Source organism: Cornus florida, unplaced genomic scaffold (genome assembly GCF_030987335.1).
Source record: "Cornus florida cultivar Cherokee Brave unplaced genomic scaffold, ASM3098733v1 CherokeeBrave_3.0.0_Hap2_Chr02, whole genome shotgun sequence".
Classification (NCBI taxonomy): domain Eukaryota; kingdom Viridiplantae; phylum Streptophyta; class Magnoliopsida; order Cornales; family Cornaceae; genus Cornus; species Cornus florida.
Window position 1 is genome coordinate 41,221,010 of NW_026775572.1, and position 72,089 is coordinate 41,293,098.

General features: G+C 34.8%; 2 protein-coding genes across 3 annotated transcripts; one reads left to right on the plus strand and one right to left on the minus strand.

Annotated features, from left to right (window-relative positions):
* Window positions 1-20,963: 20,963 nt before the first annotated feature.
* On the minus strand, window positions 20,964-39,245 carry LOC132294768 (agamous-like MADS-box protein MADS2). Of its 2 annotated transcripts, none has more exons than XM_059792744.1 (8): window positions 38,852-39,245; window positions 34,527-34,605; window positions 33,070-33,131; window positions 32,808-32,907; window positions 22,185-22,226; window positions 22,063-22,104; window positions 21,396-21,529; window positions 20,964-21,325 (listed from the first exon to the last, which is right to left on the minus strand). In XM_059792744.1, the coding sequence occupies exons 1-8, from the start codon at window positions 39,034-39,036 to the stop codon at window positions 21,229-21,231; spliced, it is 741 nt and encodes a 246-aa protein (XP_059648727.1). In that variant the 5' UTR covers window positions 39,037-39,245; the 3' UTR covers window positions 20,964-21,228. The 2 variants fall into 2 exon arrangements, with proteins under 2 accessions (XP_059648727.1, XP_059648726.1); XM_059792743.1 differs by having other exon boundaries at window positions 34,527-34,617.
* A 10,917-nt stretch (window positions 39,246-50,162) lies between these two features.
* Window positions 50,163-51,731, plus strand: LOC132294769 (protein BIG GRAIN 1-like E). The gene has a single exon (XM_059792745.1). The coding sequence runs from the start codon at window positions 50,593-50,595 to the stop codon at window positions 51,547-51,549; it is 957 nt and encodes a 318-aa protein (XP_059648728.1). The 5' UTR covers window positions 50,163-50,592; the 3' UTR covers window positions 51,550-51,731.
* Window positions 51,732-72,089: the final 20,358 nt, after the last annotated feature.

The window sequence follows — 72,089 nt, forward strand, 5'->3', positions numbered from 1 at the left end:
TGTGATACCCCCGAATTTCCGAATGCGGGTTGGCCAGGCTCACGCCCGAATACCCGAGGATATCAAAACAAATTGATAATAAACGAACACAGAGTACAAAAGAATAAAGAAGAATAAATAAAATGCTGACAAGAAACTAAAATGATAATCTAATAATAAACCTCATAATATATTTCTATTAATTAATAAACTCTTCTGATACAACTGATCCTCCAAAATACAACTCGGGAATCCATACTGTGTGGACCCCTAGAAAATCCAAACTAAACAAATGACAGTAATCTAAAACAGAAAACTGAATCATAAAGGAACTCCTATGTAGCATTGGAAGAATAAAGTAGACTGATCCCCGCTCAGCACGAACAACCTCTACTCGTGACGAACACCTGAAAAATAATGGTGGGTCAGGCCCACAAACAAGCTCTACTCTACTACAGTCCAAGTAGAGATCCGATATACGTATACATCCTAGTCAATCCAACAGTAATTAGTAGTCCGTATATATATATATACACACTAAAGGAACCTCACTAGATTATAGGGTTGTCTCAACGTGAATAGTAGGCAACATGCAAAACGCACATATAGTGGGCATGAGTACCTAGACCTACCAGGGTACATAACTATACTATATCTAGCTACACATCCCTGGCGATATACGCACCCTAACCATTGATCCTAAGACTCAAGCTCATATCATGGCACCACACTTATATATATATAGTCTAGTAACCATCCTATCCAGTATAAATTAATCCTCCATAAGTCATTCAACTTGTTCAGCTGACCTGACTTGAATATAAGTATGACTTAACATTTTAGTTAATCAATTCCCATATATAATAAATTAATCCTCCATAAATCATTCAACTTATTCAGCTGACCTGACTTAAATATAAGTAGGACTTAACATTTTAGTTAATCCATTCCCTTATATAAAATAGGTAGGACTTAACTGATAAGTTAATCCACCCCTAAAATGCCACCGTCCCATACCGGTGCATTAAACCACACAATCCAACAATTGATGTAACAATTAAGGAAATACATCAAACATTCCATAAATAACTATGATAAATATGATATCAAGTTATCACATAATAGGAATGACTTATTATTTCTTTAAACTTCCTATATCATATGTCCTACATAAACTGAATCTTATGCATGATGATATTTTATTATACCGTTAAATAAGGATTCTCTATATCAAATTCATCCTACACATTTAATCTCAATTGCTAAAATATTTTAAAAGATTAAATCCATTCGTTTGTTTAAAACATTCAAATAGCAAGCATCATTATGATTGAGTCTATTTAAATTTATTTAAACCCAAACCTAGTTTCTCTTTAATGTTCAGGAATCCTAGGCATGTTTCTACATTCCATCATTCCACAGATATGAAAAATACATAATTTAAACATGTAAAAATTCACATAAGAAATCAAATCAAAATCATGCATTTTATCAATTCATAACACAAGAACATATATGAACCAATTTCATAAAACCTATGTTCTAACCCAATTAAACATGCATAATTATTTAATTTTATGTGTTTAATAAATCCTGAAATTTCCTAGGCATGTACAGAAACATGAATCAAAGGGAAAGAGATAGAAGAAGAACTTGCCTTAAACTTTCGGATTGAAAATTAAACTTCTTCTTCCTTGATCTTCTCTCTAAAGGGTTTTCTCCTCCTTCCTTCCTCTTTCTCCTTCTCTCTCTAACTCTCTCTCTCTAGAATATATTACGTGATATATTTTCACTCCTTTTTCAACCTATAGTTGTGTATTTATAGGCTAAATAATAACCCTATTCCTTTTCCCAATCCAAGTCAACTTAATAAAGAAAAATAAAAATGAAAATATTAAAAAGGTAACTTAAAATATGTTACGTATATAATCTATGTATATCCCTATTAATTAAATAAAATATATACATTAGATTATTTATTAATACTAAAGTTACCATAATATTAAAAGGTAACTTAAAACATGTTACGTATATAATCTATGTATATCATCATTAAATAAATAAAATATATACATCAGATTATTTATTTATACTAAAGTTACCATAATATTAAAAAGGTAACTTAAAACATGTTACGTATCCTTATTATATAAATATATAAAATATATACATCAGATTATTTATTAATACTAAAGTTACTATAATATTAATAAATTACTTTCTTTTTTATATATATGTATATATATATATATATATATATATATATATATATATATACATATAGAACTATCTTGGGTAATTATCCATACCCATCCAACCTCCTATCCAAGTAGTCCATAGGACCCAATTAGTTAGCCCATTACCACTAACCATAACCATAAAATAAAATAAAATAAAACATTTAATCATTTAATTTACAATTAATTACAATTAATCAAATACATCATTTAAGCACACAATCTAATTAAACAAATAATACAAATAACACCTAGACAAAATACAAATAACACATAAATAAGTATCCAATTAATCAAGTAACACTTAATTCAATTAAACACATAAACAATTAGTTAAATAATCAATTAAACAATTAAAAAAATACAATAAAAATAAATAAATAAATACCGAGACTATCCTTTTAAAATTAGGGGTATTACATTCTTCCCCCCTAACAAAAGGAATTCTGTCCTCGGAATTCGCCCTTACTTCCTTTCATTATTCTTCCATTATGCTTGGAAACTGTGAGCGAAAAACATCCTCCTATTCCCAAATAGACGCAACCTCACTATAAGGGCTCCACTTAACTCCAATATACCAAGTGGTAGACAGGGTTCCTATATGTTAAGAAACACAATAATCATACGATGCGTAGGTTGTATCAAATAACAACGTAATCCTCCCATGTCGATAAGGGAATGATCTACATACCTCCAAGTGCCATAGAATATACGCACAAACTCCTATGCACCCAGCGCTAATAATTTGGTAACGCTAATTCAGAGGTGACTGCCTCAATTGCGAAACACAATCTTCTAAAAGTCAATGTAATAAGTAAAATTTACCTTTCTCCAAAAATCGCCTTCTTCCTACATAGAAAACAGAACGAGCAAACTACTCCTTGATAGAAAAACTCTAGTATACGAGTTCAACTATTTACAACATCATACTGTTGCCTCCCAACCGCGCATAGTTCAATACAAAGGGAAGTATCTCTTTCCGACATATTTTAAATAAAGTCAAGGTCTGATTGTACAACCCATACTTCCATTTCCAACCAACAAATGAGAGGTATGCATTGTGAAAGATACAAAACCTCCAAAGTTGTCACACTAACCTCCTTGTGCCAACAATATCACAGATAAAATTCCGACAAGTGAAGTAAACACTTCCAACTGTCCATGCAAATCTAGGATATACACCTCAAACATATCATTTATGTTCTAATTTAATCTCTCGATTAATTCCTCTGTCTATAGATATGAAGTAGAGCTGCTGCTCCAAAATCTTCATAAAACTCCTTCGAAATAGCACTTTGCATCCACTAATATGGACATCCACATGCTATAACACCACTATCACTGAACTATAGAACTACTATGAAGTTCTAAAATAAGTATCACTCAAATTTATGTCTTCAAGCGATCTTTCTCAATCCACCACTCAGATTCCATATGAAAAATTGAAATTCCAAATCAATGTCGATCCTTCCCATCGATCGTCACTCCTATTTAATTCAACTTCCATATTTGTTATAGGAAGTGGCTAAAGATTCCTATGATATCCGATGATCAACTTTCCACCTTTGTAGCAGGTTTTACACTTAGGGCAATTGTATATGCATCCTTATCTGTATCTGTTCACCACAATCGACATTTGATGTCATGATGTACCTTCTAACCGTTTGATCACACCAAGAAAAATTATAAATTTTCTAGCTCAGTCGCCCGACCGTCATATCATTATTTACAGAAACTACGAAATCCTCCTTGAGTACCTTAAACTCCATCTGAGTAAGGTAACACCGTCTCCAAGGTCAGCTCCAATATTTAAAGTTGACCTTCTCAACTACCGTAGTAATAACAAGTGTTATTATTACACCTGCTATAAATGCATCTAATAACTCAACAACTAACCGAAAGATTTAAATATTCTATCATTTGTTGAGAGCATCCATTTACATCATTGCTTCCACCAGACGGAACTTAATATAAAGTGTAAATCACCAATGTAATCCATCTAAACCGTCTCGTGATCCATTCTATTCGTATGAACTAAAGTCCTACCAGTTCGAAATAGACAAGAATCAAGTTGACCTAATGTATCAGTCAATCAATATCCCATCCAGAATCCTGACCCTTGTGTAAAATCAGAAATTCCGCAACTAAATCTGTAAAATGCTCTCTCATTTCCACTTTAGTATAGGAAATGGCTGCAAAGGATCTAGTGATCTTTGATGGTCCATTTCTACTATCTAATAAATATTAGAAGAACTAAAAGTTGTGAAACTCAGTCCGTGCATCCTCCATCCAATTTGTCTATAGAAAGTACCGTTAGTCCAGTACCACCAGCTTTCATCTGTACCCAACGTTTAAATTGGAGCGTCTTCAAAAGCGAATTCTGTAACTAAATCTATCCACCACTGATCCGTGATAAATTTGCCAATATTGAAAATCAATCACTAATTCCATTTATCAATAGTCAACTATAACTTTAATTCAACAAAAGTTAACAAACTACGACCTTTCCATGCATACCATGCACCTCATCTTTATAAAGGTGTTTGGTCTCACCATCTTGTCTTTGACACACCCTGCTTCTTTAAAACAAGTTAATGACAATCCGACTTCTTTGTCTAACTTCAAAAGAATATGAAATCCTTCCATCCTCTACATAAGTTATCAATTTTCTAGCAACAGCTAATTGTTGCAAATTGTGACTTAAAAAAAAAAAAATTCCATATTATTTATGCAAGTGAATAAGACTTATTTTCCTCCTCTATATGCAACACCGGCAACTCCTCCTAATGACACGCCCTCAAAAATAAAATTCTTGATTAAGAATAGACTGATGAATATTTATTCAGTCTACTATCCTCAATCGGTGTCATTCTAATAAGTACCTAAACCCGTACTAAATCCTCCTTTCGACTTAGTAACAACTTCCGGAATTTTTCAAGAAGATGTTCAGCAAATCCGACACCTCAGATAAATCATCGTGGCATAGCAGTGATATTTATTTACCACCATCTCATGCATCCCAAAATATTAACAACCACTATTATCATGGCGTTGTAATATGACACAAATCCATACCTAGAGTAAAGTAAATCAAACTAGATTATTTGACTCACAGTGATGGTTTAACTATCCCATCCCAAACAATATACTAGAATGACGCATGTCCAGGTTTAATAGATTGGCTAGAATTATGTGTATTTATCATATCCTACGACCGCATGCTCACAAATCTAGCGTAAATAGCGTTATTACTCCATATTATTAAAAACAATAGTTAGCTGATCACATACTTGTGTCCCCAACTAAACCATATACCATTAACCGAAATAATCAACGAAAATAAAACCTGTATGACAAACACACTAGCACAAAATATACTCCTACTTAGGACATCGTTCTTTCTAGAAAAGAAAGTCTCATTTGAAATCAACACTACCAAATTGTTTCACAATTTCCTTTTATAGTTTTGAAGGTAATCATCCAATCTCGAAACATATCCTTTAAACAGAGCATATAAAAGCAACATATGTTTGCCTAAGCAAATACTAAGGGCTTAACCCTCATCCTCCCTACACGCTGAATGTAAACTATCTAACTTGGCTTTATAAAGCGAATTAGAACGTCACAACATAATACCAATACCTTCCTGAATGTGATACAAAATCATACGTTTTGTTCTGATAAGAACTCCATCAAATCCCCAATCTTCTGAAAAGTACTTCTTATATATCTCTTTTAGAGATGATAAGACAGTTTAATTATAGTAGATTAATCAATACCAATTCTACAAATAACATTAGCTATATAACCAGCAAACAAGATCACCCTCGCGTGATCATCCATCTTCCAGATGTAGTACCCTCTCTCTTGGATACGCTGAAATCTCCTCCATTAGGACCCTCTTTGGACTCTTAATCCCCGCTTGTCTCCTTTTTGAGATCAACTGAAGTCGTGTCGGCCCCGATATGCGGTGACCTATCATGCACATCTAAATCTTTCCTTGGCTTATACTTAAAAGTAGCTCCAAACGAACTTAAACCTTCGATCCCTAATTCTGCCTTCGGGCAATGAAATCAATAACGTACTCCTTTACTCCTTTGGGTCTTTATTGTTTCGCCTTGAACCCATCCTTTTTCTAGTGCCAACCATTCTATGACTACAGAATATAATTGACATCAGCTCCTCCTAACAAACCGTAAATAAAGTACAACGAATCCTAATATGGGCTCTAAGTTTTAAGAGACGCAACGCGGAAGTCATATAACGATAGACACTCCTAAGGATACTTGAACCTGGAGTGCTCTGATACCAATTGTGATACCCCCGAATTTCCGAATGCGAGTTGGCCAGGCTCACGCCCGAATACCCGAGGATATCAAAACAAATTGATAATAAACGAACACAGAGTACAAAAGAATAAAGAAGAATAAATAAAATGCTGACAAGAAACTAAAATGATAATCTAATAATAAACCTCATAATATATTTCTATTAATTAATAAACTCTTCTGATACAACTGATCCTCCAAAATACAACTCGGGAATCCATACTGTGTGGACCCCTAGAAAATCCAAACTAAACAAATGACAGTAATCTAAAACAGGAAACTGAATCATAAAAGAACTCCTATGTAGTATCGGAAGAATGAAGTAGACTGATCCCCGCTCAGCACGAACAACCTCTACTCGTGACGAACACCTGAAAAATAATGGTGGGTCAGGCCCACAAACAAGTTCTACTCTACTACAGTCCAAGCATAGATCCGATACACGTATACATCCTAGTCAATCCAACAGTAACTAGTAGTCCGTATATATATATATACACACTAAAGGAACCTCACTAGATTATAGGGTTGTCTCAACCTGAATAGTAGGCAACATGCAAAACGCACATATAGTGAGCATGAGTACCTAGACCTACCAGGGTACATAACTACACTATATCTAGCTACACATCCCTGGCGATATATGCGCCCTAACCATTGATCCTGAGACTCAAGCTCATATCATGACACCATACTTATATATATATAATCTAGTAACCATCCTATCCAGTATAAATTAATCCTCCATAAGTCATTCAACTTGTTCAGCTGACCTGACTTGAATATAAGTATGACTTAACATTTTAGTTAATCCATTCCCATATATAATAAATTAATCCTCCATAAGTCATTTAACTTGTTCAGCTGACCTGACTTAAATATAAGTAGGACTTAACATTTTAGTTAATCCATTCCCTTATATAAAATAGATAGGACTTAACTGATAAGTTAATCCATCCCTAAAATGCCACCGTCCCATACCGGTGTATTAAACCACACAATCCAACAATTGATGTAACAATTAAGGAAATTTATCAAACATTCCATAAATAACTATGATAAATATGATATCAAGTTATCACATAATAGGAATGACTTATTATTTCTTTAAACTTCCTATATCATATGTCCTACATAAACTGAATCTTATGCATGATGATATTTTATTATACCGTTAAATAAGGATTCTCTATATCCAATTCATCTTACACATTTAATCTCAATTGCTAAAATATTTTAAAAGATTAAATCCATTCGTTTGTTTAAAACATTCAAATAGCAAGCATCATTATGATTGAGTCTATTTAAATTTATTTAAACCCAAACCTAGTTTTTATTTAATGTTCAGGAATCCTAGGCATGTTTCTATGTTCCATCATTCCACAGATATGAAAAATACATAATTTAAACATGTAAAAATTCACATAAGAAATCAAATCAAAATCATGCATTTTATCAATTCATAACACAAGAACATATATGAACCAATTTCATAAAACCTATGTTCTAACCCAATTAAACATGCATAATTATTTAATTTTATGTGTTTAATAAATCCTGAAATTTCCTAGGCATGTACAGAAACACAAATCAAAGAGAAAGAGATAGAAGAAGAACTCGCCTTAAACTTTCGGATTGAAAGTTAAACTTCTTCTTTCTTGATCTTCTCTCTAAAGGGTTTTCTCCTCCTTCCTTCCTCTTTCTCCTTCTCTCTCTAACTCCCTCTCTCTAGAATATATTACGTGATATATTTTCACTCCTTTTTCAACCTATAGTTGTGTATTTATAGGCTAAATAATAACCCTATTCCTTTTCCCAATCCAAGTCAACTTAATAAAGAAAAATAAAAATGAAAATATTAAAAATGTAACTTAAAATATGTTACGTATATAATCTATGTATATCCCTATTAATTAAATAAAATATATACATTAGATTATTTATTAATACTAAAGTTACCATAATATTAAAAGGTAACTTAAAACATGTTACGTATATAATCTATGTATATCCTCATTAAATAAATAAAATATATTATACTAAAGTTACCATAATATTAAAAAGATAACTTAAAACATATTACGTATCCTTATTATATAAATATATAAAATATATACATCAGATTATTTATTAATACTAAAGTTACTATAATATTAATAAATTATTTTCCTTTTTATATATATGTATATACGTATATATATATATACATATAGAACTATCTTGGGTAATTATCCATACCCATCCAACCTCCTATCCAAGTAGTCCATGGGACCCAATTAGTTAGCCCATTACCACTAACCATAACCATAAAATAAAATAAAATAAAATATTTAATCATTTAATTTACAATTAATTACAATTAATCAAATACATCATTTAAGCACACAATCTAATTAAACAAATAATACAAATAACACCTAGACAAAATACAAATAACACATAAATAAGTAACCAATTAATCAAGTAACACTTAATTCAATTAAACACATAAACAATTAGTCAAATAATCAATTAAACAATTAAAAAATACAATAAAAATAAATAAATAAATACCGAGACTATTCTTTTAAAATTAGGGGTATTACAAAGAGAGACTAAAGTTGACTAATTTCCTGATTCGGAATGCGGATGTATTCGCATGGAGCCATTCAGATATTCCAGGGATAAATCCTACTGTATCCTGCCATTCCCTCAATGTGGATCCGAATGCAAAGCCAGTGAAGCAGAAGCAGAGAAGATTTGCTCCAGAACGAAACCAGATTATAGCTGAGGAGGTTGATCGGCTGCTTGAAGCCGGATTCATCAGAGAAGTTCAGTACCCGGCCTGGCTCTCTAACGTTGTTGTAGTGCAGAAGAAGAATGGGAAATGGAGAGTGTGCATCGACTTCACCAACCTAAACAAAGCCTGCCCAAAGGATAGTTTCCCATTGCCCAAGATTGATCAAATTGTAGATGCCACCACAGGATATGAGCGGTTAACTTTCTTGGATGCTTATTCCGGTTATAACCAAATTCCTATGGACCCAGTTAATGAAGAGAAAACTTCATTTGTTACTGAACGAGGGACTTATTGCTATAAAGTCATGCCATTCGGATTAAAAAACGCTAGAGCTACTTATCAGAGGCTGATCAGCAAGATTTTTAAGGGCCAGATGGGCAGCACTGTCGAGGCTTACATTGATGATATGGTGGTCAAGAGTAAGAAGAAGAGCGATCATTTAGCGCACCTGCAAGATGTGTTCGATGTGTTGCGCCAGTATGGGATGAAGCTTAATCCGGCCAAATGCTCATTCGGTGTAAGGTTCGGACAATTCCTGGGACATGTGGTCAATCATAGAGGAATTGAGGTCAGCCCAGCATAAGCAGAAGCCTTGATCAGGAATGCAGAGCCAAAGACAATTAAAGAGGTGCAGGCACTCACAGGCAGGATAGCCACACTGAGTCGATTTATTTCCAAGCTTTTGGACCACTGTAAACCTTTCTTTGATACAATACGAGGGCATGAAAGACAAACTTGGGGGGATGAGCAACGGCAGGCACTAACTAGCCTGAAGGAGTACATGCGTAATCCTCCAGTTCTGTCTGCTCCAGAACCGAATAAGAAACTTTTTCTATATCTCGGGGTGTCCAGTATAGCAACCAGTGCCGTTCTGATCCGTTGCAAAGAGGGCAAGCAGTTCCCGGTGTTTTATGTTAGCAAGACGATGTCTGAACCGGAGAGAAGGTACTCTAGGGCCGAACGAATGATCTTGTCGCTGGTCATTGCAAAAAGGAAGCTTAGACACTATTTTGAATCTCATCCAATCGTCGTTTTAACAACTTTCCCTTTGAGAATGATCCTGCACAAACCGGACCTGTCGGGGAGAATGACCAAGTGGGCCATTGAATTGAGTTCATTTGATATCACGTACGAGCCCAGGACGGCAATCAAAGGTCAAGCGGTGGCGGATTTCCTACTTGACTGTGATGCTGAAGATACGATGGAGGATTGTAATTGTTCTTGGTGGAAGCTTTTCGTGGACGGCTCCTCGAATCAAATGGGGGCCGGGATTGGAATTTAATTGTAAACACCAGAAGGAACTACGCTGAGCCAAGTGATAAGACTAGAGTTCAGCGCGACCAATAATGAGGCAGAATACAAGGCGTTGATAGCTGGGCTGAAGTTGGCTAAGGAATTGAAGATCAAGAATCTGATGGCTTATAGTGATTCACAACTAGTCATTCGACAAGTCAATGGGGACTATGGGGCCAAGGATGAGACTATGGAAGCATACCGAACTGCGGTTCTGCGTGAGGCAAAAGCCTTTAATCAGATCAGGTTTATCCAATTGCCGAGAAAGTATAACGAAGATGCTGATCGCTTGGCTTGTAGTGCATCCAGTTCTGGAGATCCCGGTCGACATACTGATCCAACCTTCCATTTTTGAAGAACTGCCTGATCCGAGCACTCAACATGTTAATGTTATACCATATAAGCCGAGCTGGATTGATCCAATCATGGCTTACATACGTAGTGGTGCACTCCCCGAGCGTAAGGACGAGGCAAGAAGAATTAGGTCCAGCGCAACAAAGTATGCCATTGTGCATGATCAGTTATATAAACGCTCTTTCTCGGGTCCATATTTGAAGTGTGCTACCCCTACAGAAGCTAGACAGATTATGCGAACCATGCATAAGGGAGTATGCGGAAATCACTCCGGAGGAAGATCTTTAGCACACAAAGCAATGACACAGGGGTACTTCTGGCCAAACATGGCACGAGATGCAGAAGAATTCTCTAGAAGATGCGATAAATGCCAGAGGTTCGGGTCATTGATACATCAACCACCTGAAGACCTGCACGTAATGGCCACCCCATGGTCTTTCGCGCCGTGGGGGATGGACGTGGTTGGCCCTTTGCCGACTGCAAGATCGCAGAATAAGTATGTTCTGCTAGCTACTGATTACTTCACCAAATGGGTAGAAGCAGAGCCGTACCCTAGTGTCACCCAAACTCAAGTAAGACGCTTCATCTGGAATAATATTATCTGTCGTTTTGGCATACCAAGGTTAATCGTGATGGACAATGGAACCAACCTCGATAACAAGCAAGTGAGAGAGCTGCTGAAGGAATATGGAATCAATCAGAAGTTAGCAGCAGTCAGTCATCCTCAGGCTAATGGTCAAGCCGAAATCACAAACAGGACAATATTTGCTTGTATCAAGAAAAAGCTGGAGAATGAAAAAGGCAAATGGTTGGATGAGCTACCAAACGTCTTGTGGGCTTACAGAACAACCCCAAGACGGCCAACTGGAGAGAGCCCATTCGCTATGGCCTATGGCATTGAGGCGGTGATACCAGTCAAACATTTGGTTCCAACTGTAAGGAGCTTGGCGTGGGATTAAGAGCAGAATAATAGAATGCTGAGGTTCAATCTTGATTTGTTGGAAGAAAAAAGGGATGCGGCTGCGGTGAGGCTCGCCTATGATCAACAGACGCTCGTGAATAGCCATAACAAGAAGGTGAGGCACAAGGGTTTCACTCCTGGCGATCTGGTTCTGAAAAGGAAGGTGGGAATAGTCAAAAAGATGTTCTCCCATGGGAAGGTCCGTACAGAATAGCAGAAGTCATAGGGAAGGGGGCATACGTCCTAGAAACTATGACAGGAAGGGTAGTCAATAAGCCATGGAATGATATGTCTCTGAAAAGGTACTACTAGTAAAAGTAGAGTTTAATTTCAAGCATATTGTACGTTCTAAATTGCATACTTGCAAGTGTACGAAATTTCCATACTTTATAAAAAGCCTCTTATTTGTTAAAAATCTACACTCTTCCCATTCAGCAAATTAGTGGTAGCTGGCACTTAAAGCCGAACGCCAAACACTTGCTAAAAAAAAAAATAATAAAAAAGCCAAGTGGCAAGAGGCGTTCAGGCCGAGCGCCAGGCATTCAGCAAGTTAGTGGCAGCTGGCACCTAAAGCCGAACGCCAAACACTTGCTCGAAAAATGAAAAAGCCAAGTGGCAAGAGGCATTCAGGCCGAGCGCCAGGCATTCAGCAAGTTAGTGGCAGCTGGCACTTAAAGCCGAACGCCAAACGCTTGCTCGAAAAATGAAAAAGCCAAGTGGCAAGAGGCGTTCAGGCCGAGCGCCAGGCATTTAGCAAGTTAGTGGCAGCTGGCACTTAAAGCCGAACGCCAAACGCTTGCTCGAAAAATGAAAAAGCCAAGTGGCAAGAGGCGTTCAGGCTGAGCGCCAAGCATTCAGCAAGTTAGTGGCAGGTGGCACTTAAAGCCGAACGCCAAACACTTGCTCAGAAATGAGTAAGAAAGGACAGAATGGTGACATGGCCGAACGTTAAACACTTGTGAAAAAAAAAAAAACTGCAAAGCTGAAAATAGAAAACTCAATGGAGGAAAGTGATGCTGAGCAAAAGCATTATCATTTATAGCCAAAAAGGCCCCAAGGTACATAGTACCATACATGCAGATTTAAAAAAAAAAAAAAAAAAAACTGCTATTGGGTCTCAATTCTGATCTTCTCTAGACTGTGGCTTGTCGTTCTCGCCACCATCTTCCTCTGGACCATCAAGATCTCCATCTGCCCTATCATCCTTAGAAGGGGAGTCGAGATGAATCACCCCCTCAGCAGGCATAGGTCTTTCGGCAGCGGCAGAGGAAGAGGGCACGATGGTAGAAAGGGGAAGAATGTTCAGAGGATGAAAGGGTGGGACAATTCCTGAAGATGTGACCTCTATGCATTCAATAAAAATGTTCTCGGCTGGGTCGCATGGTGGATTTTAATAGTTGTCTGGGGGGTGGATGTCCAAAGAAGCGTCCAGTTCATCAGGACCAGCACAAGAGCTTGATTCACCTTCAGAGGGAGAACGATCAACAAAACCGTCTCTGTACCCTTCAGCATACCGGATGGCACTGGTCCTGGTAAAGCGAGCAAGGAGAGCCCTCATCCCCCCTTCGACTCTGCTGATCATGTTCATCAGGGAAGACTGTTCGTTCAGAAGTTTTTCTTGGGAATTCGCATACGATAACCGTTCAGCAATGAATGAGCGCTGAAGGTCTCCTTTTTCGGCTTTGAGAGAGTCCCTTTCTATCAGAGCTACACTCTTCTTAGTTTTTAATACGTCAACCTCATCATGAAGAGAATCCCGTTCGGTCTTCAGGGAATCCCGTTCAGCTCTGAGGGAATCCCTCTCGTTTGCTAGACCGTCTTTCTCTACCTTTAGGTCAGCAACTTCCTTCTCTGAGTCCTTAAGCTTTAACTCCAGCTCAGCAACTCTGGCCTCAAGAAGAGTCTCTGCTTCAACAGACCTTTTAAGGCCCACAGAGAGAGACTTAAGTTTTTTATTCAGAGTTTCAATTGTTTTCTGAAAGGTGAACATCCCGAACAGAGTCTGCATGAAGAAAAAGAAATTCAGGTCAGACTAAGTACAAAGGAATCATAACTAAAAAGGGACACAGTTCAGTGGAAGAAGGGTCACCTCTATAGTAGCGGCCGGGAACCGTTGGAACATCTCACCAAAGGAAAGTTTGTTCTGGATTTTAAGGTCTTTAGGGGTCCAGAAGCCCTTATAGAAAGCAAACGAGGTGAGGGGGTCTTTATATATTGAGTCAGTGGGGCCAATGGTTGATCCATCTTCACGGCTGAGCAAAGGTCGCCATGGAAGAACGGATGGAATTGGACCAGAGGTTCAGGCCGACTTGCCTTCAGGAATGAAGAACCGGGCAGGGGGCGATGGTTCAGTAACCTTGAAGGAAGCCATCCTTATCCTTCGGGTCGGTGGGATATCACTCTGATCATGACCGCCCTCAGGCATTGGCCTTTTTCCCAAACTCTTTTCCAACAGAGCAGCATTAGCTGGCCCCCCATTGTCCTCAGAATTTCTAGCATCCTGAGTGCTTTCTGAAGAAGTGTCGGACGAAATATTTGATGGCATAATGACGGGGATAGCAGGACGGACTTCAACAGTATGGCCCACAACAGGGTTCTCAGCATGGGTGAGCTCTAAGGGCGCATCAGCAGAACGGGTTGAGACTTGAGTCGCAGTTGGGGCAACCACAACTTGTTCTGGGGAAGAGACAGCAGGAAGAGATGATGTGGAAGCAGGTGTAGGTGATGGAATAACGGCAGGAGCATTAGAAGGGGTGGGAGCAAGACGCCTCCTCCTGCTGAACGATGGGATCTGAATGTTCTCCATTGTAGACCCTAAAAGAGAGATGTCAGAAAGATTATCAGATGTAAGCAAATCAGTAGCTGAAGGGATATCGTTCAGCACGTTTTCTTGCAAGGTATCTAGCCTAGTCCTGCAGACGCTATAAACTAGTTCATCATGGGGAATTTGAAGGCATCTACAAAGAAAAGTGCAAAAACGGGGAAGACAACTTTCACAGTGGCATTCAGAAGGATGTGTTTTCAGCTTTTTGTAGCCAAAGACAGAAAAGGCTCCAAAGAAAGAAGGGATAGGGAAGGAATGGCCGAGCGGAGTCCGCCAATTCCCACCAACCACAATTAAATTCCGCCTCCAACCCTTTTCAAATGAGCTTTTATCAGTGCAGATCGACCGTTTGTCAATAGGAAAGAAGTGATAGTACAAGTCGTTTTGTGAAATCTTGTTAATCCGATAGTAGAGGAGAAGGTCAATAATGTCAAGATTGAGACCCCTGTCACGATTCAAGAGCAGGAGGACTGAAATTACCCTAAGAACGTTTGGGTTAACTTGCAGGGGGCAGAGCCCCAATTTGTTGAAAGCATAACAAAAGAATGGGTGTACGGGGAACCTAATGACGTTCAAGTGGACGGCAGAGAATAAAACTTCCCCAGGAAGAAAACCCTCACCAGATCTTTCGTCTAAGTTTATTGGGTAGACTCTGAGAGAAACGTCGCGAGGGATACAATTCTTGGATCGAATGGCGTTCAGGTTAGGGGAAGCCATGAAAAAGGGGAAGAGTTCTAGGTAGTAAAGGCGTCTTTTAAGGAGAGGTTTTTTTAAAAAAAAGAAACTAACCTTGAAAGTTTGTGATGAACTCAGCAACGGCACAGTAGCTAAAAATTAAAAAGGAAGGACTTGTTGGAAGAACTTGCCGGAGAAATTAAAAAGGATCGCCGGAATGTGCAGGAAAGCAACAGGGAGTAGAAGCAAGAGGTAAGAGAGAGGGTGAAGGAGAGAAGGATCAGAATTTATAAAGAGGAGAAGTAAAAGCGACATGGAACTCCAAAGGTCAAGGCAAAAAGTGGCGCTGTAGATCTCGAAACCTGGGTTCTTGTGCCAGCCGTTCGATTCCTCGAGTTATTGCTCCAAGCCATCAGACCAAGATCGTGTCCTTTCAATAATCTCACCCTCATTAATGAGGAAAGAGATTATTGGGGGCAGATGAGGATATACCAAAACGACCCGGGTTTGGAGTGATCCACATTGCATAGGATGGGTCGGGTGTGGACGAGCAGGATGAAGCCAGTTCGCGCCGTATGGGCCCAGGTCCATAAAGCCATTTCAGAAGCCCATGATAAAATGAGAGAAATCGAGTCCAGCCAAAGGAGAACAAGATAGGACCAGCTCAGTGGAGGTTGTAACCGTCTATAAATAGAAGGGATTGAGAGGGAAAAGGGGTTGAAAAACTCATTGAGAGTGTAAAGTTTCTCTCTCTACAATTAGGGAAAAATTCTTTGTACTTTCAATAATGTAGTTTAAAGAAATTCATTCATAGTATTATTCTTTTCTTTTTAACATTCTGAGCACACCATAAACTTGCTTATATAATATGACAATGAAATTAATAACAAACATATCTATGACAAACATTAGATAGAGAACTGCACAGGAACATATTTTAAGAAATGATAAACACATGATCTACTATTAAGAGATCCAAAGGCTTTAGATTGTTGGGTATTTTTGATATTTTTATACAATTTCATTTTTAAGTCCATTCATATAATCTTATTAAAATTCATATCACAGTGTAATCATACTACAATAAATATAGTATAAATAAAACAATATACTAAAATAATAGGCCAGTAAAATATATAAAATCAATAAGAGAAGAATAGAGAAAAGTCTGGCTGTGTAATGGAGAGAGGCACATAGTATGAGCTGTCCTAAAGCCTTTATAGCCTCCCTACGTGCAGATTGTGACCACTATGAAATGCTCCAAGATACAACTCTAATGTCCTCCATACGCACGTTCACAGAGTGACGATCACCAAGTCTTGTAGTGTCACGTTGTCTATAAACTCATATATATAATTGAATATATATAATATAGTATTTGGTTGAAGAATGAAGAAATGATTTTTAGGAAAAAGAAATAAGAAAAGTAAGAACACATTTAGTTGTTGGAATACTTTTACTATTTATAGGCTACTATATGCCTATTTAAGAAAGAACATGTCTTTTCTCAAAAGACTTTTCACCATTAACCTTTCATACTCATTCAAAATATTTTACGATTAAAGAAGTTTTAAAAGCTTTATTGTAAAAAACCTAACAGAACTTTGATTAGTTAGACATGCCAATGACATGCCATGCACAACTAACCTAATATCTATTCACATATAACATGCAAACAATTCTAGTAGATTAGTTGGCTGATGAAATCTACGGGTAAACACGTATTTGCAAATATTGAACTGACCGGGCTACTGTAGTAGTATTTTCACACAAAACCATCAGTAAAGAGTCTAATTATGTGGAAGTTATTTCTTTTTTGTCATTTAGTTGGGTATTGAAAATTCTCTTTTGCGAAAAACAAATAAATTTCACAGTTGCTAAAAATAATCACGCATATATATATATATATTACACCTAATTGTATGTTTTGGTATATTAGGAATGTTAGATTACAAATTTACCCCTTTACCTACCACTTACGTTTCTTGCATATTACAAATTGCCATATTTGATTACACCTACCATATTACTATCTATAGGTTACTTGTTCATCACCCACCTATCCCCAAATATTCTCCTATGTATAGGACATTTATGTAGTCTTCATTAATTAAATGCGTTATAATATTTTTTTCATTCTTTTATATTTAGCATGGTATCAGAGCTTTTCAATCAATGGTAAAAAGTCTTATTAGTTTATTATAGTCACTGCCGAAAATGGCACTATCAGCCATCCCTGGCGACGATCAACCTTAAAACTTATGCTTTTACATCCCAACCTTCAATCTCAAGTTCATAATCAGCAAAAGCTTTATTTAGTCACCCAATCAGCCTCCAAGACACATCATTGCAATTTCACGACAATAACGTCATAATTTCGCCTCATCAGTGCTTCATCCTCAAACACAGTTAACAGTGGTGCCAACAATAGTGTGCCGCCTACCACGACAGTTGCCCTATCAGATACAGCTAATAACGATGATAGCAGTAGCGCCACGTCACCTGCCATGTTAGACACAGTCAGCACTAGTGCCATGTTAGCTGTTAACGTCCCTCCACATACATCATGGGTGAAAACCGATCTCCACCAAATTTCCGTTAGCTTTTTTCATGATCTTGCCTTCAATCTCAAGTTGGGTTCGTACTCATTTTGAGTTTGAGGGGGCTGTTAGATTATAAGTTTATCCTTTTACCCCTCAGCATCATTGCACAAGTCAAAAGCTGTGTGAGAGACAAACTAGCAACAACCAAGATTAAAACAAGCTCTGACCTGAAGAAGCTCTCTTCTCTTTCACAACTACAAACTCTCTTCCAGGGTGTTCCAAAGCTTGTGGACAAGCCTTGCTACTACCCTGACCAAAGGGATAGAGTGGCTTCCCACACAACTCTTATGGATGGTTTGAAAAAATTGAGGCTTTTAGTGGAGTATTACATTGATCTTATGTAAATAATATGGCTACTGGCTTGGCATTCTCAGGCTATCTGATTTGGAATTTTCTCAAAGTGGATTTTGAATCCAAAATGGAGGTGCTGTGAGGTGCAACTTGCATCAAATGATCTCTGTAAAGCTCCTTGGAGATATGCAGATAGAGAATTTAGTGTCCAATGTTTGAAGCTTTGTTTAGTGCTTCTGTGCAAGTTGGCGTCCAATGATCATTGTGATCACAGTGAAGACAGTGAGTGAATACATTGTTATGTCATTTTGAGTTATTTTGTCCTTAAGATAAGGACTGTTGCCTGTATGATTGTCTTTTGTTCCCCTCTTATTCGGCTCCATGTACATTCTTTCTATTCTATACACAAGCTTACCTTTTAACATATATATATATATATGTATATATGATTACACCTACCATACTATCTATTGGTTAATTGTTTATCACTTACTTACCCCTAAACCTTCTCCTATAGATAGGACTTTTATGTAATTTTTTATTAATTCAATATAATATAATATTTTTTTCATTCCTTTATTTCTAACAAGGAATAATCTTGTGAACGTTCTTAAGAAGTACTCTAGTAATTTGGAGGAGTATTATAGGTTTAAGGAGCATGTCCATAAGCTTTCTAAAACATTCAATTAAGGATGGTGCTCAGACTAGCTTGTAGTTAATTTGGCTTATGGCGACCCTTTGGATTCCATTGCTAGTCATAATGTTATTGAAATTAAATTCAGGCTTTGGACGGCAGGCGAAACTAAAGTCCCCAGTGCACCGAGAATAGAATGACAAGCCTTATCACTACATACATAAACATTTAATTAAATGGTGAAGCTATTCTACTGATATAATCAATGCTGCTGTTTTATTTATTTATTTATTTTAATTTTTTATTGGTGTGTGCCTTAGTAGTTGATACATACTCTATTTCTTGATCTACTCTCCACCCTAGCTAACTTCAATAAAGACAAGATTTCTCGATCTCATTTCCCAAATGTAAGTACTGCAGTGCCGAAGCTGTTATGTTGATTAAGTTAGAAACAACACTCTAATAACCTAGATGGTCGGATGGGGTGGTGGAGGGGTGAATAAGTCAAGTTGCTTAATTTTTGTGATTGAATTAATTAATCACAATGATTACCAATTTCATATCCACAACCACAAAATATAAATAATAAAGTAAAACAAGTAAAGTAAAGTTTGAGAAATGACATCGGGTTTTTGAGAATGGAAACCCTTGTTGGAAGAAATCTGACCAATTGGAATGAAAATCAAAGAGACTTTCGCTGTCTCAAGCTTAATGATCCAATATTGTTGAAACAAAGTACAATTGACTCTGATTCAGGCTCACACTCACTCCACTCCACCAAGTACCAATCGCTAAACATCTCTCTGACTTTGTGACTCCCCTGTCCAAACACCCTGGACTTTAGGTTTACTCCTTGTTGTTTGTAGAAGAGTTGCTGGTAGATCAACGAACACTCCTCGAATTCTTTGGCCCTTCAACGTGTAATTGATACCTCGTCTTCCTTCAATGTGAATTTTGTGAAGGCTAAAAGAAAGTCCTACTGATCTAATCAATCTTTATAATATGATGTAGACTCTAAAGATTCTGTTGATCAGTGTAAATATTAACATCACTCTAAAACACTTTTGTGTTTAAGTGTGTGCTCTAAAAAATAAACAATCAGAGTTCTTTTAAAAATCCCTCAAAACATTTTAGTGTTCATGTGAAAGTTGAAAATCTTATTTTTCCAATTGAAGCAATGAATCTCATCTAGGGTTAGAGTTATGAAAAGTATATATATGCTGGAGAGTCCTCATAATGAGTAAAAAGAGGTTTTAAGAATGATCAAGGACTTCCCTAGGAGTTTTGGTAAAAATTGAAAATTAAAAAATAATTTAAAGTTGACGCCTCACATATTCAAGAAAACACAACCAGTTTTGTTTAGAACGCAAGTAGTTTTGTTTTGGTTGAGATCAATTCTGAATGCAGAGAGTGCAACACGTTGTTTTTTGGCTGAGAGCTCTAATTTGACCTACATGAAGTGTAGCTGGTCCTATTTGAAAGTGCAACTGGTTGTATTTTTGCTTAGGACTAAAAATAGACCTGTTTTGACTCTAAAAAGCCTAATGCTCTCAAACCAACTGAATAATGTTCTCTCCTGATTCAATGGTGAGAGGCACTTGCATGTCGGCTTTTAAAGACCAGACTTCAAGATAAACATAAATACAATTTGATCTTCAAGTTTTGACTTCAAAATTTGCTAACATAAAAATTTATATCTCACACTAAAGTCTCCATTTCTTGCACAATCCATCTTTTTGACCCCCCTACTCTTGCTTTCTCTTTGCCTAACTAAGATTGTTTAGTTCAAAGCTTGCATCCCAATGATGTGGTCAAAATTTGTAAAATAAGTGAGGGCAATTGGGTCATTAAATACAACGGTAACAAGGGTAGTCTAGGTATTCCAAAATAATAATCAGTAAAAAGTTCATGTCCACGTCAGAATTCTCCCACTGAAATTTGACGAGTTTCACCTCACTTGACACTGCTAAGTTCATGTATCTGTAATTTTCCCAATTTTAAATTTCTTACGTACCACTGATTACAGTAGCAGTTCTTGATCAGTTTGCTAAAGATTTGAAGCAACTCTAATAGAAGCTACATACATTAATGTAGCAGAGTCAACTTGCTTGCCTCTCTTTTAGGCTACAATTGCAAGTTTTTCATCAAACAACTTATTTTGCAAAGTGAAAGAAAAAAGTCTTTCTACCATGTAGACTCTTCTATGACATGAATTTTAACACGGACACACACAAATAGATATTGCATATGTTCTTCACAAGTTTAGAAAATCAAAGCATCCAACCAGGGATAATCCCATTAGTGCTTCGTGTTGAGTTTGCAACATTCAGTTGATCTCGTGTCGCGGGATTGTAACTGCAATTCGAACTATGGAAAGAAATTTAAGTTATTAGACTGAAAACTAATCACCCTGAAATCTGAACTTGTTGAAACATACCCAAGTTGCAGTGTATTATTGCATTCCAGAGGCTCAATAAACCCCTGAGACAGTGCAGCCTGGTGTCTATCCTGGATATTGTGTTCCCGGGCTCCCCATGATGATTGCACCTCTACACCAGCTGTTTCTTCCAACTGCCAAGAACAGAAAATTCTTACATCAAACTGAGAATCATTCATATGAAATTTAATTACAGCATATAAATGCATGACACAAAATGATAATAGCTCAATTCTTACATCAAACTGAGTATCATTCATATGAAATTTAATTACAGCATATAAATGCATGACACAAAATGATAATGGCTCCATATTGAATGCTTTAAAGAAAATTCTTTTGAGGGTTAAGTAGAGATCAGTCTCCATGAATACGGTGTCAAAGCTTAGCTGGTCTCAAAGGGGTCACAACCGCCTTATGCATTCAGGTGGCCGGAACCCATGTCCTCCAAATTCAGAGAAAATATCATTATTCTTGGTTCACAAGATGATGCGTGTGCCATAGATAAATGCTTTGACAGACAATTTTAGAGGAAAGATAATAAAAGGCCCTAACACACAACTATTTTACTTGGGAATAAATTACCCATAGTTGTCTGTGTTATTGATCTCTTTCACATTTGAAAAGTAAATTAAACCAAAAATAAAATTATTGGAGGTGTTTGTACCTGTTTCCTCAAGACTCTGTTGACTTCCAGTAGCCTTTGCTCCTGAACAAGTATATCCATGTTTGGTGACATTAACAAAACATGGAGAAACAATGTGGCATGGTGTATCGAAAGATTTATACCTTTTGTTCAAGATTCGAAACTTGATTGAGCATGAATTGAGTCTGCAAGACATGAGTAAACAGCTAAAATATCTTCACAAGAAACCATGATTCATTTTTGGGTAAAGTACAGCAACACTTCTTGAAATATGTTAAAAGGGCACTCAGATACAAGTTATCTTATTTTGAAACAATAACACCCCCTTATGAAATTTGCAAGCCAAACAAAGCCTTAAAACATGTGAAAAGTCAATTTTACCTTCATTATTTTATTAATTTTAATTATAAAATATCAAAATATTTAAAAGACCAAATTACCCTTTTTATCTTTATATATATATATATATATATATATATATATACAAACACAACCAGGAACCACCACCGCCTATCTTCCTCTCCACCGCCTACCCATGTAAATCAACATCATTGATGGTCAAAGGACCGCCATACTAAGGTGAAAGGCCTTGGCCGGAGATTCCGCATACCTGCGGCTTATGCCAAGCCACTGGTACTGGGCAAGTTCTTCTCCACATGGTCGAGCTCTTTAGAGTTTAGTCTCGTAGTCGCCGATCTACGTTAGTTCGCTGTCACTGGAGTGAGTTTGTCTTCGTCGGACTCAATCTGGGTTATCTTTGCCAGACTCATCATTGCCGCCACCCCCACTGTCGCAGCCATCACCACAATCTCTCTCCTATCTTCTTCCTCTCGAGGGCATCGCAGAGCTATTTCATTGTGTCTTCTTCAAATATGAGGTTATTGACTTGCAACGGCACATCTCCATTACCATATCAGAAGGCTAAAATTTATGAGTTGAGCGGTAGTTTAGTGTTTACATGTTCTTAATTCAGTGACACATGAAACCCATTTGATCCCTTATACATTTATTATTGGTGGGTATTAATTACCCATATTTCAATTGTCTTCAACACATCTTATGGATTGTATCTCTTTTCCCCCTCCGTTTTGTATATAGATTATTTCTTTTTCCCCTCCTATGTTCTTCCTCTCTCTCCTCTTCAGCTCATCTCTTCAACTATGGCCGCCCCTCTTTTCCCCTCTCTCTTTACACCCACCATCGAAGCCACAACCACCATCCATCTCATCTCCCTTCTTCCTCTCTCCGTTCTCTCTCCTCTGGTGAGCTGTATAATATACACACATGCGGGTTCGGGTTCAGGTTCGGGTTCGAGATGGGTTAGGTTAGGGTTTAATCCAAGGATATTTAAGTCAATTAAAATGTTAATTTTATTTCAAATGATAATAAGGTCAATTCACCATCTTTAGGGTCTCTTCATCCATTTTTCAAACTTGAAGAGGGTGTCATTGTCCAAAAATAGGTGAACTTTCATCTATATGGCCTTATTTCAAACTTCGAGAGTGTCTCTGTACTTTATCCTTAATTTTTTATATTCTTTCCTACCTCAAAAAAACGTGTAAACTGTAATTTTCTCATTTAATGATTCAAATAGCTAAAACATTCATTATGTGATACAGTCATTTTAATGCATAACACGTTATGCAAAGCTCTACATGCTTGTGCATCGAAACTATGCACACGATGAGCACAAGATTGTAATAAACATGTGATACAACAAAAGTTAAATAAAGGAGGATAATAACCCGTTTTCTGTAATAAAATTTTTTTTTTAACGAAAACCGATATAACATTAGACAGAAAGTGGAATACATTCAGAGGTGCAAGCATTTAATAACCATTCAGGCCATATGCTCCACTCAAAATTACAACATTTGGCTTCTAAAGCCCTTTGGCTCAAAAGATGAACAATAACATTTCCTTTACGAGGGGTCCAAACAAGAGAGGCACCTACACAAGAACGCAAAAGGGAAGGAACATCCTCAAGAATAACCGTAAGAGCCTCTTTAGAAGGGTAAAGGTCCATCACTGACTTGCAGTCCCCCTCCACAAAGACCTGGGAGTAACCCCAACATTTGAGAAGAGTGAGAGACTCCCTAAGCACCAAACCTTTAGCCACAGTCGGACTACACATATGCCTCAAAAAAATAGATGCCACCCGAATAGGCTATCTAAAATGGTTTCTAAGTAAGATACCACCACCACAAGACTTGGAAACGGAGCAAAAGGAGGCGTCAAAATTTAACTTGAGACTACCAGCACATGGAGCCTTCCAAACAGAGGGAGGATGAGGAACAAAGATAGAAGAAAGGGAAAAGAGAGCATCCTGCTTCCTAACCTCGTGGAATTCATTAAAATTCATGACTGCCCGTTGGGAGGCATCAAACGGATCCCAACGAAAATTATTAAACATATTATCGTTCCTGCACTTCCAAATAGACCAGCAAATGAAAGCCGCCAAACCAACACAAGTAGAGGGATCATCACAAACTTTCCAAAGCTCAGTAAGGCCAAACCATCTTTTTTTGCCGACAAGATGGTGACAATTTGCTGAAATTCAACCGCAGTGGACTAAGCTTCCAAACGGTGCAAGCAAAGGGGCAAGTACATAGAATATGATCAATCGACTCCACAAAACTTGCAGAAAATCTTCTCGGATCCACCCCGCTTTTGGAGTTACAAAAGTACGGGCAGCCGATCATGTAAACTCTGCCACATAAAAAGTTGGATTTTCTGGTAAGTCGGAATTTTCCAAACATCACCCCACAAATTCTTCTTCTCAGAGGCGAAACTACAACTATCGAGATTAGAGAAAACCTTTCCCTTTTGGAGAAAAGACAGAGCAATGTAATAGGCACTCTTAACTATAAACTGGCCATCTGGAATGAGACCCCAAATTTTGGGATCAAACCCTCCCGTTTAACGAAGCGGCATCTGAAGGATAAGATTAGAGTCACGGATATTAAAGTGCTTGGAAATCAAGGTAAAATTCTATGAATGTGATGACCTGTTGATTAATGCCGCAACCGAAGAGAAAGAAGCACGAAGCTTCGGAGAAGTAACAGCAAAATTGGACCTATCCGGAAGCCAGTTACAGACCAACAATCAACACAAGAGCCATCCCCAATACGCCACTTCATACCCCTCCGAATCACGGCCTTAGCAGCTTGTAAACTTTTCCATACCCAAGATGACCACGACCGAGAAGGAGAGTTGTAATACCCCTAATTTTAAAAGGATAATCTCGGCATTTTAATTATGGTTTTATTGCATTTTTGTGTGATTAATTGATTATTTGCTAAACTGTTTATTTGTTTTATTATTTATTCTATTTAATTGTTTAAATTGTGTATTTAATTACATTTTTGATTAATTGGTTGTTTAATTGCATTAATTGATTAATTGTGTTTTTATTTTCATTAATGGATTAATTGTATTTTTATTTTTCTTTAAATTGATTAATTGGAATTACTTATTTTTAATTAGTTATATGGTTTATTAGTTGAGTTAATTGGTTTCTATTAGGGTTTTATGTTATAAGGTTACAAGTAGGTTATATTCTTTTAAGAATCACGTATGGGCCGGATAAGGTGCAGTTTAGGGTTTTAATTGGAGTTAGGTTTTTGTTATGCCTATAAGTATACTGTTATAGTCTGCAACAAGGGTTGGAAAAACCCTATTCACGTACCAAAGATACAGAGAGAAACAGAGAGCAATTGTGAGAAAAACAGAGCAATTGCAATGAGGGTTTCAGCTGTGGATTAAAGTTCGGACCTATGAGAAGGGAAGGTTGAGAGGTAGGAGGTTGAGTTGACAGTAAACGGATGTCGTCGGAAAGTTTAGGAATACGGCGACAAGGTTTTGATTCCAAAACTACACAGGCAAGTTCTTTTCTTCCTCTCTCCCCGTGGCCTGTGTTCTGTGCATACCTAGATGATCTCTAGGATTTTTAATTGAATATTAATTGAATCTTTCATGTGTAATATATGTCAAATTGATCATCTGTATGTGTTTAATTTTGTCTGAAATAATTCTTGCAAGATTGGTGTTCGTCATCTGTTTTCAAAGTATAACAAGTCGGTAGCTGTTATAATTATGGTTATTAATTCTCACTATTATAAACAAAGGACTAGGATGATACTGGGTATATATTAGACTGTTAAGATCAGTTTTAAGGAAGAACAGAAGGGTAGGAAGATGCCGGAGACAAAGCAGATGATCAGAAACGGAGCAGAAGCGGATCAGTGCTCTCAAAAAGGGAGAGAGCTGGCTCCAGGAGGTTGGGAGCCAGCTCCCCTCTTCACAGAGCCGGCTCCAAAGGTTAGGGAGCCAGCTCCATGGTTCATTGAGCCTGTTCTGTGGTTTTGAGAGCAGGCTCCCTTGTTTGGACACGTTCCAGAACTGTTTTGGGCACTGTTTTAGACGTGTTTGGTATTCTGGATTGTTTCAAGGACTGGACTGAGGATTTTAAAAGTAATTCCATGGGATTTTAAACTCTCTAATTGCATAATTTGATCCGTAGTGCAAATAGAATGAACAGTATAAAAATAAGCAACTTTGCACGCTGTTAACGGATAGGAAGGGTTAAATTGTTTAATCTTGTGTTAACAATTTAACGGACTATAGCATGGACTCTAAACATGATATTATGTTGTATTAGAACCCACAGTGCATAATTTATCTCTATATGCTAATGGTATTCACAGTGTGGAAGCTTTAAGCAATGTCGCACACTGTTGACGGATATGAATTATTTAATTGCTTAAACTTATTTTAGCAGCTTAGATGACTGGAGTATGATTTCTAAATTTGTTTTGGATGCATAATAGGGTCTTATACATATTAGAGTTTGGTTATGCTTTTCTTGGATTTTTATTGAAGAATTATTAAAATATATTATGTCAAATTACATGGAATTAGGTGTTAGATTTTTAATTGAGGAATTATTAACTTATATTCTGTCAATTATCTGGATTTATGTGTTGGATTATAATTACTAAATTATTATATTAAATTCTTTCAATTATCTGGATTTATGTGTTGGATTATAATTGTTGAATTATTACATTAAATTCTGTCAATTATCTGGATGTTGGGGATTGTATGCACCGATATAGGACAGTGGTATACTAGGGATGGTTTAGTTCAAAATGCTAAGACCTACCCTATTGGAATAAGGGAATGGATTATAAAAATTGAATCCTATTTATATTTAGGTCAGATCAACTGAGTAAGTTGAGTGACTACATGGATTAATTAGTGTTTGGAGTTATATCAGATCAACTGAATAAGTTAAGTGACTAACTGGATTATAAATTTTATGTCAGATCATTATATAATTGAATGACATACTTTGGTTTTGGACGGACTTTAAATATATAGTTATGGTACCATAAGATGAGCTTGAGTCTCAGGCTCGTTGGTTAGGGTGCGTATATGCAGTGGATACATAGTTGGCTGTGATAGGTTAAGGTGTACCTTGTTAGGTCTAGGTATTCATGCCCACTTTTGGGTGCTTTTTTGCATGTTGCCTTCTATTCAGGTTGAGACCCCCTTTATAGTTCAGTGAATGTCCCTTTGTGTGGATATATATATGTTTATGGACTAGATAGATATTATGAGATATCTAAGATATATTTGCGTATTGGGTCACTGTATGGATTGCAGTTAGAATAGAACTTGTTCGTGGGCCTGACCCACTATTATATTCTTTTCAGGTACGAGACGGTTCCAGCCTTAGAGCTTGATCGTGCTTATCGAAGACAGTCACTCATTCATCTATTTACGTAGAACTTCTCTCTATGTTTTAGTTTGGGATTTTATTTTCAATTTTTCAGTTCAGTTGGGATTATGTTTAGGAGTCCACTAGATGGATTCCCGAGTTGTACACTTGGAGGTTTTGGAGAATTGGATTATTATTATTCATTATCATTTTGAGGATTTTATATTTAATAATTCTTTTCAGCGTATTTATTTACTTCCTTTCTTAATTCTTTTTGTATTCCATGTTTGTTAAATATTAATTATTAGATATTCCCTCGGGTTTCGGCTTGGGCCTGATCAACCCATGTCTCGGAGTCGAGGGTTATCACAAAAGTCCACAAAACTACTGGAAGAGAAATATTTCCTCTTTAAAAGCTTGAATAATAAAGAGTCGTCCCCCACCTCCATCCTTTAAGCCATTTTAGCAAGAAGAGCGATGTTAAAAGCTTCGACGTTTTTGAAACCCAAACCCCCCAAAGCGTTGGACTGACAGAGAGTATCCCACTTGATCCATTTAATTTTGTTCGACTTCTCTTCGCCGCTCCACCAAAAATTAAGGAGCTTGCTTGTCAAAGATTTGCTCTGAGCCTTGGTGATGTTGAAATAGTGCATCGCATAAGTAGGAGTCGCTGACAAAATAGCCTTAATTAAAACCTCTCTACCAGCCTTGGATAATAGGTGACCCTTTAGAAGCTTCATTTTTACAGAGACTTTATCTGATAAAAAACTAAAAGCGGTAACTTTAGACTTACCCAAGATGGAGGGAAGGCCCAAGTACCGATTAGACCAATCAACATTACGGCAAAAAAATCCCTCAGCGGGGCAGAAGTGTTTGGACTGAAATAGAGACATGACTTATCCAGGTTCACCAACTGTCCAGAGAGCGAAGCATATCGGTCAAGAATAAGCTTAAACTGACTCACCTCGCTAGTTGTAGCACTGTAAAAAAGGATAGCATCGTCAGCAAATAAAAGTTGAGAAATAGGTAGACAGCCCAACCCCAACTGAATGCCTTTGAGGAGTTTATGACGAACCGCTTCATTAATCAGAGTGGTGAGACCTTCAGTACAAAAAAGGAAAAGGTACCGGGAGATCGGGTCTCCTTGGCGAAGGCCCCGAAAAGGGGGAAAACAGGTTCCTTGCTCCCCATTAAGAACCACAGAAAAAGAAACGGTCTTGACATACTCCATAATTAAAGAATCCCACTGCGTAGTAAAACCTAGTCGAAGCATAATTTTTTAAGGAAATCCAAGCTAACACTGTTATAGGCCTTGGCCATATCTAGCTTAATGGCCATCAAACCCGGAGAAGACCCTTTTCGCCTAGCTTTAATGACATGCATGAGCTCTTGAGCAATGACGATATTATCATGGATGAGACGATTTGGAACGAAGGCGCTTTGGGATTCATTAATGAGCAAAGGAAGAATCAATTTCAACTTATTAGCCGGGACCTTAAAGAAGAGCTTATACACCACATTACAAAGAGAAATCGGTCGAAAATTTGACATGGAGATCGGATGTTTGACCTTTGGAAACAGAATGAGATTGGTGGAGTTAATACTCTGTATATTGTCCCCATGAAGGAAAGAGTTAAAAAATCTGTAAGAAGATCATTTTTCAGTAAATCCCAATTGGATTGGAGAAAAAGTGGGGTGAAACCATCCGGCCCCGGAGCTTTGAACGGCCCCATACTGCTAAGAGCTTGGTGCAATTCATCTAGAGTACCATCCTTCAATAACTCAGTATTCATGGCCGGAGAAACTTTAGCCGAGACCAAGTCCCAAAAAACAGCATCCTCTACCATAGGAGGGGAAGAATAGAGAGTGTTGAAATAATCCTCGACCACCCGTCTAATGTCGTCTTTTGAATCACACCACAGGCCCGAAGAGTCTTCTGACCCAAAAATCGCATTTTTACGACGCCGGATCATAGTCTTCCGGTGAAAAGAATTTGGTATTCTTATCCCCATGATGAAGCCAGGCTACTCAAGACTTTTGTTTCTAGAAAATTTCTTCGTCACGCTAAGCATTACTAAAGTCCTATTCAAGACGGTAGCACTCCATCTTATTGCAACCATAGGTCTGATCCTTGAGCCAAACCAGATGCTTTTGGAGTTGCTGAATCTTCCTGTGAGAATAATCACACTTACCACGCCTCCAGTACTGAAAGTCCGACTTGCATTTTCCGCAACCTGAGATCAAGACCAGCTAAAAGAGAACTATGACTTGGGAAAGCCCATGCTCTTTCCAAAGTAGGAAGGAAATCTAGTTCTTTGATGCATCGCGCATCAAAATGGAAGTTACGCTTTTGGTGAGTAATAGAATCATTGAGGCATAAAAGAAGAGCTCTATGATCCGAACCTTGAACAATTAAGTGATGGAGCATACTCCGCGGAAAACACTCAGACCACTATTGGGAGCACAATGCACGATCCAGGCGAGCCATAATAACTTTGTGGGAATCCCTGTGATTGCACCAAGTGAAAGGGAATCCCTTGAAATGAAGATTAAATAACTGACAGTCAGAGATGAAAAGTTTGAATTCTCGCAACATCTAACCTTGTTTCGAGACCCCTCCCCATTTCTCATCCTTGTAGAGAAGAGCGTTAAAGTCACCAAGCAGAAGCCAACGCGGACCCAACTGAAATTTTAAACTGTGAATATAATTCCACTGTTTCACTCTCTCATGTTCTGTACAAGAGCCATAAATCTCAGTGAAAAACCAAGGAACCCGTACCCCCAATAACTTGACAAGTAATCTGGAACTCCGTGAAATCAACAATAGAGATTTGCCATTCTGAGGTGAAAAACAGCGTAAGACCACCCGCACGCCCCGAATACGGAACCACAAAAGATTCATACGAGCCCAAACTATGTCTGACTCGTTCCACACGATCACAATTATTTTTTGTTTATGAAAGGAAAATCAAAGGTGGGGAATGAAGGGTAACCAGCCTCCTCAACTGGGAAACTGCTAGGGGTTCCCCAAACCCTGGCAGTTCCACACTAAAACCCTCATTGAGGGGTTTGGGGCCAAGCGAGACTGGCTACCACCACTAAATTTGGAAGAGATGGAGAGAAATCACCATTAGGAATAGAACTGGTGTCCAAAAGATGCCCCACCCTTGACTTCTTTGAGACCACTGGGGACAAAGAATCATCGAGTGGAGAAGTGCGCTTCTGGTGAGAAGGGGAAAGCAGCAGTTCGGGAGCATGAGAATGGCGTGCTCAACGTTTCCATGAACGAGAGGATGAGAGAGAGGGAGAGCGAGGCGAAGGCGAAAAACTCGCTGCCAGAATAGGGGATAAGTGTAAATTGGAAGGCAACTTAAGTGCAGGGGAAAGAGGACCCGGGTTAGCATCAATAAAGGCCCAGTAGAAAACTTACCCGGAGCAACTGGGTTATCAGATAGAGCTTGGCCAACCATAAATGTGGAAAGAGGTGGGCTGGGTATATGAAATGAAGGAGAAAAAACCATTGAGGGGGCCTTGGAGCAAGGCCCAGAAACCAAAGATGGTAAAGATAAGCCCACGACAGGAACAAAAGTAATTGGGCCACCCAAAAAATTAAGAGGTTGGGCCGGCTTGGCTAACAGAATAGCCCTGAGAGGATGCAATGAACTTGCAGTAGGACCAACCAGATCAATTGGGGAAAAAGGAGTGGAGGGGGTTGGCTACCAACCAGATCAGCCTCGTCGACAGAAAAATCGGTCACCGGAGTGAAAGGTTCGGCCATATATAAATATCATCTTGTTGCCTTTTTATTTTACCACTTATTATATAAAAAGTAATAAACATGTTAGGACAGTCGCAGTATAGCCAAGGGCGAATCTAGGAATTGTTAATGGGGGGCTAATATTAAACAAGGGGAATTGGGGATCGAAATATTAAAGAGTTGGAAAATTTTAGAGGAAATAGGGTTAGATTTTAGAGGGAGAGAAGGAGTGAGCTCTCTGATTTGTACAAGATTAGGAATTCAAAAGTTCTCTGTGCTTTGGCTTAGTGATTGTTTACGGCTTGTTTGGCTTGGGCCTATTTGGTTGGACATTTGTTTTAAAATTGTGACTTAGATATTGGATTTGTTTAGATAGGTTAAAACTGGGGGACTAATACTATTACTAATTTTTTCTTTTTTAGAACATTGGGCTAAATATACCTATACTAAAAAAAAAAAATTTGGGGGGGCGGGGGGGGGGGGGGGGGGGGAGCCCAGCCCCCCCTTGGATTCCGCTGGGTAGAGCTAAGAATACAATCACGAAAACATAGAAAAATAAATCACGCAACACAAATATTTTCCTAATTCAACGTATAGTGTATGTCAATGGTGAACTTTTCTTTCTTTCCCATTCCACAAACACTACAACCCATATATACTGTGTTACAATAGAGACTCAAATTCACAATTCAAAAGATAAAACGAGTTAAAAAAAAAAAAATTCAATCCCTAAACAAAATTCATGTCACTTCACACAAATATGACACCATGCCACAAAGTTCAATTAATAAATATCAGGATAATAACACTATTTTTCGTGATAGACCATATGTAAATATCATTTTCCCTGCCTTTGTACTTGCGTTTGGCTTTAGATGGAAGCGGATTCCCCTCCAACCCGACCTTTTGCCCTGCATATCCCTTCTACCAAAATAATGAAAAGTTTCCATACTTCATCATTACCCCCACCCCTTACTCTCCACACAACACACGCCAACCAACAAAATGCCAAAGTACTTGTGTCAACTAATTTTTTCTTTTTTGTAAGAGATAATTTTAGAAACTAAAATTTTAAGAAGCATTATATACACATTTTCATATATATATATATATATAACATTAAAGAAATTAACTATATATATAATACTGGGTGGGCCAGGCTAGGGGTTAGGTGCCTCGGATATACATTGGCTCCTCCCCTCATAGACATAAACACAGTTTCAATGACACTAGCACCACTCGTGAAAGTAAATGATGTTTGCTTGCATAGAATTGGTGTCATATTACCTTTGTGGACCTGATTTGCTTCAAGGATGTGTCTAATTGACCCTCAAGCTGTTCAAGGTCGTTTGAGCTTAACTCCCCCAAATCATCTCCAAGAAAATGCCTGAAGAACCAGAAATATTCAGATTTGATATCAACAATGAGCAAAAGTACTGTTGCAAATGCATTAACGATATTCACAATGTAGAATTCGAAAAAAGAAAGATTTACTTAATGCACAAATCTCAAAGCGAAGATCATGTACTGAATGACCAAGGTGCATTACCTCTCAGATTGTTGCAAGACCTCTACTCTTGCTTTAAGCTTCAAATATTCCTGGTAACTGCTCTGCTAGGGGTGATTTGAGTCAGCAATTAGTACAAGTTAGTATGGTTGTGTATAAGAAATAAAGCCATATAATTAAATAAAATAGTAATGCTACTAGCAGGTTGACATCATGACAATTGTCATGAACTCTCCATTACATTACTACACTTTGAGTAAAGAAAATAATGAACAAATTATAACAAATATTAAAGTGCCCTCACTACAAAATAATCAGTTGAAAATGCTGCATGACCCCTGTCAAAGTTGATTGTGTAATTTAGTCACATGAAGTCAAAAGAAAAAATATGTAAAAGTTATTTGTGTGATCTACTCTAAATGAAATTTAGTATAAAATTTTGAGTATATAATTCTCTTTCAAAGGAGATTCAAGTAACTCGAGATAACTATCTACGTGTAATGGGTGGGCGTGATAACGGTCACTAAGTGTAACGGGTAAACGCTTATTTATTTATTCAAAAATTCAAGTTATTGGGTAGTGCTATGCATATCCACAATTTTATACACACTTCAACCTCCATCCAAATCCAATATCCCACTTGTAACATTCTCCCCCATCCGAACCCGCGCAATGCTCTTGTTGCAGTAGGGCCATCCTGCCTACCCAGGGTCAGATTTAGACGCCTTCCTAGCTGGAGGCAAGGCGTGACACCAAATTAAAGACTGAATTTGCCTCTGATACCAATTTTAATAGGTGGGTGCCTACTCATTTACATAAAAACTAAAGCGGTTGAGTAGTGTTGCATACTCACCCTTTTATACATATTTCAAACCCCATCTAAATCGGACGTGGGACAAGTCTCATTCGTAACACTAGTCTATTAAGTAAGTTAAAATAACCTCTTTTTTTTTCTTTTTTCTTTTTTTTTTTAATAAGAGGTTAGGAGTTTGAATCTCGTAATAGAATAAAAAAATGTCAAAAGCAGTTGCCATTGGATTATTGGCCTAGATAGCATGAGGATATGAGTCTCCTCTTCCAATAGGAGGTGAGTAATTTGAATGTGGTCTGGGTGAATGTATGTTGTTAGCCTACCAAAACTCATGCATCATCAATAAGATAGATGCTTTCTCCTGTCATTTGATTGCGAGTCCATCAGTACATATGTAATTTGAAATGCGACACCGGATCGGGAGTTTAAATTTGAGACCGTATAAAAAATTAATATAAATTTTAAATTGAATTTACTTGGATTTCAAATTTAAAACACTAATTTAATACTCCAAAGAGATCAATCAAACAATAGTGCACCACTGAATGTAAGTTACTGACTGACACAGAATATCTAGTCATGTGAGTCACCTCGTACAATATGAATGAAATAAACGAAGCTAGTCAATTCACATACAGTAACATAGCACGCCTCTAATGGTGGAAAGAGAGAAGACAAAGTTGCCTACCTGTGTATCCTTGTCAGCCTGGCTTGGTGCGCGTGCACTGTAAGTACTTCTCTGATACCTCTCCAGTGTCCTGGCCATGCTGTGGTTAACACTGAAATTAGTCAGTAAAGTAACATTACAAACTCTTAATAGTGTCACATCTTCCTTTTCTTTTCCAAACTATTGGATGGTGGGAATACCATTAATTCACAACTTACCAATTGTTTCACCCAACAACTAGAATGTAAGAATACATCTGGTACAGGTGTACTACAACATTTCATTTAACATGGTGGTTTGATTTCAAGGAATAGATATATTCCGTTAAAGGGGTGAGTGGATTTTATGTATTGTATCGTATTAGACGATTCAATTGTATATTATGTGTGAGTGTGAGTGACCGATATACTAGAAGAGGATTTAGATTGGTTTGATTTCAAAAACTCAGAATGTTTCATTAAAGGAATGAGTGAATCCTATAGGCTCAATTATACACTATATGTGAATATGAGTGATCATGACCATCAAATACAATAGAAGAAGATTTAGATTGTCCATTAAAGAGCCCAAAACCCACAATAATGCAACCATTCACAAAAACCACCATGGATATCAGCTGATTTACTAGAAAATAATGTCAAAAGGTTGAGTTGTTATGATCCATAATGAAGATAAAAGAAAGAAAAAAAGTTATGAATTTGGAATTTGAGAGGGAGGTAAACTTCCCTCTGGTAAGTCCTCTCACATTCCAAGTTTGGACTTCTATCATTACACTAGCATACATGAAAGAGACAAATTAGACCTTGGAAAAAATCCCTGGTTCCCGGAGGAAACATAATCATTAGGTATTTCTCGGAAGCACGTTACCCGTAAAAGATACAAGTATGACAACTAACTGGAACACCATCACATTCCAAAAATATATATATTATAATATTTAATTAAACAAAATTTAAGAAAACTCAATTACCAAGAACAAAATAGAGAATTGATTTAATAATTTATACAAGGACTAGTTATTAAATTTGTCACCTAACATGTGACAACTAAAAATATTTTTATAAATGATAATATTATTGTTGTTTATATTTTTGTCATCTCGATATCACAATGTTTTACTCTTGCTTCAATCAGCCTTAGAAGAGCAAATGATTTAAGGAAAATTGATAAAGTTGAGGACTTGCAGAAGCTGTTCATTAGGGTTGCTGCTTTGCTAATGCTCAATCTCTTGCCTATGACTAAGTGTTGATGTTACTGCACTTGTATTGAGCCTTTGGGCTTGCTTCCTGCCTATGGCAGTTGCTGTTGTCCTACTTGGACCTCATCTAATATTCTTTTACTTCTTAATACAAAAGTTTACCCTTTAACTAAAAAAAAATAAAATAAAAAAATGTTTTACTCTAGCTTTTACTATTTCTCTTGAAAATAATTGGTAAAGAAGGTTTATATATTTTTATTTTATTAAATATAAGGAGCTAGACGTTAGAGTAATTTTTTCTTCTCTCTTCTGAATTCGTATTATAGATACTATGCTTGTGTATATATATATATTTAAAAAACAATGATAAGTTGCAGCAAAATATTCCAATAACTTAGATTTTTACTCCACAAGATTTGGGCTCTCTAAAGTAGACTAAAGAGGTCCAAACTAAAATTTTAAATGAGTTTTGAGATGACATCACTTATATTTATTTTTAAAGAGATGGTTCGAATCTCGCTGGAAGCATATATGTATAAGTACCAACTAAAAATAAATAAATAAATTAATGTTTTGAAATTTTTTAAAAGAGCATTTAAAATATTATATGAATTTTGAGAGTCACAAGTAAGAATATTTATATAAAATAACAATTTAATTTCGAGGAGGCATAAGAACAAATTTGATTTTTTTATTTTTTATTTTCGGGTCAGGAGGGGGGGCCTTGCTCCACCTCTAGGCTAGCTTCATCCCTGCCATCAAGGACTGCATCGGATGCAGACTTCTTTTCATAAAATCCGAGGACAGTCAAGTAGGTAGATCTCTATAAGACAGGGAAAAAAAAAAAAAAAACCATAACTTCTTATATTTTTTTTCCATATTTACCCTTATCAACAAAAAAAGTTTCAACAAAAACTAAAATTAATTTAAAATTATGTATATTGCTATTGTCAAACCAACAAACACAATATTCTACTCCAAAAATAAAGCCAAACAGAAAATCCAGTAAGTGATTATAAATTATATTTTTCAACAATCGAAAATCCTACTATTTAGATATAATAAAATGGAAACAAATTTGGAATTACCAAACACTGAGCCTTCCCACAAAATTATAGGAAAAAAATGATTCCTTGATATGACAAGGTTATCAATCATCTGTAAATTACAGAACAACTCCTGAATCTACAAAATTCAACATAAAAAGAGATTGTGAAACAAACACATAACCTTAAAACGAAAGAATAAATAGTAGACAGAATTAACTGAATGCCCAAAATGATACACAAAATAATAAATAGTAATTAGAATTAAACTAAATACCCTAAATGATTCGGGCGCGTGAGAAAGAAGTCAAAGGATTTTTCATTTTGGAGTCAAGAGTTCTAATCTTAATATGAAGGGCAAATATGGAATTAAAAATATAAAGAGCTATTTTTTGTGATATGTGGGCTCTTTTGTAATTTTATTGTGAGAAAAATAGAGATTGAAGCGTCTAAGAATATTGGTAGAGTGCCAATATCAGCTCCCTTTTTAATGTATATGTAAATATAAGTATAAATTGAGAAAAACAAGTTGGCACATCAAATTTTTATATTTATAAGTTAATACTAGACAGTCAATGAATTCTCGAGAGCTCATGAAAGGGATGATCAAGAAATTTATTTATCCAATTGTTCAATTGAAACTTAAAGAAACAATATCACACATCTTTCTTTCTTTCTTTTTTTAGTTAAAGGGTAAGCTTCATTGAATAAAGGAAAGAATGTACAAAGATCCCCATCTAAGGGGAGAACAACAATACACAGCGAAGACAAAACAATACAAATTCACTACTAACCTATGTAGTAGCATGAACAAACCTCCACAACCAACCTAAGCAGCAGCATTAACAATCTGCTCTAAATAACAACCATAGGTCATGAACAATATGGGCACACATCTTTTTTAATAGTTTAACTATATATAGGTTTATCTACCAGGAAGAAAAAATAATTTTAGTTATACTCCCTATTGATTTTAGGAGCTCATGTCTAGGGTTTTATAATGGCTAGCTGTTCCATTATTCTCAAAGGTGAAGCAAAAAGATTGAGTTATTTTCATTGAATGCATGATTATTTTAAATTATTTAATTTTGTTTATCAGACAGTTTTGTTTGAACATATTTTTAATTTGTATGAAGTGGTAGGCGCTCAACCAACTAGATCACCGGGTAAAGCTATTTGAATACATTTTCAAGCTTCTTTTTTTTTTTTTTCTTTTTTTTCTTTTTTTTTTTTTTCAATGTTTTTTTATGACTATTTGATCTTTTCCTATGAGGTAGATGGATACAATCATAGAACTTAAGCTTTTTTGTCATATTCTAAATAAGGTACAGACTTTCAATCATGATTTTACAAGAATTCATGATGTCCATAGTGTGTATATAAGAATGGAGTAATTTTTAATCAAAATATTATTCTATTTCTATTAGTCAGTTCCATTCAATTTTGTAAATATGTCTATGCTGAAAGCATTACATGATGTTTTGTACTTAACGAAACTTTTTGCAGATTTATGGCTTTTATTTTCATAATTTTTATATTGATTCATATACACTCACAAATACACACACATAGACACACACGTATTTAACTTTTTAATTTTTTTATTGGTAGGTTGATTTTAAATTTTTGTTTCTCTACTGTCACATTTGTACAAATTAAAAGATCCAAAAAGGGTCACATGGAATAAAACTTATATTGTATTAATTCAAATCTAGTATATGTACACATATAATTATGAAGATGTGATTAGCATCAAATTAAATTGAATTCATATGAATTCAATTTATTAACTCAACAAGATATATAGTTAACTATTTTCTAAGTTCTAACACAGATCTACACTATCAGATGATTGAGAGAGAAAATTAGGTGAAAACTTTCCAATAATGGAGCCCTGCAACTGCATGAAAACCATTTAATATGGAAAATAATAATAATGTAACATGAGCGCATCAACCGAATAAATACTACTTTCTGTATGTCTAAAAAAAATAAAAAAAATTGGGTAGCCCTAATTTCCCTTAATTTGCAAAAATTGAAAGGAAAAAAAAAAACACACGCACACACATATGTGTAGAGAGAGAAACTAAGGTGTGACATACCTAGAGTTGCTGCAGAAATCATAGAGCTTGCCACGGTTGGAGAAGATAATAAGAGCAACTTCAGCATCACAGAGAACAGAGAGCTCATAAGCCTTCTTCAGCAGTCCATTCCTTCTCTTTGCAAATGTCACCTGTCGATTTATCTTGTTTTCGATCCTCTTCAGCTCCACCCTCCCTCTTCCCATTATTTTTTATATATATATATTATAATATTGCTAGCTGTAATTACCTGACACAATTATTTACAGTACATCCTTAGTTTAAGCTGATAAAATATATCAATCAATATATAAAGCCATAACAAATACTACTATATATATAAATATATAGGTGTACTACATGGCTAGATTTGTTTCTGTTATTCTTCTCTAGGTCAGGAGTACTCTTAAGGTTTGAGGTTAGATCACGTAGTCAACAGTTTGTGTGTGTGTGTGGGTCTATAAATATAAATATACATATATATATGTATACCTATATAATGACATGCAGAGAGAGAGAGAAACCTTGGAGAATTATTTTGTTACCTTCTTCCTTGGTTTGGGTTTAGACTCAACGCTTTTACAGGCATAGAAAAAGAAAGAAAAAGACAGACTACTACCTTTTTTTAATTATTACGAAGTATTATATATTATTACTAAATAGTGTCTCATAAAAACACATACGTTATGTGTGTATGTATAAATATCAAAATTCTCCTGAAATAATTTTGTACATTATAAATTGATAAGGTAACGACACAAGTTTGACCATAGAATAGTGACTTTCGATATGGTATGAGAATGGAAGGAGATAAGATAACATTAGACGTAACGTAAATATTTACTCAGATCAAATAATCAGATTATATATTATTTTTTTATAATTTTGTATTATTATTATATATAATGGGCATTTGTGAATTTGTGTGAATATTTATCAAATATATATATATATATATATATATATATATATATATATATATTTCAGGTGCATAATCAAGGTGAGTGATTATCATTCCAAAAAAAAAAAAAAAAACAGGGTGAGTGAAAAACATATACACGTATATATTTTTTGTATTTGTACCTGATAATGAGAATGACTGCTGCATGACAACGCCAACCCTGGACTCTGTGGTACGACGTGTCGACCACTAGCTGAGGCATCTCATTGTTGTGCCAGTGTACTATTTTTCTGTGACGGTTGTGCCCCTAAATCAATAAAATTAATACATGCAAACCAATTAAGCATTGTTGCTTTTTTCTTTTGCCTTCTTTTTTTGTTTAGTTTTTTCTTGTCCCTTTCTTTTTCTTTTTTATTATTTTACTTTTTTTACAGGCTTGGAACTAATCGTACGTGGGCTTGGCCTTTTTACCAAAATAAATGGCTATTTTGACTTTCAAAATCAATAAAATTGAATTTATTATTTATAGAACTTAACATTACTAGTAGTTTAATAATAATTTATTAATAATAGTTTTGTAAGCTATACCTTATAAATTACTTTCTACTTTTTTGTATTTTAAGTTATAACTCAGTCACTGGTAGTAGTATTAGTGTATTCGGTATAGAAGAAAAGTGATATTCACACATTCTAGTTATTTACTCTTACCTTCTATTTACTTTTTCAAGAAAAAATAAAAATAAAAAATGACATATTTGTCTTTCAAGAAGCACTTTGACAATCATCTTAAAATTTACTCTAGCAACTCACTTTGGCAACACGTTTCTGTATACATAAACATCAAGTTGAGTGTAAGATTATATGTAAAAGTGACGTATCAATACATTATCCATAAATTATAAACTTACCACTTATTAACAAAATTTATAAAGTTATCCCGTAGTTGTTTATGTGTAAAAAAGTTAGCTAGGGTAAGTTACACCGACTTTTTTTGAGATTTGAACAAATTATAAATGGGTACCATTCAACATTTATTAGTTTAATTTCCCCTAAACTCGTTTGCTGATAGTTAAAAAGTGACTTTGAATGTAAGAAGTCAATAATGCCTTTATATTATAATAATATATTTTATTACATTTTATACAAGGAAGGGGGCAAAAATGACATTTTATAAAATAAATAAATAAAAATGGTTAGCAAGTCGTCCACAAAGAAAAAACAAGAGTGTCATGTTAGAAAGACTTGTACCCAAGTGCATCATGAAGTATAGGCTTCATGATTGATTCCTACTAGGTGCAAATAATTTTTTTGGGGAGAGGTGTGTGTAAGTATTAACTAGAAAAAAAAATAAATAAAAAAATAAAAATTTTGAACAGTATATCCTTATATAATTTGCCTAAACCTCAATCAAGATCGGTGAAATTTATCCAAAAAGTCTTAAGTGATTTTTTTATTTTATTTTTTATTAGTTAAAAATGGGTAAGTAGTATTGAATAGAAGAAGATGTACAGAACAAGAGTCAAACAAAGGCACTCTGAAAGGCCAACTTATGGTGACAAGGCAAGCCTTGGATAGTTGGATGGCCTAGTCTCTCCTCTCAAGTACAACAATAAATGCAATAATAAGACAAGAAGATTAAAATATATTTGAAATGTGAATGTGTGTACTTTTGAAAAGAAATTTAAAAAAAAAAAAAAAAAATGTACCATATAGATATAGTCTGTCCAAGCTGTATTAGGCCCAAGCCCATCCTTGAGCCCGAGATGCTCATCCCGAGTCTAACCTTGGATCAGGTTTATGAGCTATCTCGGTTGAATTTGAGTCTGTTGACCCTCTAGAAATCTTGGAAAAGACACCACTTATGGACGAAAGGAAGCAAGAAAATTAATTTCAATGCTAGCACCAAACATTCAACAATTTGGCGACAAAATGCCATTTCTAATTTTATTTTCATGTCACCTCATGTTTTTGGGTTATTGAGATGGTAAATTCCAAAATCATAAATTCAAATTATTATTTCTTTTTTAATAATTATAGAAACAGATTACACACACAAAAATCTCCAAGTATGTATGTTGAATTAAATTTTTTTTTTACTCCCTCTTTCGACAAGAAACTGCAGACTCATTTGTCCTTTCGAGAATGACTTGAACTCCCACCTCTTACTTTTGATATATGAGTTTAAATGGATATGCAATTTAGTAGCCTATTTATTTTTGTATTATTGGGCCTGTATACATTGGCCTATTTATACTAATTACTGGGCTATTTGTGTGATTTTATTGGGTATTAGTTAATTTGGCCATTAAAAGTCTTTGGACAAAGATTATATAAGTTAGGGTTTTCCCCAACTGATTTTGTGCAGTCCATTTTATATGTTTCTTCACTTCTATAAACTTATTCTTTCTTTCATTATGTTCATCTACTTTTATATATGTTCATGTGTTTTATGGGTCGCAACATGAAGACTTGGTACGTCGTCGTTTTGAAAACGTGCTTGTGAAGATTGTCTCATAGAGTCTCTAACTTGGTACATTGTCTTTTTGAATGAGTGCTTGTGGAATTTTATTGTATTTATTTATTTATTATTTAATTTTTTTACAAAGCAAGAAGTGTTAAAAGTTAAATTAGTAAATGTAGAGAGTTAAAGCTTGGTACCCTAAAATCTACCGAAGACATTAACTCACTAGATCATCAAGACATCTGCGCTCGTGGAGATATTTAGCTGATAGTTTGGAATTGTATCATAGGTACTTATTTCTTCTTTTATTTTTCGTCCATTTTATCTTCTCTTTGATGTACAAATTTGTAATATTGGTAAATTTTTTAAATATTTTGTGTTAATTGAATTTATTCCTCATATTTTATAATTAGATACATTTCAATTCATCTAAAAATGTATTTCTTGAATATTATTAAAAATATATATATATCTCCAACAACAAATGTCCACCACTATGTGTTTCCAATCCTTATCTGATATTGTCTACAAAGAAACAAATCACATTGCTAATTCACTTTTGATAAATCAAATGGAAGCTAGGCACCCTAGCTAGTAGAAAGAAATGACATGCCAATTAGTCTTATGGGCTCTACGGTTGGGATAGGGAGACAGTTTAGGGTCATGTCCAGATTATGTACCCCTAACAAGACACTTTAGGTGATAAAGTTGGCCAAAGTTGTGCCCTCCATGCCAAGGCAGTGACAAGGAGTGGTGGGGTCCACTTCAAACAAAGGCCTTGATGAAAATCTTCTTAATGACTCTCTCACTTTCTCTGGTTCACAATCTTTGATCTCGATGAACTGTCCACACCACACCTTCTTGGCCCAATATTTCATTTGAAGTAATGAAAAGGGTTGAACCAGATTGGACTGTTGGAAGAACCATGGCCATGGAATGCTACTTTAAACTTGGATTCATTGTATATAAATAAATTGAAAGCTACCAAACATGTAATATGTACAAGGGCTAGGAAGTGACTGAAGGAAATTAAGTCACCAATGTAGGGGGACAAAATAGACCATCTGAGACAAGTGCTCAATCACCATGGTGGCATTGTGAGCCTAATAATCTCTTGAAAAACCTAATGGACAAAACACTCGTTGGCATCATCAAATCAATTGTTTGAGTGATATTTTTGATTTGGGTTTTCTTGGACCTCATATATGGGGCAAATTTTAGGCTAGGTTCCCTCTTGTGCCACCATTTGATTTTGTGGTGGTTCCACTAGCTATCACTCCGAAAAATGCATTTCTGTTACCACGAGACATAATTGACACTCAAAGAATTCATTTAAAGTTCTTCGGTATAAATCATTTGAAAAAATGCAAATGCTACATTTGAGAGCACTAAATCGGTACCTTAAAATTGAAATTAGAATTGGAAATTTGGTGTTGCCATGCATGGCATAATGTGTATTCACATGATCAATTTGGATTAGCTCTGGTTAGTTTAGAAATGTGATTCTAAGAACTACATATGGTCCAAGTATGGTCCATTCCAGCTAATGAGCAACCGAACCCATGTAGCACAACACTTGCCCAAAAGACAAGGGTTGCATTTTTTCTATTTAAAATTATGATGTGTACTGTTTGACTCCATATATATTTTCCTCCGAATGTGATGGCTTCAAAGTATAAGTCACCCTTGTCTAGAGTGACAACAATAGAAAAGAGTGAACAGGTCGACTTTGTCGAGATAGAGAGGTGTCGAAGGCTCAGGAAAAGTGAAAGGGGACCGTCCAATTCATCAGCCTTAGCCCATGGACAATGCTATTTGATCAACGTACTGAAACAAGCAGCAGATGAAAGTGACCCAAACAGTTTCTAATTGTAAAAATTGTCATTTCAATGATGCACAAATTTTGATTCCGAAAATTTAGCAATGAAAATATTTCGGAAATTCGGCAATGAAAATAAATGTAATAAATAATAATTTTATTAAATAATATCACAAAATAAATGAGTACAATTTTTTATTGACGATTTTATTACCATCTAGATTCTTCCTCTGATTAAATCTCTTTGGAGCGTCAGCACAAAGTTCTTCAAAATTGAAGAAAACTTAAATGGATTTTTAAACGAGGCTGGTGAGGCTTGATCGATTTGATGAAGAAGCAGAGTTTTGATGTTTGGTGGTTCGTCTCTGTGTGTGTTTTTTCTGCGTCTGTCTGTTATATGAAATGGGTAGGATGACCTTGTATTTATAAGTCAAAAGCAGGGCGTTTGATTTGGAAACTCCCCCATTGATTTTGCACATTTTCCATAAATAAAAGACTTGTTACCTTTTGGTTTTTATATGAAAATAAATTCAAATTCAGGCTCCGTTTATTTCAATGTAAAATATTCTTATTGAAAAATATTTTTTTCAGGTAAAATATTTTTTTATTTTTATTTTATCGGTATTTAACAAAGATGTATGTCGAGGTTAAGGTCAAATCCATCGAACAGAGCATGCAAAATAACTTGTCTAGAATTTATTGATAAGTTATTTTTGTTAAATTTTAATATATTTTTGTTAAATTTTAATATATTTTTTCTCTTAAATATTTTACGACAACCAAATATCAGAAAATAAAAAAAAAAAATTTTGAAAAATATTTTACGTCCAAACAAACTGAACTCAAAATTGAATTAATTTAAATTTAATTGCACTTTTCTTTAAAGGTCTAAACCTTTAAAATTTTGACAAATATTCATTAATGAAACTGCAATCAAGAAATTTAATTAATAAAAAATATTTGACTTCTTGGCTAATTCAATTGTGATTAGACCATCACAAATTATATATATATATATATATATATATATATATATATATATATTAGGTGGGCTTGTGGACAAGCTACTTAGGTTAGCTTGTTGTCCACTTGTCCCAATAGTAAGGCACTTCCCATGTGGTGTTAAGGAGTCAGGTTTCGACTCACTCCCATTGCCCTGTCGGGTCAAAAAAATAAAATAAAAAACAACGCTATTTGATCAACTGAAACAAATCGATCAACTGAAACAAATCGCGCCGATGAAAGTGACTGAAACAGTTTCTATCTGTCTGATGCATTATTTTGGGACTCGTGGAACAACTAAAATTATTATCGTTTAATTATTTTACTCTTCATGTCATTTTCCTTACTATATTCAAGTCAAGAAAACAAAAATGTCAATTTGATGACGGTAAATATCACACTCACAATCATATATATCAATTGAATGACATAAAAGACGTTCGCAGTGAGTTACCAAAGAACCATACATAGTGCAAAATAGGGAGCCGCGCCAAATACACCAGCTACAATTAAAACAATTATGTAGCAATTGAACGACATATTCAAGCCAAAAAAAAAAAAAAAAATTGTCAATTCGATAATGATGGTAAATATTGTGAGATGTATTTTATAATAGACTAATTTCGTTATTAAAATAAGTCCGATTGAGTTATAATTTTTCGGTTCATAATGTCAAATTTGAAGATCGGATGCGAATTTGAAAAATTTTAAGTGTTCATGGCATACTACTGTAGGTGCACAATAGGCCTCGTGGTGGAATTATGGTAGGATTCGCCTAATTGTCCTCCAATTCATTACATATACATAATTATTTACAAATAGAGTTCTTTTCTTTTCATAATTTCTTTCCATGCCAAACTTTCCTTGCATAGAGTTTTTCTTCTATGATGAATCATTTGATTAGCAGACTGGTTCCTTTTTAAAATGAATTTGGGCCAAATACAACTTGGTCCAAATGACTTTGTTAATGGGCCAGAAGTTCAACATTAGCGACCTTGGGCTGTTGGTGTCTTTATCCGGGCTTGAACAGGGTTGGGTTTTTGTAACCCATCAAGAGATTAAAAATAAAACTTCTATTATGGCTATGTGGACGACTCTTACTGGAGGGGGAATTTTCCCTCCATAACTACACTCCGGGATGATCAGAACAATGTTTTAGGAAGGTATGTGAATGAGTGAGAACACTTAGGGAGTTTAGAAAGTTGAAGGAAAACAGAGATTTCACTTCTGTCCATTAGGAACCAGTGGGAGAATCCTTGAACCGGTAGCAAATCTTGGTCCACAACAGGTTTAGTCAATACTAACCTTGAACTGGTACCACAGTTGGGAAGTGATAGCCAAAGTGCATCGAAAAAGCTTTTAACCTTCTTGAACCGGTACCAAGAGTCCTGACAGTATTAGAACTTTCAATTTTCTGTTCTAATTGTTTCCTTTTTTATCCCAATTTCTTTTCAAGTCTTATACACAAAAATTTTCATATTTTCAGAGGGAATAAGACATTCTAAATTTTATATAAACCTTTTTAGTCTTCTAGGTTTATGGATGGTTTTAAGGAAAATCAATTCTATATTTTGAGAAAACCTTTAGAGAGGAAAAATTCAGAAAATCAAAATTGATTATTCTGAATTTATTTATAAGAGCACACACATATATTCATGAGTGATTTAGTTGTGTTGTTTTCTATTTCATCGGAATTAGAGCTATATTGAAGATTCAGAAATTCCGGATGAAAAGCGATCATACTTTGAAAGGGTTGGAGCATTCGAGGAGTGTTGTCTGATCTACCTGCTACTCTTTCACAAATATCAAGCATAAGTCTAAGGTCAAGTTACGGTTAGACGGAGAGTTGCAAAGCCAGATGATTGTTAGCAATTGGTGTTTGGTAGAACGATAAGGTATGAGTCAGAGTCAAAGTTCGGTCTACTTTGTTTCAAACATAGTGGATCAGTTTACTTTGGACTGAATAATCCATAAGGTTTTTCCCATGACATATTTTATTAATTAGGATTTACTTGCTAAAAATCCTGGTACAATCTCTCTAAACTTAAATTATTTTACTTTTTAGTATTTATATTTATGATTGTGGATATTTAATTGATCATACAATTTAATCAATTATAAATTAAACAAGTTGATCTAATAATGAGATCTATGTCATTAAAAAAGTTAATCACAATTAAAATTAACTAGCTATTTCCATACCCGTAACTCTATTTTCACAAATATCACTCTCACAATCATATATAACAACTGATCCACGTATGGACAATATTATTTGATCAACTGAAACAAACAATATATGAAAGTGATCGAATCTAATACGTTGATTGGGAACAGTGCATCAAACAACTAAAATTGTTTTTGTGATCGAAATAGTTTCTAACCATTTGATGCATTATTTTGGAATTCTTGTAGGTACATCTCACGACAGTGCTTTAACAACTAAAACTTATTGTGATCGAAACAATTTCTAACTATTTGATGCATTATTTCGGACTCGTGTAGGTACTTCTCACAACAGTGCATTAAACAACTAAAAGATGTTGCGGTGAATATTATGTAAGGATAAAAGTGATTGAAACCGTTTCTTAACACTTTTTTTTTTGGGACAAGAGTAGATCTCACAATTATTGTTTTTTACAAGACAAGAAGTGTTAGAAGTTAGATTAGTAAATACACAGAGTCAAAGTCTGACACTCTAAAATTCACTAAAAACACTAACCCATTGAACTATCGAGACATCTTTTACCAACAGTTAATTGTTTAACTCCCCTAATCATTTTTTTTACCTTAATAAAGTAAAAAATAGTCAATTTGATGATGGTAAATATTACTGTCACGATAATATATATATATATATATATATATATATATATATATATATATATTGAATGGCATATATAAAGGATATTGTGGTAGACATAAATTAATGTAGGCATAAAATTGAGTTCATGCATGTCATATGAGGGCTTTTGGCTTGACCATGCACGTGTGGTTACACATGCGCACTGAATGCAACCATTACGCCAACATTGAGTGATGGAGTTTCAGTTTTTGATGGGCCACAGTCATTGACTCTATCTCAAAAGAAAAATAAAGTTGTTCACACATTAATACTTGTCTAGGTGTTCTTTACTTTACTTATCTTTTTCTTTACATCTGAAAAAGGTTATTCCATACTATATTCTTATACGTATCTATCTGATCACTATATTTATATTTATATATTGATATATTTAAATTAATATATTGAACATAAGTTAATATTATAAGACAATTACGAGCAAGTAAATAGTTTTATAAAAATTAACAGCTGTATATGAGAATTATTAAAAAATATAATTGAGTAATTATTATGTATAATTAAAATAAATCTAAAATATGGTTATTTTGATGTTGTATGGGAGTCTAGATTCAACTCTTCCCGCCCTTCTTCCTCCCTTTCTCGTAAGGTAAAAAAATTAATAACTATTGATGTTACGTTTGAGAATCTTGAATCAATATTTTGAAATTACCACTCATACACTTACTTTGTTCATTTGAATACTCAAACCCTCATCACGGACAAAGTCATGTTTTAGTTTTAAGGGAGCACAAAGTAGTATTTTACAAATTATATACCTATATGAGTGAAAAAAAAAAATTCATTTCTAAGGGTATTTTTGAAAAAAAAAAAAAAATTAGGAGGGCACAAAATAATATTTTACAAATATTATATCTATATATATAATAATTTCAATGGTCCAGCGTGGGCCGGGGGGCACGTGCCCCCTGGGCCAAAGCTGACTCTATTTCTAACCTCTACTATCTACTTTGGGAGGTAGATGAGATACTACTGGAGCATAAGGCCCTTAATAACGATTTAAAATGATTCGACTTATAACTTACATTTGAAGACAATCGAAAAATTTCAGTATGTGAAGAAGAAATGAGATGTTCGAGCCTATGCAAGTCTATCCCTTTGTCTATTCTATATTTCAGTATTCTCAACTTTTGTACCAAAAATACAAAAATCATAGCACTTTTATACAGTGGGTTATAATAGAAATTTAAAACCAGATCCAAAACCAACACGACCAACACCAAGTAAAGAAAAAAAATTTCAGTCATAACTAACCAAAAACCAAGTCGAGTTATAACTGAATCACAACGCAATTCAATTTGAAAGAGAATTGAGGTCACAACTTAACATTTATTCAGACTGAGAAATTAAAAATTTAAAATATGATGTTGTTCTCATGATACTTTCACATAACATGTTTTTATTTATTTTTATTTTTATTTATACAATAATATGTTTAAGTTAATTATTTCAAGAAATTAACCACAATATTCATGCCTTTTTTTTTTTTTTTTTGGTGCGACTATTTTTGTGTATTCTCAAATTTTGTACCAAGAATACAAAAATCATAGCACTTTTTTATACACAGAGTTATAATAGAAATTTGAAACAAGATTCAAAACCAGCACAAACAACACCGAGTCAAAAATTTTATCAGTCGTGACTAACCAAAATCAGGTCAAGTTATAACCTGATCACAACACGTACAATCCAATCTAAAAGAGAATTCGGATCACAACTTAACATTTTTCGAGACTGAATACTTAAATTATTGAAAATTTAAATATGGTCTTTTCTCCTAATTCTTTCACATAACATGTTTTATTTTTTTATTTATTACCATACAACATGTTTAAGTTAATTATTTCAGGAAACTACAGTATTCATGCCCTTTTTTTTTTTGTGACTATTTTTGTGTTTAAAGGTGTAATCGACTCGAAGTTAAAAGTCAAAAACTTAAACTTAAATTCTTTGCCTAACAAAAATAGATAAATTTCATTTTCCCACAAAATGAAAAAAAAGAGAGGCAAATTTTAACTTTATGGCACCTACAGACGCAAAAAGGAGTAATTTATATGTGATCTTTTTTCATAGAAAATTTCCATTTGAAATTATATTAAAAATATCAATATATATGATTGAATTTTTAAAAATCATTGTTGTTCATTTTGTTTTGAAGTCATAGACATAAAGGTGATTCCATACAAAATAAAAAAAGGGCAAGATATACATCTACTCTTATCTCTAATTATACACGCATAAAGGTCATCATAGTACAACCCCAACCTGATCCCACTCGAAAGCTAATCTCCCACTAAAATATACTTAAAATTGAGAATCCAAAGAAACAGTGTCCTTTGCCCCCCACAACACACAACACAAACATCTGGATTTCTCATTCTTGAGTAGAGTAGATATAAAGCTTATATCATTCTAACCCCACTCTCTCTCAAGTGAAGCTACTACACGTTCATACCTAGCGTGACTCTCAACCACATTTATACACATATATACATATATGTGTGTGTGTGTAATTGATGATTATAAAAGTGGCCCTCCTTATCACTACACTCAATCATTTCAAAAACCCATTCCCTCAACAACCTCACAGATCCCTCCTTTTGTGTACCCTTCTATATGCTTCTCTTCCTATAAGTACACTCAACACTTGTGTCCTAACTTCCAAACAACAAGTATAATATTTCATAGAAAAAAAAAAAACAAAAAACATTGAGCCATGTCCATCACAGGACTTCCAGACACAGATAAGATCCACAAGAAATCGTTCCACCGGTGGAACGATTCAGGTGAGCTCGACGTGTTTGAGGCTGCACGATATTTCTCCGGTGCCAACGAAGTCTCTGCAGGTTACAATGGTGCACCAAGTACTTGTGCACAGAAGGTGTTGAGATCAGGTGGACGGATTAGCTTAGACGTGCCGATGAGGAATTCAATTCCTCCTCAAAATCTTGTGATGGAAAAGCAAATGATGAAGGAGAAGAAGTACAAGCAACCAAGCTCACCAGGTGGCAGACTCGCTAGTTTCTTGAATTCTCTCTTCAACCAAACATCTTTGAAGAAGAAGAAATCGAAGTCCACCACACAGTCTATGAAGGAGGAAGATGAGAGCCCGGGTGGGAGGAGAAAAAGGAGGAGTAGTATTAGCCATTTTCGAAGCTCGTCCCACACTGATTCGAAGTCAATTTATTCATCGACAAGCTCTGGTTTTAGAACACCTCCTCCTTATGCACACACTCCTACAAAGACCTACAAGGACTTGAGAAGCTATTCAGATCACAAGCAAAAGGTTTCTTTGTCCAACTACAACAACAATGGACATGTTAAGTCCACTGTTGTACAAAGTACTGAGGTATGTCAAGACAAAAGGGGCGTAGATCATGTTTGGTTAGATGAAAAATTCAACTTCTCCAATGGATTTTCCGAGAAACACAAGAATTTTGTTCATGGGTTTTCCGAGAAAGTTAGGATTCAGGCTGATAAATTTCCATCAGAGGAGAAGGAATTTGGGAAGTTTGATGAAATTGATGATGGTGCTGACAGTGATTCAAGCTCTGATCTGTTTGAGTTGCAAAATTATGACTTGGGTTATTATTCTAGTGGTCTACCTGTTTATGAGACCACACATATGGACAGCATCAAGAGAGGTGCACCGATTTCTAGTGGTCCAATATAGGACTACTCTGTGTGTGTGTTTGTGTGTACATATGAATTACTACAATTTGTTTCTTAGTTCTTATTGATGTTTGGAGCTGTGATAATCAGGATAATATTGCATTCTTGTCAAGACATGGCCTTAGATTTTGCTTGCTTCTTTTGAATTTCATCACAACTTTTCTATGTATGTACAGTTTGGAATGTTTTCTTGTCTCTCTCCTTTATTTTTTTTTTCACCTTTACTTAATTTTGGAGCTATATGGAGTGCTGTAACACCAGAAATCCACCATTGAAGCAACTTGATTAGTTTGCGCATGATTGCAGATCCTCCACTAGATTAATGGGGAAAAAAAACATGAACACCCATCATCACAGCATGTGAACTGCATCCTTTGAACTTTTGACTTTTGACATTAGCAAATTGCAATAATGGATAAAAGTGTTCATAAATCTAAATCTTGCATAATGATCAAAACCTAATAAACAATTTATATTTGTGTCTATACACACACACACACACACACACACACACACACACACACACACACACCTCATTCTTGCATATGTTGGAATCACTTAAAAAAGTTTTTTTTTTTTTTTCCTAGGTAAATACTTAAAAAAAGTTTCTAGTATTGCACTTTCTAATCTAGAGCAAAAATTAATTGATTGGTTGATGCAATGGAAAATGGAAAATGATAAATACATTTTTCATTTTTTGTAATTGCACTTCTTTTTTGTTTTTTCTTAAACTAAATAATGCAAATGCCACTTGTACTTGATTCTCTAGAATTGAATTAAAGATAATAATGTTATTTCGTATGTATATATATATATATATATATATATATATATATATTCGGTGCATTTATTAATATCTGTCTAAAAGAAAGATGAATATAGAAAAGTACATTTATTCTAGTATCTCAATTAGTGATCGATAGCAAAAGATAAAGCCAAAACAATTAGGTCCAACCAAAAATAGTTTGTGTCCTTGGGAATAAACTAAGGTCCAACTTTTTAAGCAATAACATTAGGAGAAAAGGAAATCTAACACGATATTTCTTTTTCTCAATTCATATGTACATAAAAATAGTTTTGTACTTTCAAATCTTGAGCAAAAAAATAATTAATAGGTTGATGTAATGAAACACATCTTTGTCTAATCCAAGGATCAGCATAGGAAAAGTATTCTTATTCTAAATTTTGGTGGTATCACACAGATAATGCCAAAATAACCAGATTCAACCAAAAATAATGTGTGTTGTTTGGGATTAACTACGGTTCAACTTTCTAAGCAAATTAATTAAATAATATTAGGAGAAAAGGAAATCCAACACCATGATATTTCTTTTTCTTTTCTTAATTGAGTCTGTGTCCATCTTTTTTAACCACAAATATTATTATATACAATTATTTTAAAATCAAGATTCGCATGTCCGGAAAGAGATGAACTCGTGAATTTTTACTCATTATTAAGAGATTTTAGCCAACCCAATTATCTTGATATGTTTCTTAACATGATGACTAAGATATCTTTAGAAGATTTTAGACGCAAATAGCTAGCGGTATAGGTCCGCATACATACAGGGCGGCTCAACTGCCTACCTAAATGATCGCTTTAAGGCCTCGTTTGGAGAAAGACCCCCTTATTGTTATTACTACTATTATTTCTTCTTATTCTTCGTTTTTATTATTATTATTATTTTTTTCCTTAATAACTTTTAATTTTTTTATGTGGGTCTCATTGTAGGTTTTATGAACTCCAATTTTTATGTGGATAATTTTTTCTGTAAAAAAAAACATAATGTCACTTTATCCCCTTCTTTTTCTCATGTAGGTTCTTCTTAATTGCAAAAGTTATGAATCTAACCAATTTATTTGATTTGAAAAATTCAAATTCTTGAATTTATATTTATTTTGAGACATGAAAAAAAAATACCATTATAACCACCAAAAATATGAAGTTACAATTACTAGCATTTAAAATAATTAGTAATCTCTCCCATGAACTTTACTTTTGTTATTGAAATAATTTTAAAGACTTTCCATTATAAAAATTGCCCCACTGAGCCCACAAGAAGTCTGTCCCGAAGCCTAATGGTACTTTGGTTCCTGCAACTAATGGTACTTCTCTCTCCTTTTAAGGAAGAATGTCCAGAGTTCAAATCCTAATTAATAATAATAGTAATAATAATAATAATAATCTTACACTATTTTTAACTTGATTGTACTATATATATATATATATATATATATAAATATAAAGGGTAAAGTGCACAAAATTGCAAAGACATAGCAAGTAGCCCCTCAAACTACTTTTTAGTGACATGCGACATAAAGTTGAAGTATTATTCATTTTTTCCCTTTTAATATGTTAAAAATGTCTCTCTTTCAATTGTTATATTAAAGATAAATTACACTTACCACTCCTGAAATTTGGACAAATTATACATATGTAAACCATTCAGTGTTTATTACATTGACCTCCCACGAGATTTGGTGCGTATGGTCAGCGACAACCCTAGCATTTTCTTTTGACAAATCTGTCCATAAAATTTTATAAAATGATAATTTTACCATTCTCTTGTATAAAATGCAATACAATATATTATTTCATGATCTTGAGCTTTCAAATATCATTACAAATCTTAAGCATTTATGGAAGTCGTGTTTGAGAAAAGACAGTTTTTTGGTGGCCCGGTCTTATTGTTATCTTATAAAGGGCAGAAGTATTTGGACTGTTAAGCCAACTGTTCTCAGTTCTAGCTTTTGGAGGAAATTGCTAAGGTTAGGAGGAATGGCTAGAGGTATTATCAAGTATAAGGTAGGGAATGGGACTGACACTAGGATGTGGCTAGATTTCTGGCTTCCAAACGGTCCCTTTTAAAGCAATTAGGGCTAAATAATATGCAAATTCTTCAGACACTTATGCCACATTTGATAGCCTAATTTTCAATAATCATTAGATGGAGCCCCTATTAGTAAGCTTTCCATAGTTCTTCCAATCATTAGACTTCATTTCCCAGTTGTACTCTTTACCTCCACCTTCTAAGGAACAAGATAGCATAAAATAGTTGCCAAGTCCTACTGGTTGTTATTCATTTTCACACGCCATTACATACTTTATACCTTTATCTCCAAATTTTTCCTAGCATAAGTTAGTTTGGTTTTAACACCACATACCTAAACACAATTACATATCTTGGTTAGTTATGAAGGGAAGAATCTATACTCTAGACTCCAAACTAATGCTTCATAAAAACTATGTTAATAGGTGTTACATTTGTTTTACTGAGAGTGAGTCTATGAACCACTTATTCTTTAGGTGCAGCTTCAATTCACATGTATGGAGATTTTGTAAAACAAGAGTTACGCGAGTGTGGAAACAGTTGATTTTAATTGTGATTAACTCCTTTAATGACCTAGATCTGATTATTAGGTCAATTTGCTTAATTTATGATGATTAAATTGCATGATCAATTAAACATCCACAATTATAAATATAAATACTGAAAAGTAAAGCAAGTTAAGTTTAGAGAGATTGCACCAGGATTTTTAGCGAGGAACCCCAGTTGATAAAATACGTCAACTGTTATGGGAAAAACCTCGTGGACTATGCAGTCCAAAGTAAACCAATCCACTATATTTGAAACAAACTATACCGAACTTTGACTCTGGCTCACACCCTATCGTTCTACACCACACCAACCGCTGACGATCCTTTGGCTTTGCGACTCCCCGTCTAACAGCAACTTGATCTCAGGCTTATACTTGATATATGTAGAAGAGTAGCAGGTAGATCAGACAGCACTCCACGAATGCTCCAACCCTTTTTAAAGTGTGATATCGCTTACTTTTGTTCTTCAAGATCTGAACTCGATTGTAGAAGAATTAAATCCTGCTTCTCATCTGGAATATTTGAATCTTCAGTATAGCTCCGATCCGATGAGATAGAGAACAACACCACTAAATCACTCATGAATATATGTGTATGCTCTCATAAATAAATTCAGAATAATCAGATTTGATTTTCTGAATTTTCTCTCTCTAGAAGGCTTTCTCAAAATATAGAATTAATTTTTCCTCAAGCCCTCCTAAACCAATGTATATTGATAAGGTTTATATAGAGTTTTGAAAGTCCTAATCCCTCAAAAAATATAATAAATTTTGTGCATAGGACTTAGAAGGAAGCTGGGATAAAAAAAGGAAACATCAGAAGAAGGAAACTGGAAACCTGATGCATCTAGGACTTTTTGAACCAGTTCAGCCATCTTGAACCGGTTCAAGATGGACAGTAAGGAATCCCACGGATTCTTGAACCGGTTCAGCCCTCTTGAACCGGTTCAAGATGGTCAGTCTTGAAATTTTAGCATTCTGATGTAGTTGAACCTGTTCGATAGATCTTGAACCAGTTCAAGATGGACATAATGTAAAACCTTGTTCCGAACCTTTCAAACCCTTCCTAAGTGTTTTCACTACCTCTCAAAACTTCTTATAGCGTTGTTCTCATCATCTCGGAGTGTAGTATACCATGAACACTTGACCTTCTTCAAATCCGCATCCGATCTTTAATCTTTGAAATTTGGTACTGAAAAATTACAACTCGATCGGACTTGTTTTGACATCGAAATTAGCCAATTATAAAATATATCTCACAATCTTCCCCTTTGGTAATTTCGTGACAAAATCCTAAAAACAATTCAGCAATCTACCCAAGAAGGAAAGTACATTACAACGATTGTTATAGGAAATAACATGTGGACAATTTCTTGAACCTCATGAAGCTTTAACACATATAGCAACCTGTAATCTGCACATTAGCTCAAACACAACTACCTGTGAAGCTTAATCAAGAAAATAAACACAAGCATAAAATAGCAAAGCTAATAATACTTGAATGTCAATGTACTGAACAATAGTTCTCCCCCTCAATGCAAAAAGTTCTTTTCCCCTCAATGATAAGTATCACAACTCTCTCCCCCTTTTTGTCACAAATTGACAAGGGTCAGAAGGAAGAAAAATCCTAGAAGTAGGAAGCAACCAACCATATAAATCTTGTAAATTAAAACCAATAAGAATGTAGACTCCACAAGATTATAGGTATCAACATAAATGATTGATGAGCGCTGAAAAGTACACATTTAAACCCCTTAAGTTTGAGTATTCTAGGACCTTTATCTATCTTATTTACCCGTTTTAGTACTTATTTGTGTTTTTGTCTATTTCAGGTCAATAATGTTAAAATGGGCTAAAAATGAGTTCTTAAGGCCTTTTTGGAGTCAAACTAAGTCTTAGCGATGATCCGGAGCAAAAAGAGACTGATTTTGAGCAAAAAGAAGCTGATACTGAAAAGCTGAAAAGTTGGATGGATCGCAGAAAAAGTTGGATCGATCGAACTTTTAGTTGGATCGATCAGAAAAGTTGGATCGATCGAAAAATAAGTTGGATCGATCGAAAAAAGTTGGATCGATCGAAAATAAGTTGGATCGATCGAACTGGACATGTTGGCAGTAAGCTGTCACTTTTTCCGTGCGCGCCCAAAAGTTCACCTACCAAAAAGTTACGGGATTAGATATTTTTGGGCATATATTCTAGACTTAGTGACTAAGAAAATGACCTTATATATAAAGGGAAGCAACCCATTTGTAAAAGGGGATTCTTTAGGCTTTTTATCATTTTATTTTCTACATTGTAATTTTTTATTTTTCTCTCTCTAGAAAAGTTAGAGATTAGGGTTAGAAGAAAAGAGAGAAGTGGAGGCACATCTCAAGAACACATCTCTAAATCCACTATCTCTCCATCTCTAGAGCTTCAAAGAAGAAGAAGAAGAAGAGGAAGAAGAAGATGGAGCCATGTTTGGAGCTTGATTCCATGACTACATCCACCTCCTCCATGATTGACTAGATCTACACTTAGGGCTTGGATGAGCCCTAAGTCTTGTGTAATCTAAACCCTTGTATTTTTATTTTTGGGGATTTTTATATATATTGTTGTGATTAGTGTTCTAGCCTTGTGAATTTCATGAATCTTGGTATATTTCTATGATTTCCATGGTCTAATTCTTCCTATTAATTCTCTAGTTTATTTACATGTCTATGTGTGATTAAATTAGGAATTATGTCTCACATGATTCATATGGGGTAATTCTTCCATTGATTCTCTATTTTAATTACATGTTGTCTTATGTGTGATTATTTGGGGAATTGATCTCTACACTAGTTTTTCTATATTAATTGCATGTCTATGTGTGGTTGATTGAGAATCTAGTGATGGCTAGACATTAGTGCTTAATGGAATGCTCTTGTTATGTCTTTTGATGGTCCATTCTTATTCCTTGATGGATTGTACCTCTCCCTTAGTTTATTTTCATGCTAGTAGTGTAGTTGTAGTGTAGTGTTAGATGGGGGAGACAATTCATGCTTGTTCTTTGATGTTCCATGCTTTTGAATGCAAGAAGCATATGCTCTAATATTGTGGTGTAATAAAATTTTGAGCTTAATGAAGGATTAATGACTTGATTTGATATTTTGTTCTCTTCACATGTTGTCTAGACAATAGATTCCTCTTCCAATAGATATATTGTAGCCTTTCACATGTTGTTTAGACATTATACACTTTTTTAGTCACCTTTGCTAGTCGAACCAATTTTGTTCACAATAATGTATTCCCCATTAATGGAAAGCAAGTGGTTAATTACATGAGCTTAGTGGTGATTCCAACACCCTAAGTCCTCTCTTCTCATATCTTAAATCCCTATCTATACTTATTTTTATTTTTATTGCATTTTAATTAATTCTTTTCTAGAAGTAATCAACCAACCCAACTCTCTTTTGCAATCATTTGGTACGCTAGAGTCGAAGTTAAAATTCCAACACGTATAATCCCTTGGGACGATCCCTACTCACTCTTGCTACGTTAGTAGTGGTGTTGGTAGTGGTTTTTATAAATTTAAATTTGACATAAAAGGTTTTTCTTGAACCACACATTCACTACATTTAGTTTGGTGTATTGGAACGGCCGTCGTCAGATTTTGGCGCCGTTGCCGGGGATTAACGGTTTTGTTGGAATTAAACTAGACAATAGTGTTCATTAGATTGCTTCTATTTTTATTTTATTTTCCATTGTATATTCTTTTCTCTTGATTCTCATTATTATTTGTTCAATTAGGTACTTGACTACAAGGAAGGCGAACTTTGGAACTTAAAGCAATCATTGGAGCTTAAAAGCTAAATTTGGAGTTGAAGTGCTAAAGGACCATTGTGAGCAATTCTTGGCACTCTTGTATTTTAATTGTTTCACTTCTTTGTATGCTTGTGATAGCCCTTGTTGAGGCTCATTTTATTGCTAAATTTTTGTCCAAGCATAGGCCCTTGTTGAGGCCAATTTTTTTTCTTGCATTTGGGTTTTAATTGTGAATGGAGGAATTGTTTGATCCAAGTTTGGGGGGGAATTACATCCCTTCACCTTATGCTCCTCCATCACATTTTAATCCTTATGAGATTGAGTCCAATTCATTTTATGCATCATCTTATTATGGACTTGATCACTCATTTAATCTTTCTTATGACTATTACCCTCCCCCACCATTTTATGATGAATCAATTCCATCACCTTCTAAGTACTCACCCGTATTTGGAGAAAAAGTGTTAGCTTTACTTGATGTGCATATTTCACACACTTCACTTATTAATTCTCATTCTCAAACTTTAGCCAACTTAGAAGCTCAAGTTGAGCAAATTGCAAATACTCTTTCTCATCAAGAGGAGGAGGAAGAGGCAAATGAAAAAATGGCAAGAACTTCAATGTATATAGATGAGGATGATGAGAGTGAGGAGAATGAAATAAGTGAGCTAATGCCTAGCACTCTATCTTATATAGAGGAGGAAGTGGCAAGTGATTTAGTGGCTAATCCAATAGAACATAACATGATTAATGAGGACTTTCCTTGTTTTGATTATGATTTTATCTCGGAGATGGCTACTCTAAAGAGTAAGGAGATGTTGACCACACTTGAGGTAGGAGAGAAGGAGGAGGAACTTGTTGAAGAGGGCCTTCCTTCTATTATCTCTAATGACCCTCTTGAGGAGTGTCTTTTGGAAATGTATAAAAATTGTGGTTTTGACTTTAAAAGCTCTAAAAATGAAATAAACTCTCTAATGGACTCCTTATCTTACTTAGAAGGTGAGGAAATGGTAATTTATGAGGAGCAGAAGAGGGATGAAGAGAGGTTGTTTCTTATTAATCCAAATGAGTCTTTGAAAGACAATGTCTCACCAATTATCATTATGGATGATCATTTGAATGTGTTTCAAGAACACAACAAAGAGGCAAGCCTAACCATGATTGATTTTGTTTTCAAGACCGTGGATGAAAGGAACAATATCATCTCTTTTATTTCTTTTCAAGTCATTCTTTTGGAGGATGATTTTATTGTCATAAGTGGGACATTAAATGAGAAAAGTGAAACGAGGGTCAATAAGGATGTTTCATATCCAGTTTTTGATTCATTTGATTAGTGAGTTGACCTAACGTCTTACTAAAGACGTTAAACGCTAGTATTCGTAGAGTTTCACAACTCTATTCCTCCCTCATTTCTTTTTATTTTTCATTCTTGTGTACATTCTTCCATCTATTTTTCAAATTTTCATTCTTGTTACCATCATTGGGGCTTAGCATAGGATTTTCTACACTTTCAGTTCAAAATTAGGCATTTGGTGCCAGTTCGATCGATCACAAGAGCACCTTCGATCGATCGAATTGTTCTTCGATCGATCCAACTATGGATTCGATCGATCGAACTCCACATGAGTCCCAACACTTAGAAAAATTTTGGACCTGCATCCAAATTCCAAAATGCATGCTCTCGGGATCTCCAAAATTTTAAAAGTTCGATCGATCGTAAACCATTTCGATCGATTGAACTACCTTTCGATCGATCCAACATGTGGTTCGATCGATCATGAGTCCCAACACTTAGAAAAATTTTGGTCCTGCATCCAAATTCCAAAATGCTTGCTCTCGGGATCTCCAAAATTTTACATGTTCTCGATCGAATTTCATCTCGGATCGATCACAGCTATGTTCGATCGATCGAACTTCATCTTCGATCGATCACAACTTTGCCCCTTTGACCCTTTCACTTTTTGACTTTTTCCTATTTCTATTTTTATTTTATTTTATTTTTTTATTATTTTATTTTATTTCATTTAGTTACCTCTCTCTCTTGACTAAAAAAAAAAAAAAAAAAAAAAAAAAGGTTTTTGGAAATTTGTTAAAAACACAAAAATATTTTTGTTAATTTTATTTTATTTTCAAAAATTCCAAAAAGATTTTTATTTTATTTTCATTTTTACTTTTATTTCCAAGCTTTATTTTTATTTTTATTTCAAATATTTAAAATTAAAAAAAAAATCAAATCCCAAAAACATTTTTCTTTTATTTTATTTTATTTCCTTTTATCTTATTTCCAAAAATTCAAAAATATTTTGTTTAACTTTAATTTTTAATTCTTCTAACTTATCAAAAAAAAAAAAAAAAAAAAAACTTTGCATTCCTTATTTTCTTACATTTTTATTTACTTACCTTTTTATTTTTATTTGTGTACATATTTGTTTTGTCTAAAAAAATAAAAAATAAAAAAATGAGACGATTTTTCAAAGAAGCATTCCGTCTTGCTAGAGATGTTAAACTTAGCACCCATTTTACATATTTCTTACATTTTTCATTTTTCTTTGCATGTTTTCACATATATATTAAAAAAAAAAAAAAAAATGAAAAACAAAAAGTAAGAAAATTTTGTATATACTTGCATTGTACATATTCTTTCCATTTGTTTTACATTGTACATATTCCTTTTTCATTTCTTGCATTGTACATATTCTTTCATTGCATTTTGCCTTATTTATTTTTCTTTTTGTATTTTGTTCATGTATTTTATTCTTTGTTTTTCTTACATTTTGTATATACTTGCTTTCATTAAATGAAAAATATAAAAAGATTCATCATTGTGCCCTTATGTGTAGTCATGCATACTTTATGATTTATTTTGGGTTTAATCTCATATCTCTTACATCTTGTGTTATATTGCTTTAGAATGCATGATTTGATTATTCCTAACCCATTTGATATTTGATGTGAGTTTACTAGTGTGGTTATTCAAATAGGTTGTTGATTCCAAATTTGGGGGAGACGTCTTTCGAATTGGATCATGACCGGGCTGCATGTCTACACCACCAAGGTATACTCTTTCCATCTTTTCCATTGTTCTCATTACACATTGAGGACAATGTGAGGTTTAAGTTTGGGGGTAAGGTGTCTTGTTGCATTCTACTTAAGATTTGAGCTTTAAATGCATGATTGAAATTTGAGATTGATGTTAGCTATGATTTTGATCTTTTGAGGACTATATTGCTTAAAATTTAAAAATTGCTTGACTTGAGAGTCCAATACTCCTTGTATGCCTTGAGGATGCCATTTAGGAGTAAATTTTTCAAAAGATTGATATCTTGCTTGCATTTGTGGTCCACATCATCCTGAATTTGTGATTGTTTTGAGATTCATTCTAGGATTCTACACTAGCACCGGTGCACACTAGCATTCATTTGTGGGGTACATGCTTTATTGATTATTGAATTGGTTATATCCCAATTGGGCTAATAGTGCATTGAAAGCTTTCATTCTTGATAAAGCTGGATAACAACCCCTTTTCATTGAGTAGCCGGGATTCTTGCCTCATTAAGCAGTAAACTTCTCGTGCCGAAAGGTGGAGGGCCCAAACTCTAGGTTAATAATTGATTAAAAAAAAAAAAAAAAAAACAAAGAAGAGAAAAAAAAAGAGAAAAAGTTGCAAAAGTAATAAAAGTGAGGACTTCTCCCAAAAGGTGAGAAGTAGGAAATGATTAGATGGTTGTTGTCTTGATTTGTAGCCTAGTTGATTTGAGTTTGTAAGTCCGTAGGGGTGTCTTAACACCTAATGCCCTAAAGCCATCTGGTTTGAGAGTCATTGACCTAAAGCTCGCTACATGAATCTTCTAGAAAGCTTAAGAGATCAACACATTGGACAATATTTCCATCTTTGATCCTCAATAAAAAAAAAAAAAAAAAAAAGAAGAAGAAAAAACAAAAAAAATAGAGTGAAAAGAATAAGCGCACCTAGAACAATAAAGCTTTAATAAAAGGTCCACTTTTTGTCTTGATGATTGGGACTAGATTTGTGTGTTAGTTTGAGGGTAAGGATGTGATTACTTCTCTAGTTGGCTAAGGTTGCAACACACTTGATGCCAGACCTCTCACATGGATTCTAGACTTGTTTCGATTTTCATGATCATTTTCTTGATGTGTGGAGGACCATGCTTGTTTGTTTGATGTTGAGATTTTGGGAGATTGCTTGGAAATGGTTGAAAAATTGTATACTTGAGGTAGTTTTCTCCCAATGCTTATTTGTAATATTGGTGCCTCTTTTGAAAGAATGAGCTTAATGTTTGTGGGTACTATTTCTGGAAACCCTCACGAGACTTCACTCGTTCACTAGGGGTAACCTAGGAGTTTAAAAGGCTTGTTGCATATGCTAAATGCAATCGTGTTCCTTACGAAAGTGGCGCTATCATTTTATTGCTTTCTAGTTCTTAGTTGTTTAGTTGTTCATTTCATTCCTTACTTCGTAGTTCATTGTTAGGGACTAGCAATATTTAAGTTTGGGGGTGTGATGAGCGCTGAAAAGTACACATTTAAACCCCTTAAGTTTGAGTATTCTAGGACTTTTATCTATCTTATTTACCCGTTTTAGTACTTATTTGTGTTTTTGTCTATTTCAGGTCAATAATGTTAAAATGGGCTAAAAATGAGTTCTTAAGGCCTTTTCGGAGTCAAACTAAGTCTTAGCGATGATCTGGAGCAAAAAGAGACTGATTTGGAGCAAAAAGAAGCTGATACTGAAAAGCTGAAAAGTTGGATGGATCGCAGAAAAAGTTGGATCGATCGAACTTTTAGTTGGATCGATCAGAAAAGTTGGATCGATCGAAAAATAAGTTGGATCGATCGAAAAAAGTTGGATCGATCGAAAATAAGTTGGATCGATCGAACTGGACATGCTGGCAGCAAGTTGTCACTTTTTCCGTGCGCGCCCAAAAGTTCACCTACCAAAAAGTTACGGGATTAGATATTTTTGGGCATATATTCTAGACTTAGTGACTAAGAAAAGGACCTTATATATAAAGGGAAGCAACCCATTTGTAAAAGGGGATTCTTTAGGCTTTTTATCCTTTTATTTTCTACATTGTAATTTTTTATTTTTCTCTCTCTAGAAAAGTTAGAGATTAGGGTTAGAAGAAAAGAGAGAAGTGGAGGCACATCTCAAGAACACATCTCTAAATCCACTATCTCTCCATCTCTAGAGCTTCAAAGAAGAAGAAGAGGAAGAAGAAGATGGAGCCATGTTTGGAGCTTGATTCCATGACTACATCCACCTCCTCCATGATTGACTAGATCTACACTTAGGGCTTGGATGAGCCCTAAGTCTTGTGTAATCTAAACCCTTGTATTTTTATTTTTGGGGATTTTTATATATATTGTTGTGATTAGTGTTCTAGACTTGTGAATTTCATGAATCTTGGTATATTTCTATGATTTCCATGGTCTAATTCTTCCTATTAATTCTCTAGTTTATTTACATGTCTATGTGTGATTAAATTAGGAATTATGTCTCACATGATTCATATGGGGTAATTCTTCCATTGATTCTCTATTTTAATTACATGTTGTCTTATGTGTGATTATTTGGGGAATTGATCTCTACACTAGTTTTTCTATATTAATTGCATGTCTATGTGTGGTTGATTGAGAATCTAGTGATGGCTAGACATTAGTGCTTAATGGAATGCTCTTGTTATGTCTTTTGATGGTCCATTCTTATTCCTTGATGGATTGTACCTCTCCCTTAGTTTATTTTCATGCTAGTAGTGTAGTTGTAGTGTAGTGTTAGATGGGGGAGACAATTCATGCTTGTTCTTTGATGTTCCATGCTTTTGAATGCAAGAAGCATATGCTCTAATATTGTGGTGTAATAAAATTTTGAGCTTAATGAAGGATTAATGACTTGATTTGATATTTTGTTCTCTTCACATGTTGTCTAGACAATAGATTCCTCTTCCAATAGATATATTGTAGCCTTTCACATGTTGTTTAGACATTATACACTTTTTTAGTCACCTTTGCTAGTCGAACCAATTTTGTTCACAATAATGTATTCCCCATTAATGGAAAGCAAGTGGTTAATTACATGAGCTTAGTGGTGATTCCAACACCCTAAGTCCTCTCTTCTCATCTCTTAAATCCCTATCTCTACTTAGTTTTATTTTTATTACTTTTTAATTAATTCTTTTCTAGAAGTAATCAACCAACCCAACTCTCTTTTGCAATCATTTGGTACGCTAGAGTCGAAGTTGAAATTCCAACACGTATAATCCCTTGGGACGATCCCTACTCACTCTTGCTACGTTAGTAGTGGTGTTGGTAGTGGTTTTTATAAATTTAAATTTGACATAAAAGGCTTTTCTTGAACCACACATTCACTACATTTAGTTTGGCGTATTGGAACGGCCGTCGTCAATGATCAAGATCAATTCTTTAAGTTCCACAAACTTAGTAAGTGTAGTAAAATCACCACCAAGTTCCAAAAATAATGATCTGTCAATTGTTCAGATTTCAGATAATAAATCAATGATATCACATATCCTTAGAAGTCAAATAATCAACATGCGCAAAAGACATTTTTTTCTCTCTTTGTGCTCCTTTTTTTCTTTTTGCACATTGGTGGCTTTCACGCTTATGGGCAGACAGCTCTTTCCCTTATTCCCATTTGTTTCGAGTCAAGGTAGCTTTCGGACAATTCCCAAAGGTAGCTTTTTCCATCTCATTTTTTTTATTTTAAAAACAGCAAATATTTGTCTTTCTTTTTCAAAAACTGTTTCATTCCAAACTGTTTTTCAATTTTATATTTCTTTTCACTATTTTGGTCTAAAACACATAAATCAAGTTTAAACTCCAAGACAATGATCAATCATATCAACATTATCTTCGATCAAAACAACGAAATCTCAAGTAAATGTATTATCAATGATTCATTTACTATACGAAATAAGTAAGTAAAACCAATTTCATCAAATTATAGCCATTGTATGCTTTCCACAGATAATCCCTGTGTCATTAAACTCCTTGTGTTCAACATACTCAATCAATATGGTTTGCTTAACTTCCTAGAAACAAAATCTAGACACTCAAGATATGCATGAAAATCATTTCTAGACTTTGTCTTTGCAATGCATCTAATCAAGACAACAAACACCAATAGATTTCCTAAAATGAGAGAACTTAGGAGCATCTAATGGTTTAGTAAGAATATCAACCAAATTTTGATCAGTATGCACTTTTTCCAAAGACACGACATTTTGTTCAACAAGTTCCCTAAGAAAATGATGTCGAATGTCAATGTGTTTAATCCTAGAATGCAAAACTGGATTATTTGAAATATTTATTGTACTAGTATTATCACAAAAGATAAAAATAGTACCTTGATCAACTCCATAATCCAGAAGCATCTGTTTCATCCAAAGCAATTGTGTGCAACAATTTCCAGCAGCAATGTATTCAGCCTCGCAAGATGATAAAGATATGCAATTTTGCTTCTTGCCGTACCGTGAAACAAGATTAGTACCAACATAGAAACAACCACCGAAAGTACTCTTTCTATCATCCTTGTTTCCAGCCCAATCAGCATCAGTATAGCCTGCAATCTCAGAGTTAGACTCAGAAGAATAACACAATCCATAATTCAATGTACTATTGACATAACGAATAATACGCTTGACTGCAAGGATGTGTTGTTCTCTAGGATCAGCTTGATACCTAGCACAAACACCTACACTAAATGAAATATCTGGCCTAGTTACTGCCAAAGACAACAAGCTACCAATCATACTCCTATACAAGAAATGATCAACCTTGTTAGGATCAGAGTCTTTATCCAATTTGGATGAAGTACTCATAGGAGTTTGAATATGTTTTGAATCTTTCATACCAAACTTTTTAACTAACTCCTTTGCATATTTTGATTGAGATATGAAAATCCCATCATCAAGTTGTTTCACTTGGAGACCTAGAAAGAAAGTTAATTCACCAACCATGCTCATTTCAAAAGTATTACTCATATCTTTAGAAAAAATATGAACAAGGTTATCATAAGTAGCACCAAAAACAATATCATCCACATATATTTGAGCAACAAGAAAATCTTTTCCTTTCCTAAAAATAAACAACGTTTTATCCGCTCCTCCTCTTCTGAAGCTCTTGTGCAATAGATGAGAAGTCAACTTCCCATACCATGCTCTAGGTGCTTGCTTTAAACCATAAAGAGCCTTTTTAAGATGAAAAACAAAATCAGGATTATGTGGATCAATAAAACCTTTTGGTTGTGCTACATAAACTTCTTCTTGCAAAATACCATTAAAAAAAACACTTTTAACATCCATTTGAAACAATTTGAATTTAAAGTGGCATGCAAGAGCAAAAAGAAGTCGAATAAACTCGAGTCTAGCAACAGGTGCGAAAGTCTCATCAAAATCAATTCCTTCAACTTGAGTGTATCCTTGTGCAACTAACCTAGCTTTATTCCTCATCACAAGACCATGTTCATCAAGTTTATTTTTAAAGATTCATTTGGTCCCTATGATATTAACATCATTAAGTTGAGGCATTAATTCCGAAACATCATTCTTCACAAATTGAAGCAATTCTTCTTGCATAGCCATAAGCTAATCAGAATTTTGAAGAGCTTCATCAACATTCTTAGGTTCAAACTGAGCCATGTGACATGAGTGAACTATATCATCTACAATGCATGAGTGTCCTACATCATCACAGACTGTACTCCTAGTACCATGCTTATTCCAAAGACCTATCACATTATCAATTGGATGACTCAATCTAACTCTAGAACTACTAGATGTGGGAATATCTAGAGACGGTGCAGGAACTCCTATAGGTTCATCAGTGGTAACCTCTAATTCCTTATTCTTATCTTCTTCAACCTCTTCACCTTTTCTACCTAAATCCTCAACTCTTTCTTCTTTTGAATAGCAGGTACTTTCCTTTCTCCTGCAATTTTAAAATTAGTTTCTTCTTCATCAAGTTGAGAAGAGGCTATCTTAGATTTTGTATCATCAAATACAACATTTATAGATTCCATGATCACTTTGGTTCTAAGATTAAAAACCCTATAAGCCCGACTAGTTTGTGAATAACTCAAAAACACACCTTCATCACTTCTAGAGTCAAATTTTCCTAAGTGTTCCTTATCTCTAAGGATATAACATTTACTTCCAAAGACTCTAAAGTATTTAACAGTGGGCTTTCTATCATACCACAATTCATATGAAGTCTTGTTAGTTTCAGGCCTAAGATAAACAGGTCTATTTAGGATATGACAAACAGTACGTACCGATTCAGCCCAAAATGACTAGCAATCTTATTCTCCTGAAGCATAGTACGAGCCATACCTGCGATTGTCCTATTTTTTTCTTTCCACTACACCATTCTGTTGTGGTGTTTTAGGTACTGAAAATTCATGCTTAATGCTATTCTTATCACAATATTCAATAAACTCCTTAGGTTTGAATTCACCTCCATTGTCGCTTCTAATCCAATTAATTCGATATCCCTTCTCATTTTGAATAAGTTGGCAAATAGACCTAAAATTCACAAAAGTATCAGATTTTTCTCTCAAATATGCAATAAAAGTAAACCTAGAAAAATCATCAACCATAACAAGCAAATATCTTTTTCCTCCAATGCTATTAGGTGTTATGCGACCCATCAAATCCATATGAATCAACTCTAAAGGTCGAGAAGTGACTTTATGAATAAGTCTCTTATGTGACACTCTAGTTTGTTTTCCTAACTGACATGGACCACATATTTCATTCTTAGGCATTTTCAATTTAGGCAAACCTCGAATAAGATCATTGTTAGACAAATTCACTAAATCATTATAATTCACATGTCCAAGTCTTTTATGCCATAAAACAGCCTCATCAATAACTGCAGACAAACACATAAGTGAAGGATCTGAAAACACAACATAACAATTATCAAAAGTTCTAGTTCCTTTCAAGATACATTCACCTTTTTCATTAGTTACAAAACACCCTTGTTGAGTAAAATTGACTTGAAACTCCTCATCACATATTTGACTAATACTCAACAGATTAGCAGCTAAACCTTTAACATATAGAACATTTTTTAACTCCCCAATTCCTGGAAATTTGATCTTACCTTTACCACTTACAGTAGAAGCCTTACCATCACCAAAAGTAACAGTACCAACTGAGCATTCCTTAAACGTGGTAAATAATGTTCTATCCCCTGTCATATGCCTAGAGTAACCATTATCAAAGTACCAACCATATGGACCAAGTGCTCTAAGTGCAGTGTGCATGGCAAGGCATTTAAAATTCTCTTTCTTTACCCAAATAATTTTAGATTCCTTATGCAATGATTCCCTGTTGTTTTAGGCAAAGTGTCACAAGGCTTAACAGTCCTAATCCTCTTCTTTCTCAAATTTGAACTCTCAAAATTTTTCAATTTCTTTCCTAATTCAATTTTCCTTTTCTGACACTTATACTTAATATGCCCTTTTTCACCACAAAAATGACATGTTGAAATAAGTTTAGGAGAATTAGAAATAACACAAGGCTTGGTTTCAACTTTCACAAAAACATCTTTAGATTTCTGAAAATACAAATCCTTTAAAGTTGAAGCAAATTCTTTGTTATAACTAATATTCTCAACCACTCCTTTTAACTTATCAATTTTACAAGTGTCAACATTAATTTTCTAAACAGACTTTATTGATTTAACAAATTCACTAATCAAATTATTAATTTTAAGTTCCAGTGATTTATTAAACAAATTTACCTTCTTAAGTTCCTTTTCCAGAAAATCAATCTTATGAAGAAGATTCAAATTCTTAAGGCCAATTTCTTCCAAATTCTTATTAGAGACAGAAACTTCTAACTTATAAATATCTCTATCAAGTTTAGCAAGATTCAATTTCTCGAACAATTTTCAAAATCCTTTTTAAATTTTGACCATTCACTTTGCATGCTTGTGACAGAATAAAAAACAGGAGATAAAGGCAACACATTAACAACTATATCGAGTATCCCACTCTGATACCAAATTGTAAAACAAGAGTTACGCGAGGTGTGGAAACAGTTGATTTTAATTGTGATTAACTCCTTTAATGACCTAGATCTGATTATTAGGTCAACTTGCTTAATTTATGATTGATTAAATTGCATGATCAATTAAACATCCACAATCATAAATATAAATACTAAAAAGTAAAGCAAGTTAAGTTTAGAGAGATTGCACCAGGATTTTTAGTGAGGAAACCCCAGTTGATAAAATACGTCAACTGTTATGGGAAAAACCTCATGGACTATGCAGTCCAAAGTAAACCAATCCACTATGTTTGAAACAAGTATACTGAACTTTGACTCTGACTCACACCCTATCGTTCTACACCACACCAACCGCTGACGATCCTTTGGCTTTGCGACTCCCTGTCCAACAGCAACTTGATCTCAGGCTTACACTTAATATTTGTAGAAGAGTAGCAGGTTGATCAGACAGCACTCCACGAATGCTCCAACCCTTTCAAAGTGTGATAGCGCTTACTTTTGTTCTTCAAGATCTGAACTCGATTGTAGAAGAATTAAATCCTACTTCTCATCTGGAATATCTGAATCTTCAGTATAGCTCTGATTCCGATGAGATAGAGAACAACACCACTAAATCACTCAGGAATATATGTGTATGCTCTCATAAATAAATTCAGAATAATAAGATTTGATTTTCTGAATTTTCTCTCTCTAGAAGGTTTTTTTAAAATATAGAATTGATTTTCCCTGAAGCACTCCTAAAACAATGTATATGACAAGGTTTATATAGAGTTTTGAAAGTCCTAATCCCTCAGAAAATATGATAAATTTCATGTATAGGACTTAGAAGGAAGCTGGGATCAAAAAGGAAACATCAGAAGAAGGAAACTGGAAACTTGATGCATCTAGGACTTCTTGAACCGGTTCAAGATGGACAGTAAGGAATCCCACGGATTCTTGAACCAGTTCAGCCCTTTTGAACTGGTTCAAGGTAGTCAGTCTTGAAATTTTAGCATTCTGATGTAGTTGAACCTGTTCGATAGATCTTGAACCAGTTCAAGATGGACAGAATGTAAAACCTTGTTCCGAACCTTTCAAAACCCTTCCTAAATGTTCTCATTACCTCTCAAAACTTCTTATAGCGTTGTTCTCATCATCTTGGAGTGTAGTATACCATGAACATTTGACCTTCTTCAAATTAGCATCCGATCTTTAATCTTTGAAATTTGGTACTGAAAAATTACAACTCGATCGGACTTGTTTTGACATCAAAATTAGCCAATTACAAAATATATCTCACAGATTTATCTAGGAGATTGCTGGTTGGGTTCTACATCCTTCCCAACTGTTGATCTAACTTGATTCAATGGTGCTTATCTCACCGGAACTTATCAGCCTTTTTGATTCACAAACTTCTCTTGTCAGCTGCGCGCAGTCTACTTCATTTGGCAAGAGAGAAATGCAAAGGCATTCAGACATATTTCCACTCCTCCACATCACATTATTTCACAAACCAAGACTTGTATTAGATCAAGGCTTGCTACAATCAAGATAAGGAAGAGTTTTGACCTAAAGGTAATTTCATCTGAACAAGATCTTCATAATCTCTTTGTACAGATGTAATAAACCGATATTTTAAAGGATTCATTAATTAAAATTAATTACTTATATTTTTTTTAAATGATTTATTTTATTTAAATAAGTGCATGGATTAATTGTCTTGTTTGAATTAAATTATATTTCGTAATTATATTTGTTGAATTGATATGGTGTTTGATTTGTGGAATGTTATGAGTGAATTGTTTATTTGATTCGTGTGTATTTAAGCTTGTGTGATTTTATTGTGATTTATTTATATTTAATAGGTTTAATTTAATTATTTTATTTTTTTAAGTTAATTGGTTAGGGCTTAAAGGGAGTGAGACCAATGGATGTTGTCTTGGGCTTGAATGAAGCATTATTCGGTTAATTAATAAAGGCCCATAGATATGAAGATATTTAAAATAATTATCTTTCTATAATTATATATATATATATATAATTATATATATATATATATTTTATTTATTGATATATATATATATAGATATAGATGATTATTTAACTAATGATTATTTATAGAAGAAATATATATATACTATATAATATATATGTGTATATATATTTCTTATTTAAAGATTATTATTTTTATTATTTTATTTGGTAGTCATAATTGGAAAAGGATTTGGATTTTTAATGTGCATAAATATACGCATAAGACTTTAGGTTTAAAAGTTTTCCACGTTAGAAAAATAAGAGAGATAGAGAGAGAAGAAAAAGGGCTGACAAAAAGAAGGCCGGATCA

Excerpts from the sequence above, each read along its gene's own strand:
- LOC132294769 (XM_059792745.1), top strand. The coding sequence starts at position 50,593 with ATGTCCATCACAGGACTTCCAGACACAGATAAGATCCACAAGAAATCG.
- LOC132294768 (XM_059792743.1), bottom strand. The coding sequence starts at position 39,036 with ATGGGAAGAGGGAGGGTGGAGCTGAAGAGGATCGAAAACAAGATAAAT. Across the intron at positions 34,618-38,851 it reads GATTTCTGCAGCAACTCTAG|TGTTAACCACAGCATGGCCA; the intron begins GTATGTCACACC and ends GACTAATTTCAG. Across the intron at positions 21,530-22,062 it reads ACAGAGTCTTGAGGAAACAG|TTGGAAGAAACAGCTGGTGT; the intron begins GTACAAACACCT and ends TGTTCTTGGCAG.